The sequence below is a fragment of the Sardina pilchardus genome, chromosome 19, assembly GCF_963854185.1.
Source record: "Sardina pilchardus chromosome 19, fSarPil1.1, whole genome shotgun sequence".
NCBI lineage: Eukaryota > Metazoa > Chordata > Actinopteri > Clupeiformes > Clupeidae > Sardina > Sardina pilchardus.
Window position 1 is genome coordinate 6,236,920 of NC_085012.1, and position 71,729 is coordinate 6,308,648.

At 40.3% G+C, this 71,729-nt stretch overlaps 5 protein-coding genes and 2 long non-coding RNA genes across 7 annotated transcripts in view; 4 read left to right on the forward strand and 3 right to left on the reverse strand.

Moving 5' to 3' along the window:
• LOC134066181 (inositol monophosphatase 1-like) overlaps nt 1-2,505 on the reverse strand; it is a 10,522-nt gene extending 8,017 nt beyond the window's left edge. The window contains exons 1-2 of the mRNA XM_062521425.1: nt 2,236-2,505; nt 257-343 (exon numbers count right to left, since the gene is read on the reverse strand). Coding sequence (XP_062377409.1) covers nt 257-343; nt 2,236-2,295 — 147 coding nt within the window. The 5' untranslated portion in view covers nt 2,296-2,505. The remainder of the gene's footprint in view (nt 1-256; nt 344-2,235) is intronic.
• A 175-nt stretch (nt 2,506-2,680) lies between these two features.
• Nucleotides 2,681-10,499, forward strand: LOC134066287 (tripartite motif-containing protein 16-like). Its single transcript, XM_062521574.1, has 7 exons — nt 2,681-3,223; nt 3,539-3,634; nt 5,104-5,337; nt 5,782-5,941; nt 6,033-6,062; nt 6,203-6,232; nt 9,499-10,499. The coding sequence occupies exons 1-7, from the start codon at nt 3,164-3,166 to the stop codon at nt 10,083-10,085; spliced, it is 1,197 nt and encodes a 398-aa protein (XP_062377558.1). The 5' UTR covers nt 2,681-3,163; the 3' UTR covers nt 10,086-10,499.
• A 2,315-nt stretch (nt 10,500-12,814) lies between these two features.
• On the forward strand, nt 12,815-32,916 carry LOC134066182 (ADP-ribosyl cyclase/cyclic ADP-ribose hydrolase 1-like). The gene is made up of 9 exons (XM_062521427.1): nt 12,815-12,888; nt 13,061-13,184; nt 28,728-28,854; nt 31,024-31,162; nt 31,332-31,414; nt 31,509-31,582; nt 31,693-31,785; nt 32,011-32,097; nt 32,200-32,916. The coding sequence occupies exons 1-9, from the start codon at nt 12,879-12,881 to the stop codon at nt 32,294-32,296; spliced, it is 834 nt and encodes a 277-aa protein (XP_062377411.1). The 5' UTR covers nt 12,815-12,878; the 3' UTR covers nt 32,297-32,916.
• LOC134066190 (uncharacterized) lies at nt 21,816-23,598 on the reverse strand. The gene is made up of 3 exons (XR_009936384.1): nt 23,567-23,598; nt 23,165-23,232; nt 21,816-22,777 (listed from the first exon to the last, which is right to left on the reverse strand). It is a non-coding gene; the product is annotated as an uncharacterized LOC134066190 (long non-coding RNA).
• On the reverse strand, nt 23,990-25,497 carry LOC134066191 (uncharacterized). Its single transcript, XR_009936385.1, has 3 exons — nt 25,412-25,497; nt 24,425-24,466; nt 23,990-24,028 (listed from the first exon to the last, which is right to left on the reverse strand). It is a non-coding gene; the product is annotated as an uncharacterized LOC134066191 (long non-coding RNA).
• A 2,173-nt stretch (nt 32,917-35,089) lies between the features above and the next one.
• LOC134065914 (ADP-ribosyl cyclase/cyclic ADP-ribose hydrolase 1-like) lies at nt 35,090-41,135 on the forward strand. The gene is made up of 8 exons (XM_062521035.1): nt 35,090-35,609; nt 35,982-36,111; nt 36,255-36,390; nt 36,535-36,617; nt 37,161-37,234; nt 37,794-37,880; nt 39,794-39,880; nt 39,980-41,135. Exons 1-8 carry the CDS (start codon nt 35,410-35,412, stop codon nt 40,035-40,037), a joined length of 855 nt encoding a protein of 284 aa, XP_062377019.1. The 5' UTR covers nt 35,090-35,409; the 3' UTR covers nt 40,038-41,135.
• A 22,983-nt stretch (nt 41,136-64,118) lies between these two features.
• On the forward strand, nt 64,119-66,283 carry LOC134065976 (urokinase plasminogen activator surface receptor-like). The gene is made up of 5 exons (XM_062521124.1): nt 64,119-64,221; nt 64,594-64,713; nt 65,030-65,176; nt 65,455-65,562; nt 65,740-66,283. Exons 1-5 carry the CDS (start codon nt 64,125-64,127, stop codon nt 65,985-65,987), a joined length of 720 nt encoding a protein of 239 aa, XP_062377108.1. The 5' UTR covers nt 64,119-64,124; the 3' UTR covers nt 65,988-66,283.
• The last annotated feature ends 5,446 nt before the right edge of the window (nt 66,284-71,729 follow it).

The following is a 71,729-nucleotide window of genomic DNA, read 5'->3' on the forward strand; positions in this document are numbered from 1 at the left end:
CTTTTCAAGGTTCTAGTATTCACCATAGATCGTGCACACCACATAGTTTATCCTACTGACCAGGAACTCAAAGCCTGTAAGAAGACATGGGCAAATCATTTCTGGTGCACACCAGATAGTTTCTTATGCTCACCAGAAACCTTGCACATGTCCCTTTAGGGGCTCCGTACAATGATCTACTAGCTACTAATTTGGGTAAATTGTTAATGAATTAATGAATTTTATGGGCGATAGGCTACATGGTCTGTCAACTTACCTTCCCAGCCTCTTTTGTGACAGCAATGCAGTGGTCCATACACTCCATCCATGGATCATCCATGACGATTTTAGTCTTCTCTATACCCTACAAAAAAAAAAAAAACATATTTAACAGGCTTCATGTTTGGGACACATGAACTAGGCTCACTGTTATATTGCTCAGGAAGCAGTAAGGGAGCATAGAGCTATTTCAAAGTCATATAGCCTACCTACACTAGCAATTTAGGTCCCGCGTCACGCTATATGACAATATTTCAATTTGTCACCACAAGTCTTCCATTTACTGTATTCGTTGACTTCCAGTCAGTCCTGGATATGTGAACTCCTAATGATCTGCTCCATCTGAGGTTTGAGGCAGAGCTGCAAGAACCACCTGTCCACTGCTGACATCCTGCCAATCATCGGGACGTCTGCGTTGTGTCACTCAAATCTCAGATCTCATTGGGACAGGACAGCCAACCGCGGCAGACTGAGTGACACAACATGGACATCCCGATGAATGGCTGCATATCAGCAGTGCAGGTTACCTACCTAGTTATACCAATTACAGCACTTGCCTCAAACCTCAGACTCAGAAGGCCACTGTGATCATACACCGATCAGCCATACCATTATGACCACCTGCCAAATACTGTGTAGCAGTGACGTGCAGCCAGGGCCTGGGTGAGTCTGCAGTCCCTGTGCATCACTTTACCTTCTTTGGACCAGCTTTGATAAGTAGGCCTACTGAACACCGGAGACCGGGAACACCCCACAAGAGCAAGGGTTTTGGAGATGCACTGACTGCTGATGCTTGCCATTTTTCCTATTTCTAACACATCAACTTTGAGGACAAAATGCTCTTGCTGCCAAATCATCCCATCCACTTACAGGTAGGCCTACCTTAATAATAATAATAATAATAATAATAATAATAATAATAATAAAAAGATGGGCTTTGGTGTTTTTCACTTCACATATCAATGGCCATAATGTTATGTTATGCCTGATAGGTGTATATCTGCCCTATATTTGATTCATTCATTTGGACTCTTGCATCAAAGTGTAATTCTTGATATAATATGCCAATCAATCGCGTGATGTACAGGATAGGCTTAGTAGTTCACATGTCCAGGATAAGAGGTGGGAACAGCTACTTCAGATAGCCTACCTGTGCACTTACACAAGGGGTCTCTCTCATTCGTCTTTTTATCTATCCTCCCTTCCTCCCTCGGTCCTCGTTCCCACTGATCTAGATAAAAAATGATGGGGCAGCAACAATGGGATAGTCTATCCAGTGTTCTTTATCAGTGGGAACGGGCCTGGAGAACCGAACATCAAGGATCGAGGAGAGAGATTGAGAAGGGGACCAGGTGATTTCAGGAAGTAGGTCAGCTACCTGCCTGATAAGTTCAGCTGATTAGAATCAGCTGGCTTAATGTATAGAACATACATCTACTGTATATGGTTGCCAGCGAACACGCCCATTGGGACCATACAACTTGATGAAGGAGCAAACGTTCTGTGACTTAGACCATTCTGACAGTTTTCACACTGCCAGTGTTTCTGAGGTGTTAACTTTATTTTGCAACATCCGATGATACCCTAGGCTAAAGCGCCTACTAGCGAAGACTTCCTGGCTACTTGAACAAGTGGCTCCCCCTTTGTGGAAAACGTACGATGTAGCCTACAGGCTTCTAAACAAGCTGTTTCTGTACATTTGTACATGCTGCTATAACTACCTTAGCCGAATTCTTGTGAACACAGAAAATAATTATCCGTTAGCAAGTACTTAGCCTAACGTTATGCTTGACACTAAAGCAGGCACCAGGGTTAGCTATGGCGAGCTAGCAGCAATGATGACTGCTATGTGGTTATTTTAGCCTTCACGATTGACAAATATGACAATAGAATAGACGGTTAGCCGTATCTTCAGCAAGATATATGGGTCAGATAGATAAGCAACTGTTGCGGTTCCTATTAATATTCAAATCTTACCTGCAAAAATATTCTACGAGAGTGTGTTTTGCAGGCTGTTAACCCTGTCAACTCACACATGCGCACTGCCTCCGAAATGATTGTTGGTAATGTATCTATGTAATGTATCAAGCAGAGATTCTACAGCGGAGCCCTGTTCCTTTTGGTATCCAGTTGTTGGTTACAAAGATGCAGGTTGTGGTAGACACAATTTGCAGAGCAAGTCTAGATTGTAGGCCTACTGTAGGCTATGGTCTAGATTTAGTTTCTAATCCCCATTTTGCACCCATACATGAACTATGACGAAGTATTGCTCCGCCTTAATTGTCTTTGACAGGCTTCAAGGAAAACGAAACTTTTAAGCATAATTGCGATTACCTGCCTGTAACCGGGCAGACTTCTGCTAACACCTTTGATCGTATTAGCGATGATGGCAGCAGCATCTGTTTCGACCATACTGCATCAGTTAAATTGTTCGGTCTGCCTCAATCTGTTAAAAAACCCAGTTACTATAGCTTGTGGACATAGTTACTGTGAAATCTGTATCAGTGGACACTGGGAACTGGAGGACGAAAACCCGGGCAAAGTCTACAGCTGCCCACTGTGTAAACTAACCTTCTCAACACTGCCTGTTCTCAGCAGAAATGTCATTCTCTCTGAGGTAATAGAGGAGTTGAGGAAGACACATCTTCATTCTGCAGGCCAGGAATGTGATGTCGAGTGTGATGTCTGTACTGGAGGAAGACACAAAGCTGTGAAGTCCTGTCTGCAATGTCTGGCTTCTTTCTGTGAAATCCATCTACAGCCTCACTATGGATCCTCTGCATTTAAAAAGCACAAATTGATCAAGGCCTCCAACCAGCTCCAGAAGAAGATCTGTTCAACACACAATAAACTTCTGGAGATTTACTGCCGCACAGATGAGAGGTGCATCTGTTACCTATGCACAATGGATGAGCACAAAGACCATGAAATTCTCTCCATTGCAGCACAGAGAGCTGCAAAACAGGTATGATTAGACTGTCAGTGGGTATCAATATACTGTAACTAGGCTAGGCTGATTAAGCACTGTGAATGCAGTAACAGGCTTCTGCTGATATAAATGGAGGAAAGTATTGGGAGAGATAGACACATTTGTGTCCCCCTGTTTGTCAATCTACTTTTAATGACAAAAGAAGATATGCATTTGATCCCTGTAGTAGGTGTGTCAGCTGCTTCTTTCTTTAGTGGGCCTCCTTTATGAAAACAACATACATGGATTTAGACTCTGGGTGATGTGTTGACAATAATTGCTTTTGAAATAATAATTACATTTATTTCACAGAAAGAGCTACAGAACACCCAGCAATCATCTCAACAGAAAATCCAGGCAAAAGAGAAGAACCTAACAGCGCTTAAGCAAGCTATGGAGTCCTTGACAGTAAGTTTTGAAACTAGATGTACCGCAAAGCGATACACAATATGACCGCCGCTCAGTCCTGCACATTCTCTCCGCAAATATCAATCACGCTTGTGTTTCCATCGCCTACTCCATCCCTACTGCAACTTTTATGTATGTAAATGAGTGTGTGCATGTGTGCGCTTGCTTTTGTGTATGAGTGCTTCTCTGTCTAGTGTGAGTGTGTGTCTGCTTGTGTGTGTGTTTAATGTGTCTCTGAGTATATGTTCACTGTGTTCTCTGCCGTCACTGTCACTGTGAGAAAGAAAGAGAACACACACAGAACATGCACATACACACATACTGTATACACACATGCAAACACACAGATGGGCACACAGAAACGCACCCACACACTATAGTACATCACACACACACTCACTTCTCAGCTCCGGTGGTCTCACAAAATGTACTCAAAGATGTGTGTGTGCATGTGTGTGTGTGTGTGTGTGTGTAGGTGTGTGTGTGTGTGTAGGTGTGTGTGTGTGTGTGTGTAAGGGTGTATGTGTGCATGCGTGTGGGCGTGTTTGTGCATGTGTTTGTATAATGTTTTATGTACATGTGTGTATGTAGTGGTGCGTGTGTGTGTAGGTATGCGTGTGTGTGTGTGTATTTATGTGTGTGTGTGTGTGTGTGTGTTCCTGCATGTTTGTTGCACCCAGAGCAACCATTCTCTTTTAAAACATATTTGGAAACTAGTTGATTAAAGGTTTCTAATGGTGTCACTTATATGTTTCTAGGACAAAAACTAGCAGAGATTGAGATGTTTGGAACAGTTTTTGAAATCCCCAGGGGGGGATTTAGACTCCAGATAATACCACCATCTACTGGCCGATGGGTATACAGTCCTGAATGTACACATAAATCCATTTATTTTATAGCCCCCCATGGATGAAATTCCACAAAACTTGGCATACTCCCAGAGGGTGTCAGGTTAATCATACACATGAAATTTGGTGCAGTTCATAACATCTCATCTGAAGATAGGGGCAATTAAAGCAATATTACATTGCATTTTCAATTTTTACGATGGGGGGGCAAATCACAAATGACTGGTTATAAGCTAAGTTGATGCAAGCTCTAGAGAACAACATACCATAAACATTTTGTCATCCTCGGTGCCACGGTTCAGGTAGTTATGTAGGAAAAACTGTCATTTTTGGGCTTCGGGCGGGGGCAGCGCGGGGGTGGAGTGACCCCCGGGGACGAAACGAAAATTTTCCATAGAACTCTACTGGGGCTACATGCCCACCAAGTTTCATGCGCTCCGGTGTTACGGTGTCCCGGGAATCGTTGACGAAAAATGACGGGAAAAAAGAAAAAAAAAAAAAAACTTTGACAACAACTATATGACCGCTTCGCTAGCTACGCTAGCGGCGGTCATAATTATATTTCTGTGCGTCAGTGAAAATGCTGCAGCACTCCAAGATATGTGTGTGTGTTTTCAACAGAATTCAGAGCAGGTAGTGATGGAAGACACTGAAACGGTCTTTGCCGAGCTGGTCCGTATGGTTAAAGAGAGGTGCTCTGAAGTGAAAGAAGTGATCAGAACCCAGAAGGAAGCTGAACTAGGTCAGGCAAGAACACTTTCAGACCAGCTTCATCAGGAAATCGAAGAGCTAAGGAGAAAGGACTTAGAACTGGAACAGCTTTCACAGATTGAAGATCACCTAGATTTCTTGCAGGTAATTAGGATACATGGATCATGTAAATTCACACATACAATGTCATCATACAATTGCTGGCCCTGTGTTTACACGGCAAAAGTTAACCGGCGGTTTAAAAAAATCCCACTATAGCAGGAATTCACCAGTTGCAAAAAAAAATGTTTAATGGGGCCCTAATTATTTTGTGCATTTTTCTCATGTACATTCTTAATAAGCCAAAAATAGCCAATGTTCAAATTTCATGCAATTATTCATATCATGCCATACCATCATATTTTCTTAGCGTTATAGACGTGACAAAAACATAATTTCCGTGGAACTACCCAAGAGCATTATGTAATTGATTAATTAATTAATTGATTGATTGGTTGATTGGTTGATTGATTGAATGATTAATTAATTGAGCTATTTTCTCTTTCTCCCGTACTTGAATCTGTGTCTGTGTGTCTTGTCTGTGTGTAGACAAGCCTGTCATCCAGTGTTCCCTCTGGGCTTGAAGATGTACCTGAGACAGGCATTAATCCCCAAGCTTCATTTGAGAAGGTCCAGCCATGTCTTGCTGAACTGAGGAAAAACATGGAAGGTGTTTTGACAAAGGAGTTGAAGAACATATCTGATATCAGTAGGTGTTTTGAAGTTTATAAAACAGGTTGCTTCCTTACATCGCATTTATATGTCCCAGCAATTGTTAACAGAGGGATGTTATTTTTCAGTAAAGAGAGACCATATTGTACCAAAAGAAGGTAAATATCTGTTGAAAGTGCACACTTTTGCACTCATGTCATGGCAAATATTACATGCATTGTTGATAACAGAGACTTGTTGTTTTTTGCCAAGTACAGAGTTTATTCAACTGTCATCATTTCTTCTTTTACATAAGCAGTACCCACAACAAGAGAGGACCTGTTGAGATGTGAGTGTAATATTTCTCTCTCTCTCTCTCTCTATTACCCTATTTCTACTTTGTTGTCATGTTAGTTGCATGTACAATACATTAGTAAAAGGGTACTATATACAGTATATATATATATATATATATATATATATATATATATATATATATATATACACCTCTGTCCAAAAGTATTAGAACGCATACTTAAAGTTAAATATAAAATCATCTTTTGGAAATGTATCTTAATGCCTTAAATGAAATAATGAGGAACTATTCAACCTTTAAAGTCATTCATTTTCTTTGTGAATGAATAATGTATTGTAAATAAATAAATGTTTTCCTTAAATACAGGGGGTCATAAGTATTGGAACGCCCATGTTAAATTCCCATAGAGGATTTTTATTTTTATTTTTAAAGGCCAGTTATTTCATGGATCCAGGACACTATGCACCCTGATGAAGTCCCCTTGGCCTTTGGAATTCAAATAACCCCATGTCTATGAAGGGTCAAAGTAACAATAATTAAATATAAAGTAAATTACAAAGTAAAATGTCATGTAAGTCATATCACCAAGTATCAAATTTAAATATATCAACGATTATTAAATGTAATCTAATTTAAAGCTTAAATCAATGTCATTTGAATTTTGAATTACATTAAACTTTAAATCAATTGAATAAGAAGTTGAATTAATTTGAAGTCATATATCACATTTACATTTGCCTGTTGTTCTCATTTTGAATAAGACTTAAAATTTCAGCCTCATGCAATTCCGTGCGCCACCATTTAATTCGAACGCCTTTACTTCAGACTTTGGACTTTGGTACTTCAAGGTTGTACTGTCACCTGTCAATCATGCTATGTCCCCCGCCCCCCGCCCATCCACTGAATCTGAGTCGATTTATCAGTTCTTTAGTAATAGTTTCCCCCACTTCATAACCATCACTAGAGCCTTCGTCCTTCGTCTGACGCTGGGTTTCCACAGAGCATGTCACCATGCGAGATCTTCTACTGTCTTTGCGCGAAATACGCCTGCTAAAATTTCACCCAGGGGGTGTTGTCCAGTTGTCACACACCTAGCGTTTCGGCTCAGTGGTCAACAGGTTAGCTTAGTGGTTAGTGGTTAGCTTAGTGTTTAGTTAGCTAGACAGTCCAGTGCTTCAGATTACATTCAGGGGTTTATTTAGCCCAAGTATGTTCAAGTGGCATACACACAAAATTCCGTTTGAGTGTTGAGTTTTCATGTTGACAACAATTCATAATTTACAGAAACACCACAGTTCATATCAGCGTGCTAACTATCTAGTCGCCTAGCTTGCTATGTGTTTTCAATTGGTTATAATGGGTCAACAAGCTAACAAGCTAACAAGCTAACCTTCAATGATAGTGTGTCCTGAACATTTGTTTAGCATATAAACAATAAACCGTATCAAAATAAGCCATTAAAAGTGGTCAAGAAACCTTTATTCACATTTAATATTTCCAGTTACGACCTCCGGAGCCACCGCCATTGATTTGTTTTTTTTGTTACTCCCACCTCTGTGTACAGTGTAGCCTACAACGTGGTGATAATTTCGCCCGGAGTGAGTGAGTCTTCCTAAAGACCTGATAAATCAACTCAGATTCAGTGGATGGGCGGGGGGCGGGGGACATAGCATGATTGACAGGTAACAGTACAACCTTGAAGTACCAAAGTCCAAAGTTCGAAGTAAAGGCGTTCGAATTAAATGGTGGCGCACGGAATTGCATGAGGCTGAAATTTTAAGTCTCATTCAAAATGAGAACAACAGGGAAATGTAAATGTAATGTATGACTTCAAATTAATTCAACTTCTTATTCAATTGATTTAAAGTTTAATGTAATTCAAAATTCAAATGACATTGATTTAAACTTTACATTAGATTACATTTAATAATCGTTGATATATTTAAATTTGATACTTGGTGATATGACTTACATGACATTTTACTTTGTAATTTACTTTATATTTAATTATTGTTACTTTGACCCTTCATACATGTCAACACTATACACTTAACATACTAAGCGTTTGGTATGGCCTGCTTTATGTCAGTTATTAGCTGTTAGCTAATTAGCTGGTTTGAATTGCATTGAGCTCAATGAGAATGAAACCAGCTAATTAGCTAACAGCTAATAACTGACATAAAGCATGCCAAACTCTTAGTATGTTAAGTGTATAGTGTTGACATGGGGTTATTTGAATAGCGTCATTCAGCCGAAACAGGGCTTTCAAACGGTGTCACACACGACATGATTTGGATCACGGTCGCGGGAGTACATGACACTTTAGAGTGGGAACTTTTGGCGAAATTAGGAGAAATACATAGGCGCGAGCAGACAAAAGTTCGTGAAATAAACACCTAAAAGTGCAAATCGGACTTTGTTGTTGTAGTAGGGTGGTAGAATACATGCTAAGGTAGCAAACTAGCACAAAATCTCGAAATTGACCGGAGGTCACAAAAACAGTGTTTTCACCTGCCGTGTCTCGCCTTAAGGGAACACTTAACTACCTCTTCCATGCCCTTGAGACTGCAGTGGGAGACACAGCAATCTTTCTGGCAATGGAAAGTATTGGTGTGCAACCTCTGGTTGCCTCTCATTTGTCTGTTTATACATCCTCCCTTCCTTCCTCGGTCCCCGTTCCCACTGATCTAGATAAAGAATGATGGAGCGGCAACAATGGGATAGTCTATCCAGTGTTAGTTATAGATCAGTGGGAACGAGTCTGGAGGACCAAGCATCGAGGATTGAGGAGAGAGGTTGAGAGGCACCCAATGTAGGCTCCAGATACTGGCTTATGCTACCAGTAGTAACACTGACCCTATCCAAATGCAAAACTAGTGAAAAATCAGTCATGAAGGATAAAGATGGAAAATTACCAGTTGCCACCGCCTGTAAAACCATTCCTGTTATGGAGGTCATCTCACACTTGGCCCTCTAGTACACCTGTAGTAAATTGTGTTGACCTCAAAGCAGGCTGATTCACAACCACCTCTGTTACATAACTGACCAGATCAATATCCCACAAGTGTGACTGACTTGATGCTATACTCCTATGAACCAGTGTCCCTTTAATTCTTTTGAGCAGTGTGTGTGTGTGTGTGTGTGTGTGTGTGTGTGTGTGTGTGTGTGTATGTGTGTGTGTGTATTCATCCGTACAGTATATGTTGGCACGGCTATAAGAAGATTTTCTTCAGAATGAGTGTGTGCATACTTTTTTCCCAATCTTTCAATGGCTACTGCCTTTGGTTTGTTGTCCACAGATGCCTCTCACTTTCTACTGGACTCAAATACGATTCAAGGACAAATCTGCCTGACGAGTTTAGGAAGAGCCATATCATCTACATTTCCTCAGTCATTTGGCTTTACCTTTGGACAGCATCAAGGGACACTCTTAAACCAAGGCTATCAAAACTATGGCCATGTGTTAAGTGCACAGAGGTTGTCTGGTCGCAGTTATTGGGAGGCTGAGTGGTCTGAAAGTGATGCTGAGGTAATCGTGGCTGTCACATATACAGGTTCTGGCAGGCTTGGAGAAGACCTAATGTCCTGGGCCTTGCTGTGCTCTCATGCAGGTTATAGCTTCCAGCACAACAATGTAAAAACTCAACTCACTAACGTCCCAGTTGTGATGTCGCTTTTTGGAGAAAAAAGGATCACCAAAGTCGGTATATATCTGGATTTTGATGCAGGAATTCTGGCTTTTTATACACTCTCCGATAGAATTTCCCTTCTTCATAAAGTTCAGACCTCTTTCACCCAGGCTGTGTGCCCTGCTTTTGCTGTGAGGGGGACTGGCAGTGGCACATGTACTCTCAGTTCACCCTCAATTGGGTCATTCGGCATTTAAAGGAGACATAGAATGGAAACCATTTTTGTCTTGGTTTTGATGAATTAGGAGAGGCTGTGCATAACCAAAGAGCTATCATGAACATGAGTCATGGTTGTGCCCTCCTTCATATGAAAATCTTGAACTTAGAAATAGCCACTAAAAGATGGGCGAATTAGAGAAAAGCCTGCTTGTTATGACAAATATCGCAAAGCCATTGAAGTTCAAGGAGGGCGCCATTTAGTCAAATGGACCATTTCAATACCCAGCCTAAATATAAGGTTTTAATTGGGCTCATACAATTGCAATTGAGTTAAATTTTTATAAATCAAAGTTGAATACCGGTATATATTATTTTAGAAAACACAGTGCGGTACTCAATTCATCCAACTCATCATGTCCTCTTTAAGCAAAATCACTGTTTGTAAATTGAGTGACAACAGTCAAATAAATTACCTACAGTGTCTTCCCATTCTGGTTGTCCATTTATCTTTTATGGAAATACAAGATACATTTATGGAGATCCTTACTGTAAGTTCTCATATACTGTATCGTTTTCATAAAGTAAGTCTGCTGCAGTGGATCCATTGATTCCAAGAGTCTGTAAAACTGACAATGTGATGAAAAGGGAAATAGCTGACGTACACTATATTGCCAAAATTATTGGGTCACCTGCATTGACTTGCATATATTGAATTTAAGTGACATTCCATTCTTAATCCATAGGATTTAGTATGACGTTGGTCCACCCTTTGCAGCTAGTAACTTCAACTCTTCCGGGAAGGCTTTTTACAAGGTTTAGGAGTGTGTTTTTATCATTCTACTAGAAGCACATTTGTGAGGTCACACACTGATGTTGGATGAGGAGACCAGCTCTCACTCCCCACTCTAATTCATCCCATAGTTCAAGTTCAGCCACATCAAACTCTGTCATCCATGTTTTTATGGACCTTGCTTGGCATGTTGGAACAGGAAGGGGCCATCCCCAAGCTGGGCTTGGCCCCATAGTTCCAGCAAAATAAACTCTGAATGCATCAGCATTGACCAAGATATTTTAGACAATTCCATGCTCCCAACTTTGTGGGAACAGTTTGGGGATGTCCCCTTCCTGTTCCAACATGATTATAGTGTATGTCTGGAGTAGGGGAGTTTTGTTACACATTCTGTTCTTTCTCCACCAGGGGGCACAGTTGTTCTATACATGAACTCTTTGGGTTTCTCAAATAGTTTCAGAATGATTTTTTCCTCTTTGAAAGTGATCATATATGAATGTGAAATAAAGATTGTGTAGTACTGTGCACATTTTTTTTTTCTGATACACAATTATACCCACTGTCCCAGGTCTCTCTCCTTCAACCATACAGTACCTCATTCACATCAATGCAGGATCTATCTAACAGGCCTGGTGCCTGATAAACGGATAACTCCCAGCATTACATTCCTACAGAAAATACAATAGGTGCTGTCTCACATTTGAATGGGTGATGGACACCGTACTCTTCATTACCATTTTTCCTCTAGTCTATCTGTCTTTGTTCATATTGTAGGCTACGAAGTGTACGCCCTTGACTTAGGTGGAGAAGATTGACCATATACTGTATATATATTTAACCTGTTGTAGATGATGGCATACTACTGTGCATCAACATATTAACCTATTCATTCATATTATTTTTGTCTTGTCTCCAACAGTCACAGTTACATGTGGACAAAAACTATGCCAACAAGCATTGTAGCCAGAGCTCAATTTCATCGTTCATATCGATTGGGTTATTACCGTTTATTAGTACAATTGTGTGGGTCATCATCAGTTTTCTTAATACAAAAAAAGAGGCAGACCACCAGCAACAGACTTAAATGGTAAATGGACTAAAATCTAATTGCCAGCAAGACAAAAGTCTGGTGTTCGTCTCTTGGTAACATAAATGAGAATCATGTGAACCTGAAATTAGTGACAGGAGGCTCTGTGTTTGTGTGTGTGTGTGTGTGTGTGTGTGTGTGTTTATGAGAGTGGGTGTGTGCATGGAGGCGCATGCCTTGTCCTTCTCTCTTGCTCTCCTATTCCTGGTTTGCTTAAAGAATTTTGATGTCTACAACTCCATCAGATGAAACAACTGATGAGGCTATGGACAAGACTGCCTTTATTTGTGTCCAAATGCTGAGGCTTTTATCGTCATGAATGTGGTTGCCAACTGTCTCCATGGAGTAATGGGTGAAGTTTTGTTTCTTATTTCAACACATGCTATTGGGTAAGGGACAGGATTGTTCTATAACGACTGTTTTAATATTCTTTATGATGTTCATACAAGAGTGTGTGATTATCTATTTACTTACAACTTTTCTTTATGTAACAGTATGTTAAAATATTAGGGGTGACCTACCAGCAGAGCATATAAGAAATCAGTATTCTCCTCACAGACAACTGCTGTTATGTGCATTCCTGTTTCTGATGAATTCAGACCCACCTAGTACTTCCTGAAACCAGCCAGGGGAGTATTCCGAGTATGTAGTTTAGTGACAAACCTAATTTAACTCAGAGTAAGTGGTACACTTTCTACAAAAAGAATCCTATGACATTGTTCTGTTTGGAAAAAGAAGCCATTTATCTCTTCTTTTAAGAAGTTTACCACTTGCTCTGAGTTAACTTACCCAGGTTTGTCACTAAACCAAGTTCTTGGAACACCCTCCTGGTCAGTTACACATCACACCACTTTCTCTCTCTCACTCTGTTTATATAAATTATGTGTGTGTGCTATTCTAAAGTCAGGCCACTAGGTGGAGACAACACCATCTCAATCTAATCAACAACCCATCATGATATTAGGTGAGTTGAGTCTTGTCATTGAAGTTCAAGTTTATTGTCATGTACTTATAAAAAAATAATTAATGAAATTCCTTGTGCCCAAGTTCATATTTTCAAGTTGTTCATACTCTGGGCAATTTCTGATGTGTTTGATGTCTGCACAGTTCTCAGCTCTGCGTGTGTCTGTCTTTAGGACTGGTGGCTGTGCTTTTCCTCCTGGAGGAATTGAATGCAGAGTTGGGCACCACCCCAAACTTGAGGCACATTGTCATTGGCCGATGCTACAATTATATCACCTTAATCAATCCCAGTTCCAAGTAAGGCTAAAGTAAGACTATTTCTTAAAAAATGTTTTAATAATGTGTATGTAACATACACATATCCGAAATTATACACTCACTTCTGAATCTGAGTCTACTTCTGAGTTACCCAGAAAATGACAGTAAACAGCAAAGACAATAACATGTGATGAAGAGACAACGATCAAACGGAACATTGTAAAGCAAAACAATAAACATGAACAACAATAACTAGAAATGCAATTCCAAGGAATTACCAGTGCATGAAAATGCAAAAAATATGTTTTTATTTATTTAATTTATAGTTAAAACAGATCATTAGATACGGTAACTAAGGAGTTGCTATGGTAGACATGGTGGTTGCATAGTTTAATGAAAGTTGCTATCTACGCAGATAGCTTACTGGATGTTTAATGTGTAACTAAGGCTACCTAGCAGCTATGCTAACTATACTAACAATGTTAACTATGCTAACCATGTTACTTAATTATTATGCAGTTATGCTAGCAATGTTAACCATGCTAATACATTTGATTAGCTAATGTTTGCTTATAGTTATGTTAACAATCTTAACCATGCTAATCCAACAGAGTATTGTCCAACAGAGTATTCTTCTCAGTCGTTCAGTTTCAATTCAATTTCAATTTAATTTCACTCATAGAGCTCCAAAACATTACATATTGACAGAGTGTTAAACAAAGAACATGTTACAAAGAGGTAGGATGATTACATAACCAGTACAGTAATGCATGAATCCCATTTAAGAAAGTTCAAATAGTCCAGCGTAGGGAATGAATTGTCCATAGGGATTGGGAATTTGGGCAAGCAGGGTCGCTAGGGTGCGTGGGCCAGGAATCCGGGCAAAGGGACAGCAACAGCTGATGGTAGGGCAGATATAGGGATGGGACTTCAGGTGTGAAGGATGGCTGATGACTGGTAATGGTTTACCCCACAGGTATGGGGGAATAAAGAGAGAAAAGACAGAGAGGTTGAGAGAGAGAGAAGAGGAGCAGAGGGACTTGAACGGCAAGACAGAGAAAAGGTATGAGGGAGAGTTGAGAGAGAAGGAGGGGGACAAGGAGTTGTACGGCGTGACCCCATCATTCTGTGTCACACAAGCACTCAGGATGATGGGGTTAGCACCAATCTCCAACCAGGAGGACTCTGGTCCTCCTGGTTGGAGGAGGACTAGACCTTATATTTCAAGTTTAAACTCTTCTTTAGTTTTTTTTCTTTTCTTTTCTTTTCATTCCTTAGTTATGTCTTTCTATACTTCAAGTTTAAACTCTTGTCTTCTTTATTCAAGTTGAAGCTGTTGTTAAGCTCCGGTCATATCAGTTCAAGTGCAAGTTAAGTTACTTTCCTCCTAATTTATGCATGGGATTCTGTGATGTAGTTCCATTCTGATTGAGGTGAAAGGTGTCAGATTCAGGAGATCAAGTTAAAATACAAAATATAGGATCATGATAACTGTAATATGTTTGTAGAACACCTGAATGGGCACAGTGCTGAGAATCAGAGATGAAGATGTTATCCAACAATGTGTTCTTCTCAGTGGTGGAGGTGGTAATGAGATTTGTGAATCCTTTAGACTGGAACAACTCATAGATTGGCTTCCTTCCATTGGTCAACATGTCCTCATTAAAATCCCCACAGACTATAACTGGACTATCAGCAATAACATGTAAAGACTCCAGTAGATGGCAGAGATTTGGCAAAAACAGATTTGTGTTGTAATCCGGTGGTCTGTAAATCACTGCAATTAGTAGTGGAACTGGAGCAACAACTTTCAATACCAGGAATTCGAGATCAGTCACACCCTGTATGTATGGCACGTGATGGGCTTGAACATGGCTTTTTACAAACATAGCAACTCCCCCACCATTTTTCCGTGCAAAATGCGAAAGAGTAGTGTATGACACATGTCTATTGCGCTTATACATTTGATAGTTCTCCAAATTGATATTTTCAGGGACAAATGTGCCAAAAAGATGTGTTTCAGTAAAGCATAAAATATCTGCGAGGCACAGTTCATGATGTCTCTTCACGTCATCAATGTGGGCTGACAGTCCTTCAGTGTTGTGGTGGATCAGTGTTAAATATGGTGATCTCAGAGTGGGGAGGCAGTGAAGAAGGGGCATGGCGTTTCTAAAGTCAACTTTTTGCATACTGTTCACGGAAACTGTGACTTCTGGATCAGCATATATTTTATTTTCATCAAAATCCACTATGCGTAGACCATGTAGTGAAGTCGTTCTGCTGAGAGCCACGTATGCCATGCCAGGTTCAAATATGCGCTGCATCGAGACCACTGCAGAAACTGTCGTCATGCCTTGACATTTATGTATGGTACAACCAAAGGCTAGAGTCATTGGAAATTGGTGACGAACCACACCCTTTTTACTAAGAGGTTCCTCTACTCTTTCAATGTACACCAAATTGTCTGGTCCTCCTGGTCCTTTATTGCGATGTCTTTGCCCTGCATTAGGACTGTCCAATTCAACACCAAGCATTTTTACAAGTGATCTGCCATCTTGGTCGTGATAAACAATTTTACCAACCTTTCCAAATGAACCATTAACCAGTCCATCTTCCACGTCTATGTTTCTCATGAGCATCACACGAGCACCATCAGCAACTTGTAGTCTGTCTGGTAAATCTCCTTTATGTCCTTCAAAAGGTGCTCTCTGCCTTTCCATCCGACCAGTTCGTAGATCTTTCTTATAGTCATGGGCATCAATGTTGACCAGTTCGGAGTATAGAGCAGATATTGTATTTGCATTGTGTTGGTTTACTTCTTTATTTGTAGCAAACACATGCAGAATGTCTTTGGGACAGTCATCAGGTTGACATATAGTCTGGGCAAGTAGAGCTCTGTCTGCTTCAGATAATGCCTCTCCTTTGCGTTTCACCCTTATCCTGTTGAGCAGCTCAGCAAATGGCACATCATCTTTCTGGCGCATGATTTCTGTGAGAGTGACTACTTGGAACCAATCTTTCCAGATATCAAGAACATGATCTTCAAACACACAGAGAGGTTTGGCTTTACCAGGAGGACTTAACTGGTTGAAATCACCACAGGCCAGGATTGAGACTCCGCCAAAAGGTTTCTTGCTGCCTTTGATTTCTTGCAGTCTCCAATTGACATATGCAAAGAGTGATTTTGATATCATGGACACTTCATCAATGACAATTATTTCAACATTGGACAAGGTTGCTCTCACTTCATCTAGACGGTTTCCAAGGCACTGGTAAGGTGGTTTAAGGCTTCTTGGCAGTTTCAGGACAGAATGCAGTGTCTTGCCAGATATGTTGAAGGCTGCTGTGCCAGTAAATGCTGTGAGAAGGACAGTGGGCATGGACATGTCTCTTTCCTCTGTGATGCGAGGTAACTTGCGGAGTATCTTTGATGCCTCTGCGTAAATGCATTTGATGAGGTGAGATTTACCAGTTCCAGCTCCACCAGTGACAAAGTAAAAAAACTGATCGGCACTCTGTCCCCACACGCGTCTCATGCACCATTTACGCACTGTATAGAATATAGATGCCTGTGTTTGATTTAGATTTTGATACATGTTACGGACCACAGTAGGGTCTATTTGAGGAGCCTCAAACATTGGTGCTGCACTTCCTGTGTTTGTGGTACTTGAGCTGTATTCAGGAATGTCATCCCGCTCAGTCATTTCGTCTGGATTTATTTCCTCACGCTCAGAAATGCACTCAAGTCGAAGAAGCTCTGTTTCAGGTGCAAGTGTTGTCCATGCATCCTCCATAGGCCCATTTTCTTCTATGTTCTCAATAGCTTTCTCTATTGCATCACTGTTCTTTTCAAATTGTGACCTGTTCTCCCTGACAACAGAAACCACTCTCTCATTATAGTCTCTTCCAGGACGTCTTACAGAACCTGATGTGTAAAATGACTCATATGTTGGAAAACCTGTGGGTTTCAACTGTGAATCTGAACGATAAGGGACGTACAGTTTGAGCAATGTGCCATAGAATTTCTCTGGAGTTTTTTGTTCTGAAAATCGGGCATATCTGATAATGGCAGGCTTTCCTCTTGTTCGCTTTTGAATGAAGCCCATTTCATTTTGAAGTGGTAAAACCTTTTTTCCTTCTTTCTGCCTTCCATACACAACTCTGTAAGTGGAAGCAAACTCTGCCATACACATTGTCGCAAATTCTGGTGTATCTGGTCTGTTTTTGTATTTGTCTGCCATTCCAGACATCCAAACATTCTCTGAATCAGGAATTCTGTTATTCAGGTACCTTAATGGGACACTCATTTTTAAAGCATTGTCATCAGTGGGTATAAATATCACATTTCGAGAGCAAGACTTCAGTTTCAAGCTACAGACTCGTGCAACAGCCTCTTGAACACTAACCTCTCTGTTTTTTGAGTATGCTTGCATGATTTGTTTCATTTCCTCACGGTCAGAGGTATTGGATTGAGAAGTGTCAGACACAACTGTTTTCAAATACTCACTCATCTCATGTTCAGCTTTGGAAATATATGACAAAATGTACATCAGACAGGAATAAGGGTTCAAGATGAACTGAATATCAATGTTGGCATTCCAGGCCCTCAACAAATGCTCGTTATAGCCATTAATCCAGCAGTCCTTTGGTTGACGTTTCATCACTAGCACACTGGACGTTGTTAATGAGCTGACACAGTTTAGGTATTCCTCATAGCTTAAGTTGCATTGGGCAAGTAACTGTGGGATGCTTTCAAATGATGTTGTTGAATTATTCAGCAGTTCCCATAAAGGCCTCAGCTTAGTTTTGGCTTCTTCAGGAGACATGGAAGAGCGTTCATGATCAGATTCATCCTCAGATTCGTCCATGAGCTCTGCTGGCATTGGGCGTGTTATAAATGTGCTCTCGACAGGCTGCTTTGGAAATCCAAACCGACAGTGCTTATTTCCTTTCTTGCATGACTTGGAGTGCCTTTTGCTGTGGGTTTGCACCTCTGTCACTATTTTGAAAAGCTCAGGGTCTGTATTTGGGTCAGGCAGCTGACATGTTATGTACTTGTCCACAAATTCACACACTTTCTCATCTGGGTCATCCTCAAATACAGGTGCGTTGTTACACCAAACCAACATATGTATATGTGGCGAACCTCTAGCTTGATACTCGACTCGAAAAAAGTAGTCAATGACCTCACCGATGGGCTGTGCTGGTGACAATAGTAGGTGTCTGAGAAGTGCATCAACACGCTTGTCAAACATGCGCATGGTGGTGACAGGATTGCTACGTAAAATCTCACATTTTGATGCCCAGTCGAGCTCAGAAAAGTCAACCTGCTCTCCTTGCTGTGCCTTTATTGTTTCTATGACCTCTGGCCATCTCATTTCGGCAGCACTAAATGTACAGAAGAATGTTGGGGTGCCCAGCTGGCGAAGCATTGCAAAGAGGTCTCTTAGAGTTTTTTCCCAGTAAGCAGGTGATCCTCTCAAAGGCTGCATGAATCGAGTAGCATGTCTGTTTCGTATCAATTGTTCGACTTCATGTTTGTCTTGGAGCATTCTTGCCGTTATTTTTCGTCCATCTCTGGTCATAGGTTTTCCTTTACGCAGTTGAATAGACATAGAAGATTTTGCCAAATGCATTTCTGTGATAAATTGTGCGAAAAAAATATAATTGGAGTCGTGAGCAAATCGGTTGTCAACACAAAAGAGACGTGCATTGAAATATCTGCTTGGCGATAATTTATTTGCTCTTTGTGTTTCATCTAAAGTATTAATTCCAGTAGGGAACTGCACAGGGAAAGCCATTGCCTCCAGTTTAGGAACTTTGAAAAAACTAACTGGTTTGTTTCCTTCAGCTGGTGCAACAGAGAATATACCTTCACCAAATGTTATCATTTCCTGTGCAATATCAGCTGGCTGTAAGCATGAATCTATTGAGCATCCTCCATTCTGCTGACTTGTGTCCTCCTCAGTGTCAAGTGCATTCTGGTTATCATGTAATTCATGGCTTTCATTATTAGGCTGATTGCCTGCACTATTTACCTCTGAATGTCCTGGGTCAGTAATGTCACACTCATCCATTGCATCAGTCTCCATTAGATCAACCTCGTCTGTAGCACTGATGTCATTTTCTTCTGCCACACTATTCATTCTATCCCCAAAAGCTTGTGTGTCATTAGTTATGGTTATGTCTTTGTATTCAGAGTGCATCTCTTTCAGTTTTGATAATGCACGCAATACTTTGGTCATGTCTACAGTTTGAAACTGGTAATGCCCTGTATAGTTCATTCTTCTTTTCAACTTCACTTTCAAAAGCTGTGACTGGCTGCTGGGTCTAGGCAAAGCATTGACTGTTGATTCTACGTCTGAAGGGACACACACAACTCCACCATGTATTAATTTCTGCTGGCCTTTGGGAAGACTGATTATTTTTGCAAATGGTATAAACCGTGCTATGATATGCCTCTCAAGTATATTTAGATTACTGAGCTCTGGAGGAATTGGTGATAGCTCTAACATATTGTTGACAGCAATGGCCGGCAGTTTCCCGATCTTCAAGTTTTCATCACAGCTGTAACAAATCCACTCTGTCATTTCATTTGGTGCACAACATGATTCAAGTGCACTGCATTGATCACTGCATGTATGTACATATTTGCCAGTTAAGCATTGATCAACCATGCCTCGATTCTTTTGATAACGTTCACGATTGCACTCTTTTACCTGGTTATAAAACAAAGCTCTGTGACACACTGTGCACACAAAAGTAGGGCCGTTCTGTACATCCATTCGAAAAGATGTGATGGCATCATGCAAAAGGGTGCTTTCTGTTGGTGCTGACTGCTGTTCAACCTCTTGCTCTGATCGAAGTCTAGACTGTTGTTCAACCTCTTGCTCTGATCGAAGTCTAGACAGGTGTGTAAGATGACGATACTTTTGCTGTATATGTAAAGCACAGCGCATTTTGTGAAGCACTTTCTGGAAACTGTTATTTATGCCTAGACTTGCATTACTTTTTCGTAAAGAACTATAATGCCTGAAGAGAGGGTCATTTCTGTATCTGTCAGTATAGGTTACCTTTTTTTTCTGCCTGTACATTGGATCACATTCATAATGCTTTCTCATGGCCAACTTCTGCCTTGAACGAAAATCATCTTGCATGTAACGCCGCTGTATGTAAGCCTGTTGTCTCTTTCTGAAATTTGCATCATGAGAGTAACGCCGCTGTATGTAAGCCTGTTGTCTCTTTCTGAAATTTGCATCATGAGAGTAGCGGCGCTGTATGTAAGCCTGCTGCCTCAATCTGAAATTTGGATCTTGAGAGTAACGGCGCTGTATGTAAGCCTGTTGTTTCAATCTGAAATTTGAATCATGAGAGTAACGGCGCTGTATGTAAGCCTGTTGTTTCAATCTGAAATTTGAATCATGAGAGTAACGACTGGTGATGTATGCTTTTTGTTTCAACTTATAGCTGGGTTCATGCATGTAACGATCTTTGATGTGTGATCTCTTCTGCTTATTGTATTGAAAGCAGTTTGCATATCTGTGTTTTTCATGCACCAGCTTTTTTGCCCTGTTCTTTTTGTAAGATTTTTGCTGTTTCAACCTGTTCTTCTCTCTTCTTACTATTTCCTTGTGTTCCCTCTCTCTGTCCTCAATTTCCTTATGACATTTCAAAACTTGAGCAGCTTTTCTGCGTCTGCGTCTTTGATCTTTGCGAAGTTTGGTTACTGAATGCTTTGAAGTAGGCCTAGTAGAGGCTATGGAATCTATAGTTTGAGTAGGCTGCACACCATCACCCAGTGAGTTTGCCTGTGCATTATCAGATGTGAAAGATACTGGCATGAACTCGTAAATCCATTCATCACTTGACTCAACCAGGGCCCAGAACACAAGTAGTCGGTCAATCATTTCATTTAAATTGGTAAAGGTCAACATCACTGCAGTACCATTCTCAATCTGGAACCCATCTGACGTTCTACTGTGAGGATCAAACCAGCCGTATCTCTCAGAGTTAAACAGAGCAATTGTAAGACTGCCTACAGTTAGTAGTGCATAATTTACATCACTTGATAAACAACGCAGTCTTTCAGAGAGCTTTATGAAGTCTTGGCCATCAGGTCCATCTCGTCTAAGGTAACCATACCGTGACAGGTGCTTCACAACATGATGTGTCTGTCCATGTACTTCAACAGTATCAGGTAACTCATCTGTGGCTAAGTGGGCTGGTGCTGTGCCATATCTAGTACTCAACCTTTCCTGTACACTACTATACATCAAGTTACCCTTCTCCAAGATGTGGTCAAGGTCATCACTGTTCAGCACAGTTCGGTCTTGAAGAGCAGCTAGAAACGTCAGGGAATTACATGTGCACTGCTTACTGGCGTTAACCCCATACCTCACATCGCCTTGGTAATGCGTTGCTTGAACACATTGAATGCCATTCTGCGCCATCTCTATCCTAGAGGCATTTGATACATAGTTTACCTGCATTTGTTTATCATTCAACTCATTCTGCACTAAGACAGGCTGATCTGGTGTATCAACTTCAGAGAGGTCCAACTTCCGCCAGCGTTTTTTCTGAGCCTCAGAACGTCGTCCTTTTCTTCCCATGATTTAACACTTCACAATAACAATTTTCAGTATGTGCAATTAAGATTATTGAACAACTGGATTCAATATGAAGTTTATTATTTTCAGTAGAATACAGTATTACTTCAATTTACAGTATTTCTTTTCAAACAATTTCTTACTCAAATGTACTGTTATATAAAGTCTTGGTTCAAAATAAAAAGGCAAGGTTATATTACAAATATGTTTTTTAGCTCCGCTACTTCTATCAATGCTGTCTAGACTTTGTTTAGAAATCAAGCTGTACACAACACACAATTATTGATAATCAGAATATAGTATCACTACTATAGTAGTTGTTCACCAATTTGTTCTCTTGAAAAATTAAAGCAACCAACAGGTAGTGTAGTTTAGTCTCACGGATCGCCGCTCAGATCACCTCCTAGATAGAGTCTCAGAAAGATAGATAAATGGTTTCAGATAGATAGTCTCTCTGGTTGACAGCACAGAGTGTGAGGGAATATACAGACAGATAGTCTCAGATGGATAGAGATGGATAGAGATAGATCGATCAGATAGATAGATGTATAGTCTCAGATAGAGTCTCAGTTCAACAGCACAAAGTGCCAGGGAGGGTATATTTCGGGGATATTTCAGATATTTCTTTCAGCTTTGATATTTCTTTGTCTTTCGCTTTTTCTTGACAGCACAAAGTGCCAGGAGACAGCACAAAGTGCCGGGGGAGAGGGTAGACAGCACAAAGTGCCAGGGAGGGTAGACAGCACAAAGTGCCAGGGGAGTGGAAGACAGGGCAGCGTACCAGGGAGTGGGAAGACAGCACAGCTTGCCAGGGAGGGGAGACAGCACAAAGTGCCAGGGAGACAGCACAAAGTGCCAGGGATGGGTAGACAGCACAAAGTGCCAGGGAGGGGTAAACAGCACAAAGTGCCAGGGAGGGGTAAACAGCACAAAGTGCCAGGGAGGGGTAGACAGCACAAAGTGCCAACAGTTCGCCAAAGCTGACCAAAGTCAACCGTAAGCCTCACAGCCTCCAATCGGAAAGGCCTAGAGACAAGGAGAAAAAATCCATTACAATGAGCATGCATATTTATAAGCACATATTCAGAAGATTTACATTGGTTTTGAACATCAAATAGTCACTGATATATTAAAGTATTTTTTTTTAAGACAGCAACCCCACAACTGTGACTATCAAACATTTATTTAAGTTATTGGCTTAGGTTACAGCAATAGTGTTTAAACATGAGCCCACATTTTGAAAGGGGACTATAGAATATAGCATTACATCTATTTTTAAACACCACACTGAACACAGTCATTCTCAATTGTGTAAAAGCCTAAAAATAATATGAATGACAAAAACAGTTCCTAAATTAATGACAAAGCGGTCAGACAACATTAATGTTTCTAAAGTAGAAAGCGCACACTCACTGAGAGCCAGGGGAGGTTCACAACACAAATGGCCACACAGTCGGGTGTTCCCACACAATGGGAGAGGCCTATAAGACAGAGGAAATCCATTACAAGACCGCAACAAGCACATACTTAGAAGCATTACATAGGTTTCTATCAAATATGTTTAAGTCATCAGCTGCAACCCCTCAACTGTGTGACTTAAGCACTATTCCGAGTTACAGCTATGACATTTGAATGAGGTTACATTGAGAGAGGACTATAGTATAAAGCATTATACCATCTTTAGTTTTAAACCCAACACAATGAAAACATAGTCACTCAATTGTGTAACAGTCTAAAAATAAATGACAAACAATTCTTAAATGGATGACAAAGCAGTCAAACAACTTGAATGTTAAGTAAAGAATGCAAACTCACTGAGTGCCAACAGAGATGGGACAGCAAGAGTGTTGACTCCACAGCCTGAAACGAATGAAGACAGAAGATAATATCTATTACAACAGTGCAAAAATAAGCATATTTACAAGGACATATTTAGAAGCATTGCATAGGTTTCTGGTCACTGCTATATGTTTAACAGTCATCAGCAGCAACCCCTCAACTGTGTGACTTAATCAAGTACTATTCCGAGTTACAGCTATGACATTTGAATGAGGTTACATTTTGAGAGAGGACTATAGTATAAAGCATTATACTATCTTGTTTTTCATTGTGTTGGGTTTAAAACTAGTCATACTCAATTGTGTAACAGTCTAAAAATAAATTACAAACAATTCTTAAATGGATGACAAAGCAGTCAAACAAATTGAATGTTAAGTAAAGAGTGCAAACTCACTGAGTGCCAACAGAGATGGACAGCAAGTGTGTTGACTCTACAGCCTGAAATGGGAAACGAATGAAGACAGAAGATAATATCTATTACAACAGTGCAAAAATAAGCATATTTACAAGGACATATTTAGAAGCATTACATAGGTTTCTAGTCACTGCTATATTTTGAACAGTCATCAGCAGCAACCCCTCAACTGTGTGACTTTCAATAAACAAGCACTATTCAAATTATTTGCTGGAGTTACAGCTGACATTTGAAACTGAGGTTACATTTTGTGAGGGCTATAATAAAGCATTATAATATCTTTGTTTTTGTTGTGTTTAAAACTAGTCATACTTAATCGTATAAAATCCCCAAAACATTAGATGACAAACAATTCTCAAATGAATGTCAAAGCTGTCAAACAACCTTGTTGTTTGAAAAGTAGTAAAGTGCAAACTCACTTAACAGCAAAGAGTGATAACCAAGTCTCAAATGGGAAAAGCCTGAAAGACAGAACAATACCAACACTGCATTACAACACTGCATCAAGCATCCATACTTATCAAGCACATAATTAGAAACATTAGATTGGTTTTGAACTTGTATATTTCAAATAATCACAACTGTGTGGCTATAAATAATCAAATGCTGAGCTAACGATTTGTTGGTACTTACTTAAAAGTTAATTACTAACGTTAGGCTACTTCTAAAGTTAACAGACAAGTCTTCATTTTATGACATGCACTAATAGCGTTAGGTTACATTATTGTAATATCAAATGCCCTTGGATACAATGTTATACAAAGTAGCGGCCAGATGCCGTTAAGGTATGCCGGATATTTAACAAATCTTTAATTTGGTGACGTTAACGTCACCTAGCTCGCTAACTAACTTGCAGTCTGTCCGGTCTGCCATACTTGGCTAATCTTCAGAACATGCCGGAGTAATTTTAGGAGTTACTAACAATACGCTCGTCTCCAGATTTTAAATTGGCACTACTTACTTAATATAACCTTGGTTGCGATACGGCAAACAGCACAAGGGTACATTACAAGGCGAGTGACGAAAGTGACTAGCATGCCAGAATAAAGTTAACTATCAACACCTGCATCGGCATTTAGCTAGCGTTAACGTAACCTCGACTCAAAAGCTATTTCGCTATACTAAGATATGTGACTTGTTAAGACTTAAACATTAGAAACATTATGCTCAATCAAAAGTTCCACTATCTGTTACATTTTAACTTAATTTCCCCTTGGTTGATATACGAAAAATGGAAAGTTATGAGCCGGTTGTCAAAAGTTAACGTTGGCTAACGTTACCAACAGAGGCTTCATTAACTTAGACGCTAACTTACGTTAGCAGCTAGATACCGGACAATTCTTAAGACATAAAGAACATTAAGGCTACATTACACTTTAGAAATCAATGACCTTAAAATAACCTACCTTGGATGTGGAATTATATTCCTCAGGGTAACGTCAATGCAAGTAGCAGCTACGACAAATTGAACTGAAAAGCAGTACCGCACAGTCAAGACCTGGGCATTGAATGAGAAATCCTTGAAATGTGGCGTGGCGGGAATGACTGAAAGGTTTCACGTGAACAGGCTGGCCAGCTGAAATGAATCAAACCACATCAGCAGTAGGCCTATGTTTCAGTGTCTCTGGTTAAGGCTACCTTTACCTTACACCGACAAGATGTTTATTGTAGCCTACAAATATTGTAGTCTTTTGAGTAAAGCTTGAATGAGGGGCATTAGTTAAAAGACTGCAATCTTTCAAGAATATTTCCCAAATTTTGTCAGTGTAGGTTACGGTAGGCTAGGCTTTTCGTTTCAGAAGTATATAAACATTAATAAAATAACAAATGAATGTTGGTAGAATATTAGACATATTTCAATACTATACGGTGTAGGCCTACAATAGGCCACATGCTGGATTACAAACAGACAAAAAAATAGGCACATTAACATCAAAGGAGTCAGCACTCTGCACATTGTAGAGTAGCCTAGGCTAGTTTAAATGGTTAAATTATTTAATAGGGAATTATGGTACTGAAGACTTTTATTTCGAAACAGTTGTGGGAAGAGGAAACAGTTGGCGGGAGTCATAGTTGATGACAACTGACAGTTAGAATGACCAAACAGTCAAATAGTTGAGTTCAAAGGGACACTTCACCGATTAGCATTAAGCTTTGTATCTTTAGAAAACCAGTCATGTTTTTCAATGGTGTGCATCATTCCCTCAGTTTACCTTGGATGGGAGAAATACGGATTTCATTGTGGACTTCCTGCTTTCAATGATGTAAAAATCATCATTTTACATCATTGAAAGCAGTAAGTCCTATTCATGGGTTTCATTGAAATCCGTATAAATGGTTTAAATGGTTAGATTGTTCTAAATTCTAAAATGTTAACTATGCTAACAATGCTAACCAGGTTGATAAGTTAACTTAGCTGATGATTTCTAGCAGTAATGCTAAAAATGTTAACTATGCTAACATTGCTAACTATGTTAACAATGCTAACCATGTTGATTAGCTAACTTAGCTAATCATTTTAGCAGTTGTGTTAAAAATGCTAACTATGCTAACAATGCTAACCAGGTTGATTAGCTAACTTAGCTAATCATTTTAGCAGTTGTGTTAAAAATGCTAACTATGCTAACAATGTTAACCACGTTGATTAGCTAACTTAGCTAATCATTTTAGCAGTTGTGCTAAAAATGCTAACTATGCTAACAATGCTAACCAGGTTGATTAGCTAACTTAGCTAATCATTTTTAGCAATTATGCTAAAAATGCTAACTATGTTAACTATGCTAACAATGCTAACCATGCTAACAATGCTAACTTGCTAGTGAGGACTTTTATTTTGAAACAGTAGTTGCTAGGGTATCCATGGTGCCCACTATCAGGAATAAAGAAGTTATTGTAGTATAATCATGTTGGTTGCTATGGAAACTGTCAAAAACGCTTAGTTTTAATGGTTGCTATGTTGGTTGCTAGGTACATGGAGGTTTCATTTAGTTGACTGGAGGCATAGTTGATGATAACTGACAGTTGGAATGGTTGAACAGTTAAATAGTTGAGTAGTTTCAGGGGTTAAATGATTTAATAGTGTATTATTGCAGTGAGGACTTTTATTTTGAAACAGTTGTGGAAAGAGGAAACAGTTAACAGGATATGTAGTCTTCACAGAGAGATTGTATGCTTAAAGCCTGAGAGAGAGAGGGCTGCTGCAGGTGGGGCTGGCCACCTGGCATAAGATTCTAATTGCTCAACGACCCGATTGTGATGTCATAGAGGCCAATGTTAAGTCTATGGGGAAATTTTGAATAGTTTTTATTTAATAGTTCAAAAAGTATAAAAGTTACAAAGTTGAAAAGTCATAGCAACCCGATCCATTAGAATACCTACGTTACAAAGTTTGAATGAAGTTTCTAAGTTAAACGGTTGAAGAGAAATTGCGGTCAGAAAAAGTGGTAAGCGGAATAATAATAAATATAATAATAAGAAGTCTAGGAAGAACAGTACAGTGCATTTTCATGCACTGTAATAATCTTTAAACTTAAGATGACCTCATCTCTAGCTCAGGCCTGCACTGTACTGTACTGTAACTGTCAACAAGGGGAGGGAAAAAGACAGGAGGGAGAAAACATCTATACTTCCGTAGAGAGGAGAGGGAGAGAAACATGACTTCAGGAAACAAACTCTCAATGTTCAACCGCACAACCATTAAAGTACTACACACACATCACACTGATGTGCCTTGGGCAAAGCAAGGTGTGTTGTGGTATTTTGAGGAATCCAATGAGATTTTATACAGGATCTTAAAATTGTCTAGATGTCTATTTTTGAATTCACTAAAACGGTTTTAGGTAGTCATGAAGTGGTTGTTATAAAGTATCCTACATGGCTACAGATCAACAAACAAAGAACGACAGGAGAGAGAAAACATCTACATTTTTGTGGAGAGGAAAGGGAGAGGAATGTGACCAGAAAACAAACTCAATGTTCAACCGCACATCCATTAAAGTAGTACACACACATCACATACCTCTCGACTGATGTGCCGTGGGCAAAGCCAGGTGTGTTGTGGAATTTTGAGGAATCCAATGAGATTTTATACAGGATCATAAAACAGGATCTAGAATTCACTAAACCGGTTTTAGTCATGAAGTGGTTGTTATAAAGTAGCCTAAATGGCTACTGATCTATTACGCAGCATAATCAACATCATGTGGGCATAGGCCTATTTCAGTGGTCTCAACTAAACACTGTATAGAGGAAAATTATGGACATAAAAATGAACACCCCTCTTATAGCCTGCCCTATAATAACATGTGTGGCATAATCAATAACTGTAAGTCAGTGTGCCTTGTCATCTTTGTTTGACCTTTGGTGTGCCTGCTTAACCCCAAAAAGGTTGGGAACCTCCTGACCTTAAATTAGGCCTACTTTCCAGTGGGATGGTAGTATGTGTATGTGTTTGGGTGGCAGTATGTGTGGGGTTTTTTTGGGCTATATGTGTGTGTGGATGTGAAGTTAGCTTCTTATTTATACCTACATGTCTCTGTATCATTTGTGTTAACTAACATTTTTGTGTTACTGTATGTTTTTGTCTTTTTTGTCTAATCTGTGCATTTCACTCTCTCTCAATTGCCGAAGGCAAATTTTTCCACCTAGGACACAATAAAAGCTAATCCTTATATTATCTTATCTTATGATCTGCTGTCTGCTCAATGCCCTGTTGTTTCTTAGGTATGATTGTGAAGGGATCTGGAGAGAGTTTGAGGAGGCAGTGGTAAGAAGAACTCCATGTAGTGTGCGAGTAAAAGACTACCAACGCATGTTCCGAGCAACTCCACAAACGCTGCCCTGTGACAAGGTAAACTGCCATCGTAGCAACACAACTAACACTAACACAAGATTATTGAATCTCTCCTCACTGTCGATATTTGATTCATTTCGCCCATCTGAATGACATTAAGTGCTGAGAATAAGCATGTTTGGCTTAAAAGATGGCCGTGGTCCTGAGAGATCAGTTGTGTGTGAGTGCCTTTCACTAACATCCCCTATGGATATGGTAGGCTTAGGCTATAATATGAGCTTAGAACTACTCGTGGAATGGGGAGGTGGTGGAGGGAACACTGGCACATCTCTACTGGTACTAGGAGACTGGGACCCACACACACACCCCCCCCCCCCCTGTCTGTCCTGTTCTCCCTTTTGTCTTGTCTTTTGTCGTGCGTCTTATATGTCACTATGCCTGCATGGAGAAATTGCCCCTCGGGGATAAATACAGTTGTTTTAATTGAATTGAATTGAATATGGATGGGGTGAGTCCTAGGGTTAGGGTTTTTGGAGTACTCCCTAGCTTTGGACAGAAAACACTTAAAGTAGCACAAGAAATTGCTTTGATGTGTGCATAATTAGCCTGGTTTACACCAAACCAACTCTCAGTTGAGTCTGTTATGCCAGGCTCACATTAAAGGATAATAGGCCAATTTTGGGCCTGATTCGCCACTTAAGACAATCAGTGGGGCTTTCCCTCCTCCAGTCTGATCAGATCTGATTAACGGGCAACATTATCCTGTGGTGTGTCTCTTGTTGCACGTGTGTGTGTGTGTGTGTGTGTGTGTGTGTGTGTGTGTGTGTGTGTGTGTGTGTGTTTGTGTTTCCGATCACAGAGAAGTTGAGATTATCTTTATGTGTGTGATACCATACCACCTGATTTTAGAATAGTAAAACAATTTCAAAATCCTGTAAAATGAGCCCAGCTTTAGTTCATTTTCAATATTGATATGTCAAGGGGCAATCAGCAGTGAAACGTAACCTAAGTATGTACAATAAACTCTTATGGAACATTACAGATGTCAAGTAAACTGCATGTGAGATTACACCAAAAGATTTAAGTATAAACTGTTACCAATACGTTCATTAAGTGATTAGATAATCTAAACAGAAGAAAGTAGAAAAACCTGAGTGCAAGTGATATGAAAACAAAAACAAACCTGAGATGAGTGAGAAAAATGGGATGGAAAGACAGAGACAAAAAGGATGAAAGAGTAGAGGATCAGGGGACCCAAGCCCACGCTCAGGAGAGAGGTAGCAGGACAAGAAGAGAAGGGTGTGGTAAAGCAGTGATAACGTTACCGACAGACAATTGGTCGACCACAGTTCAATTCCCGCCATTGTGAGTCTGTGCTGCTTTGGATAAAAGAGTCTGTGCTGCTTTCGATAAGAGTGCTAAATATCAGTCAACTTTAAATGTACATTCTTTCATTTAGCAGACATGTACCATCCATTGTAACTTAGGTAATTACAGTCAATTCTACAGTATTTCAAGGGACTACATTGTCCCCGGAGCAACTTGGGGTTGAGTTCCTTGTTCAAGGGCACAATGGGGGAAGCTGGGATTTGAACTCACACCTTTTGTAGGCTACACTGTATCCCAGCTCCTTCACCATTATGCTATCACTGCCAAGGCTAACAAGCAGAAATGTGAAAGTGTTTGGGCTTTTCACTTCTCTTCCCCACAATTTTACTTGGCGACAATTTCGTCCAATTTAAACACAAATAAGCCTAATGTTCCTTTTATGTCAATTTTACCTCCCTTACGTATGTCTCCCCATTCATTAATAGGAAAATAGCTTCCCAATAACCCTTGACTTGCAGTACCAAGATGTCCTACCTATTTCATACACTAAAACCCCTATACATTTGCCTATGCATTTGCTAGCCAATCCCCCCATTATTCAAGGCTAAGCAGAGAATTACAAGAGACTAGTTGGGTTATAAAATGAGGGCACATGTGTCAGGTTGTAATGATCAGACTGCTATACCAACATAACAAGAATGAGTTAAAGACTGGGTTGGGTCAGATGATCAAAGGACGTACTGTAGGAGATGCAATTAGCAGCACTGTGGCTAGGTCTTGGATGCTTGATATAGGCTAATCAGTCCATGGATGCAAACAGTTCAAGTTGGGCAGCTGTAGTGTAACTTGCCTCCAGAATGAGTTTTACTTTACAAAAGTCTTTGTTTCTGTCTCAAGCTGCTGTTCTGGAGTAAGACACACAATCTGGTACACAGCTACTCTGCAGCAACACGTCGTTTCTGGACTTTGGAGGACACATTGGTGGGCTACATGTTCAATGACCTCATCTGGTGTGGGAAGGAGGAGAGAGATAGAGGTACTGTACATTCTACATTTCTACACAGTGGGCCTATAAATATATACTGTCATTTATCTGGGTTGCCCAATTTAGTTAGGCAAATTTACAGTCTACATGCCTTGTACAACTGGTTAAAAAGATCTGGAGCGGGGTTCATTTTTTCACATTTGTTGTTTTTGTTTATCAGGATTCAATTTCAGTGCCTGCCCTGAATGGTCTGATTGTGTGAACCATCCCGTTTATTCTCTCTGGAAACAGGCATCACAGAATGTGAGAGTCCATTTTTTATTATTATTATTATTATTATTTTGTGTTGCATTTAGAAATTGAGTATTCAACTAAGTGAGACTGTTTTGTGTTAAAGTTTGCAGAAGCCGCTTGTGGTAACATCACTGTCATACTTAATGGATCCATTACAGATGCATTTAACAGGAAGAGGTAGGCCTAATATTGGATTCATGGGTTTGCAAACAAACTGTATATTTAATTCTTGTGGAAACTTTACAAATGTAGGTACTTGAGTCTTATCTTTCCTCTTGCCCTCTCAGTATGTTTGGGGGTGTGGAACTGGACAGTCTGAACCCACGGATGGTGCATCATGTTAACATCAAGGTGGTAACCAACCTGGAGGGACCATACATGTGAGATTCTGGATGCAGAGTGTGAGAGATACAGTATGTCATTGCGTAGCGCGGTGCTTCTGACAACACAAAGCAAACGACTAAATTATAACTCTCTAGCCTTTGGACCTTCAACCAGCAGCATAATGTTTTGTGTCTGGGACATTTTTCTCTTCTCTTCAAGTATGATGGTTTTGAACAGCACAAATTCATTTAGTAGACTAATGGTTTTGCTCTCTTCACCAGTGAGTCTTGCACAGAGGGATCCATTGTGGACCTGATCAAAATCCTCCAAGCCAGAGGCTTCCGGTGGACCTGCACTGATAACGACCTGTTAGTTGATATATTTCTCATCGACGAATGTTTTATCTATTAGTGTTGTTGTGAGGAAACACTGTCAAGTCGTTTATCAGCATTTGTGTCTTCACTTTTCAGGACTCTGATGATTCTCCAATGTATGAAGAATCCGAAGCAGTACTCCTGCCTCACCTGTGCAGACAGCCTCTTGAACAGGAAGAAGCCGGTTCTGTAATGTCCCTGGATGCATAGTCATTGTTACACATTGATTGTGTTGGTCCATTAATCTATTCATTAATTGAGGGTACTTTCATTATAGTTACCTTATTAACTCAGAAACCCTACATTCAATTCATTTTGATGATTATGTTGTATGGTCTTTGTACATTTGGTCATTGGTTTTTAATTTTCAAAACAAACCTTAGAAAACAGAAAATACCTGTTGTAATGTTGTAATGGAACATTTGGATATTGAAAACATATCAAATTGAACATATTTTAAATTGCACCTATAATCAAATCATTAAATGGCTAGACTGAATTTAAATGCATTTCTATGTTATTAGACTTCTACTGTGGAATGTGTTGTCTGACCAGTCATTACCACTGCAGAATCTCCTTTTCCAGCAGGAAAGCTACAAGCTACAATATTTTTAATGATATCATGTACTATAGATGATGAACTCCCCAAATACGTCATGTTAGGAAGCATTCAAATGACATTGCTTCATCGTTTATCCTCTCTGGGATGTTCTTTTTCATACCCAATCATGTTCTCAGTTACCCTAATTAGCAGTGAAATATTCCTCCTTTCGTTTTCTTATGAATCATGACACAATTTTTCCAGCATGTTGTTGCCCCATGTCTCAGCTTTTTTTTTTTTTTTTAATGTGTTGCTGGTATTAAATTCAAAATTAACATATAAAAAAGTCAAATTTTCTTTTTTTTGTAATGTCATTATTGTAATATGTCATTAGAATATTATTTGGTGTATGATTTTAATATGTAAATTACTTGTAATATTAATATTAGTGCAATGGACTGTTACTGCTTCATACATCACACATCATCATGTTACGGGTAGACTATGCTTACTTTAGTACGGAACTCGGACTCAATTCGACCAATAAGGACTCGACTCGAACTTCACTTGGATTTTTTTTTCTTTTTAATGACTTGGACTTGACTCAGACTTGAACACTGGAGACTCGAACCTGGACTCGGACTTGAAGCATAGTAACTTGACTTCCACACTGGGCTATGCAAAACAGAAAGTAGCCTAATGTCTTAGATTTGCTGTGCAGCATACTGAACAATACTGTAGAATAGATGCACATCGCGATTAGGCCTATGTTCCGTTTAAATAGTCTACGTTTGAACAAAGATTGAAGGGGGAGCCAGTCCAGTAATCTGTCTTTGGCAAGAGAAGCCTAGAATAGAAACAACAGTCAGCCTCAGCCAGTAGGCTACTCGCACAAACCTGTACAGCAAACATCAAAAGCAAGCTGCCCAGACCCTAGAACTGCATTTATGAAAGTGATTCACACAGTTATTTGTCTTTCTCCTATGCCTTTATCGGCCAAAACACTATATTTGGTAACTTATTACATTTTGGCCTATACAGACTTCAGGCAGGAGGGCCCCTTAGCAGGATTTTGCTAAGGGCCCCATGGAGGGCTGAACCGGCACTGATAAAATCAAATATATAAATATGTCTTTAACAAAGGCCAATAGCAAAACAAATATATTTTCTGATAACTACCGTCGGACAATACATTATCCCTTACATAACCCTTCTGGAGTCACAGCTAAATTAGAGTTATCATACACAAATGTTAACTACTACAGACATGTATCTTTTCAAAAAGTATACGCAACCTTTGCCACCTTATTGGAATTTTAGTTGGTTTGACCATCGGATACCTTCGGCAGTCACTTTATTTTTGGTAGACAATAGAAATACTTCATTGGAGTGATTAACGTCAAAAAGACTAGAGTAACTATAGAGTAGGCTAACTCAGCGTTATTTTGACATCTCCATTATGTGTAGTGTTCTAAAGACATCAAACAACCCGTAACGCGATGCAGTGTTTGCACCTCCAACAGCATGGCGTACCTGGATATCACCCAAAAACGTCCACAAATGCCCCTATGTATTTGTGTGAGAGAATTGAGAAAGTCTGGCCAGCTTTTGTATTGCTCTACAGAATTTAGAAAGACTTTGAAGTTACACAAAGTTCTTATCTTTGCAAGGAAGAGATATGTGTTTGATGGTGAAACGCCTGTTGCAGTGAACTTGGAAAGTTTAACCTGAACTTGCAGGAGAAAGCCAAGCAACAGACTGTTTACCCTACTGTATTACATTGACTGAATACAAGTGAATGCAATTGTTACATTGGTATAACTAGGGTGCTTCACTTGTGTGTAGCCTAACATTTGAAGTGCAAGTGAAGAGTTAATATGACAAGCCCAAGCATACATTATTTATACTTACATAGTGCTCACCGAACAGTCCCAGTTCATATTCTTACTCAATTTGCATGTGTTATTAAGAATGTGACTAGCCCTGATGAAACAAGGGTTTCAAAGAAACAATGTAGGCTATGTCATTGAAAATTGCTTCATAGCATGCCATCATAGCCAGTTCTCCTCTGAAATATCACCCATATAGAAGTATGAGACCTTAAAAAACTGACCTTGCACCAGCAGATAGTATTACACTCAGCCAAATGGCCTGTATGCATTCCAGGGTCACAGTCCTCATGTAAATATAAATGAACTGGCTTGCCAAACTGAAAAGCAACTCGGGCAAAAGCACGTGATGCACATTAAACATCACATGCTTACCTCCATAATGTTAATGTTTTGTCAATAAAAGGTTGACCAAAAAAATACATATCCTCACTCAGGTTAGTTATGATGTTCGGAAAATAACATAATAACAGGAGCGGAGGGGAAGGGATTCTATGAAGATATACTGTACTGGATTTGACAGCTCTAGAGAGCTAGGGGGCAAGGACCACAGGCTGAATGACAAGCAGACTTTCTTGTGGAAGAGTTGGTACTGCGAGAGATATGCCTACAGCAATTCGCCAAATTCCGAATCAAATGCAGAGCAGCGTATGCGTCCTAACCGGATATAAATAGATTGCGCCCAAATGTGCTTCACATGTCTCGTGTCAAACATCGACGAAGGAGCCAACCTTTGTCCCTTCTTCAGTTATCTATAGCATGTGTGTTGTGGAACGCTGTCATTGACCGTTATCACTCCAGGCAAATCACTGTGGAGCTGCAGGGACAACAGTTGTTTGGAAAACAGTCTGCTCGCTGCGTTCTGCCATAAACGAAATGGTTTACACGGAAGTCAATGAAACACGTCGAAGTCGGAGAAATCCCCTGCTTATTAGTCTGTGCGTGGTGTTCATGGCCATAGTTATCCTATCTGTGACTCTCGGACTTACTCTTGGAAGAAGTTCATCCGGCAGTCTAAAGGCAACCTTTACGAATAGATGCCAAACGTATTTAAAAGACAACGGCGGAACGACGAGGTAATGACAATTTCATTAGACAATCACACATTAAATTAAGATTGTTTGCGCAAATAATATGGGTGACTGGGACAAGCTAGCAAAACATTTATTAAAGGCTCCCCTTTGTGTCCGGAAGTGGAACATGGTCAATTTGGATAGGTTTATAATTTGTAGAGCGCCACTACAGATCGGATGGTAGCCTATGGATGTGCCAGCAATGAGACTGATTTTACACATTCATTGTTATTGGACTAGATGTTATTGCATGCTTTCAAAGTGATCATCTTTTTGAAACATTTTACTTGAATAGCTTTGGTAAAGTAGTGCCGTAAGAAACTGTTGCCTGTTTGATGAAATATCAAAACGTGATTAGATGCTATATCATTTCAGTCAAAATGATTGTGAGAAGATTTGGGAATCATTCAAGAAAGCATTTGTGGGAAGAAATCCATGTGATGTCCCCCCAGAAGCATATGACTCCCTATTAGACACAGTGTCCCAAGATCCAGCATGTAACAGGGTAACCATCATATATTTGTTATTATTATTGTTGTTATTATTATTATTATTATTATTATTATTATTATTATTCCAGTATTATTCCAGTACTTCAGTATGGTAAATTAATATTTTGCATGCCATGCACTGTGTTCCTCTTATTAGATGCTATTCTGGAGCAAAACTAAAGACATAGTTCATGCTTTCACTGAGAAATCTAGCTGTTACTTGACCCTAGAGGACACTCTACTTGGCTTCACCCTGGATGGACTCACTTGGTGTGGCAAAAATCAGAGCCAAGGTATATTAGCATTTGTTTTCTGGAGACACTGAATGATAAAAACAAAAACAGGATATAAAAAGGTTTTAACGTCTGTGTGTGTGTGTGTGTGTGTGTGGTGTGTGTGTGTGTGTGTGTTTGTGTGTTTGCGTGTGTGTCTTGCAGAAACCTTCACCACAGGATGTCCAGAGTGGTCAGACTGTGTGAACAACCCTGTTCGTTCATTCTGGAACGGAGCCTCAGCAGCGGTGAGTGCTTTTGGCCCGTAGTGTGACACAGTCTTTGTTCCTATTCTACCGTGTGGGTGAGAATGTCCCCGCCCACCAGCTGAGCAAACAAACATCAACACACAACAGGAAAGCTATAATGACAAGACATATCAACTGAACGCAATCATTGTGGTAATATTAAGGCCACTCTGGTGATCATCTCTTCTGGGAAAGGCTTTTCTATAGTTCCATCAACATCAATAGAGCTTTATTTGGAAATGCATGTTTACTTTCTGTCCTGAAGAAACAATGAACGAATTCGGTAAAGAATGAATCAAAGTCAAGTTTTGTTTTCTTTTCGAAAAGGTTACGTGGTCTTTAAAGCAGAAAAGTTAAGACAGGCACTCTCTGCCAGTGATCATTGTGAATCATTGTGGTTCAAATATCATTCAATAACATTTCTAGGGTGCAGTGTCCAAGTGCTATGCCTTTGATCAGTATTGAATGCTGTTATTTCATAATAATGGATGCTACTCCATAGGCCTACTGAAAAAAAAAAAAACCTCATGCCTGTCTCCACAGTTTGCAGCAACTGCGTGTGGTGATGCCTCTGTCATGCTGAATGGGTCCATAGATGTGCCCTTTAATCCAACAAGGTATGCGGTATGAATGAGTCATTACCCTCTATTATGGTTATGATTATGGTTATGATTATGCTATTTGCCAGACGCCTTTATAATGCTGTGCACAAAAAATATTTATTGCTATATGCTATGTTATTCAAGCAAAGTGATGTGGAATTAAAAGCATGTTATTATATTTTATCGAACTTTGAAAAGGCATTGAGTAGTTTCTTTATCTACAGTTAGCAAGCAAGTTAGCTAAAAGCCTACCGACCGGCCTTGGACCACAGAGCACTGCTAGCCCTGATAAAGTAGACTGACGAAGTAGCAAGTGTGTGTGATTGCAAATTGCAAAGAGACAGAAAAAAAATTACTTTTTTATAATTTGTTTGGATTTGTCGTTGTTCATTCCCCACCCCAAAAGTAGTTCCAAACTTAGTTTTTATGTCCGGGGATATCAGCACTCATGCCTGTTGTCCAACCAACTTTGAACAGTGTATTATAATAACACATTTCGGTAAAAAATCTACAAAACTGTCCCCTCCTCGGGTTAGTATTTTTGTTTCTAAACATGTATTTTACTCTTTTGTAGCATTTTTGCATCTGTAGAAGTGAAAAATTTCAACTCCTCAATCATGAATGGCTTGACTGTCTTACTGGTTACAAAGGAAACAGACACGTAAGTTCATTGTGTATTTAGTTCATTTGGTGGCTGCATCTCATGCAGGCAGTGTTTGAATAGTATAGCCTGTTTGGCATATACTGCTATGTGGATAACATGTCTCTGCATGTTTAATGTAAACTTTCAGCGCAATATTTTTAAGCAATAAGACCCGAGAGGCCATAGATTCTGTGATTTTAGAACAGCTAAGGGCCATTGTTAGGCAACACACACAGTGGAACCCTCACCTACTGTATATCTGGGAAGATTTCACAATAAGAAACGGCAACGAGAAATGTAACAATTTATTCACAGATAATCATTTTTCCGCCATGAAATATATTCCCTCTGCCATAATGGTTGCCAAGCCGAAACGCATCAACTTTGATTTGTGTATCAAGTTGTGGTTGTAATATAGAACGAAATGCGGTCAACTTCTGGGGTTGTGTTGGATTTTACAATGGCATTCATGATTCAGCCAATGACAACTGGATTCAGCTAATTATAATTAAAGAACGGAACTATTAATTTACAAAAAGTGTATTTCCTTTACCTATACAATTTGACATTACAGGCCCTGGGTCTGAAGTGCATGGTGCAACAGTCTGTCCAAATCCACTTTTGCTAGTTTGACAGCAGAATAAATGCTTGTATTTACGTTTGTTAATTAATCATGGGTGTGTTTCAGGTGTAATAGACTTTTCCCTTTTTTCAGGTGTAATAGACCATTCCCTTTTAAAGCCAAGAGTATTTGCGCCATTGGATGTTTCTATTATAATAACAGATTTGCAGAGTAAATTCATTTCTGCATAAGAAACGGACCTGCTCACATGCGTGACGAGATGCAACAACAGGATTCCTCTCACGCTGCCTTGCTGAACGTGTCCAAACGTGTATTCTGCACCTGCGTAGACATATTGAGTTCAACAATACAAGAACACAAATTATATTTAGTCAGTTACTTCACAGTACCAACTCACAATGGGTTACGGAAAGTAGAATAAACACTAACACAGCAACAATAAAACAAAAAAAAATTAACATTTAAACCAGTGAATGCAAATGCGAAGGACTTTCAGCCTACAGTAGTACATATTTGCATTGCGTTGCTAGGGACTTGTTGTTAGACATCATAAACTAGCTTGATCGTCCGCCCTCAAAACAATAGTGAAATAGTGTAGCCTTTTACTTCAGACCAGAATGTAGTGCAATGCAGACCTGGATATTGTAAGAACGCATAAAGAAGTGCCAATGCAGGTGCTCCCCTTGTAGATAAAATGTGATCAGTGAAGTAAAGGGTGTCCCTACTTGCATACATTTAGGGAAGTTAGTAGATGTCCATGTAGTGGAAAAAGGTAGTAGTGATGGATGCCCTTATAATGCAACACACTTGTGATTCCCTAAAGGTGCCTCTCTGATGGAAAGACAAAGAACCAGGTAGTGCTTTTTTAGCACTGCAATATGAAATGCCCTTGCATGGGAGATTTAGTGCCCTACAGCCTTCCTTACCATGTTCCCTCAAGGGAAGGTTTTCGTCAGTGCCATGACGTGAGTCTCGGTTATGCCAAGTACTCTTTCTGTATTTCTGCAAAGAGCAGAACTAGTAAAAATCACAAGATAGTGGCTCTTAAAGATGGCAGCTTTTTTGTAGCTGAACTTCAGAGGTATGGTGACTCTCTACCTTGTCTCAATGTCTGAAGCAAATTGGACCAGTGGTGTATGTTATGGAAGTGGACACACACACAGACAAAATAAAACACCCTCCAAGAGTACCAAGGTATCCTGTTTCTGGCCATTTGGCAGGAGCTAGGTAGAAGGAATTAAAAATGATGAGAACCATTAAGCCTTTCAGACTGGTGCTGACTGTAGGACGGATTCTGAATAGTCCTGTGATTGTGAATGTAACTACTTTGTTGTCCTTTCATTATCAGGAAAACTTGTGGAACTGATGCCTCACTGAAAGATCTACAAAAGCAGCTGGATCCTAAGCTGAAATATACTTGCAAAGTAGTTACCCAGTGAGTCCACGTCCTCTGTTTTATTTGCATGTATGTTTATTGTGTGGTTTTGTTTGTTTGTTGACTCTCTCTCTCTCTCTGTCTCTCTGAATATGCCAGGTCAACAATTCAGAACTGCATCTCACAACCACAGATAACCTGTGGTGACTGCTGGTGACTTCTGTTCAGTCTACAGGTGTCTTACACATGAACATATCCATGTCTATCCAGAGGTCTGCCTCAATAACTTTCAAATGGTCTTAAAAAGTCTGCTAGGGAGTCATTTTGTTTTAACTTGACATGTTGGAAATACATTGAGAGTTATTGTGTGGTCAGAGAAAGATTGTAAGTCCTAGATTTGGACATGTGAATTTTGTTTTCTGTTCCATAGCAGTCAGAATGATCAAAAGATTATGTGCATTACAGTTCACCATTATGCATTTACTTTTAACATTTGTAGCCCATAGATAGTGTTTCAGCTAAACTGTGAATGTGCAATGTACTTCATTTGTTACATTTTGATTGTAATACGTACAGTGATGGTCAAACATGTTGGCATCCATGCTAATGTTGACAAACTTTGCATTTGTCGGTCAGATACCGAATGACAGAATTGTGCTCGTGGATGCAGGAAACGCCTAACATTGAATCACCTGATGATCTCTGACTCATCATATGGAGATACAGTAGAAGACCATGCTAGCATTATCTTGAACTACTTATCTTGTACAGTAATGTTGAATAACGTTAGCACTTATAAGTTGCTTGCTGAATATCAAATATTCTAAATATCAAATCCACAATCACATTACTCATCTTGTATGTAGTATATAAGCTATAGTTTCACAGACTGAATTACTTAATGCAATACTTGATAAGGTTGTGTATGATATCTTGTCGTGTCAGCGGACATTGATGATGCAGCATCTGTAGCAAATTATTTTGCAATATACCATTTCACCACTAGATGGAAGAAATTCCCCCAAGAAGTAACCCAAGAAATCCACAGTGAAGCTTTAAAGGTTGGATATTTCCAACATTTAATTTTTAATTTCTTTATTTTTTTTAATTTCCAAAAGATATTCTCCTCTTTTCCTCTATATTCCTATTTTCAGTCAACTTTAGCATGGCTGCCAACACTTGTGACCCTCACTGTATGTTGTATACTTTTGAAAAGATTATATATTATGTTGTTTGAGGAAGGGAAACTACAGCTTTTGTATATATGGTTTGTCTATCAATCTGTTTTAACAGCAATAAATCCTTAAGAGTCTGAGGTTTGTCTGAAACTGTGTCATTGGCAACTGCAGGTTAACCTCTTATACCACTACAGTATAGTGTGTGTGTGTGTGTGTGTGTGTGTGTGTGTGTGTGTGTGTGTGTGTGTGTGTGTGTGTAGGTTAACCTCTTATACCACTACAGTATAGTGTGTGTGTGTGTGTGTCTGTGTGTCTGTGTGTGTGTGTGTGTGTGTGTGTGTGTGTGTGTGTGTGTGTGTGTGTGTGTGTGTGTGTGTCTGAGTGTGTGTGTGTGTGTGTGTGTGTGTGTGTGTGTGTGTGTGTGCGTGTGCGTGTGCGTGCGTGTATCCACTCTTCCTACTCACCACAATCCTCCAGTCCTGTCCAACTTGCCACACTTGAGCTTCACAATCAGTCATCTGATCTTTTTCTTCAACAATGTTTGCCTCATGCCTAAACATTTCCATTTGTCCTGCCTTAAAAAGTACAGAATCTACATAAGTTGTTATGGCAAAACACAGAAGCCAGTGAGTAGCCTATTGAAGCCTATGGGATCAGTACAGAAGTTTGCCAGTGTCTACTATTGCCACATGCTACTACTGTTAGATGCTACTACTGTAATATGCCAGCTCACACAGCAAGGGCAGTCTCACACACTTCTTTTCATTGTCATAATTATTAAGTGCAAACTGCAGATGGAGGACAGTATAGAGTAAGATGTCTGCTAATGTATGTGCTACTGAATGAACCTGCTCAAAACTCCCCGGATAGCAAACAATCGTTGAAAAACATCTTGGATTAAAGCTCTACTGCTGACATTAACATCTAAATGAACATGGCTTGTGTGTCACTGATTGGTCCGCCCTTTGTGTTGTTGGAAACACTAATACATTGAGAGCGGCCAGGCTAGTATCTCAGTGAAATAAAAATGAGTGGAGATACAAGGCAGACAGGGTCAAGCTAGCATTTCTGGGCCATGCCGCCATGCCGCCATGTGCCACTGTCATAAAAACATCTAAAAACATTCAAAAACAGGAAGGAGGAAATGAATGTTTACAGCTCAGCTCCCATAAAGAAGAGAATTACAGCAATGTTTATGATCCACGTGACCAGAACAAGGTCATGTCTAATCACAACATTATGCTAATAACAGACTGATAAGACATCTAACACACCAGTCATGCTTTACTTTAGTTCTACATCTGTGCATCTGACGTGCAACATGCAATATTCTTCTTTTATTTTATTTAGCTACATGTATCTAAATAATTATATCGCAATGACCAGACTTAGGCACTCAAACTTGACTGTTATGTTCAACATTGTGCAGCTGGTCTGGTGTCAACTAAACTCAACCTGACCTGACCTCAACAAAACTGATAAAGGAGAGTGACCTATTATTTCCATTGCCAGTGTCCTTGCACCGTTTATTAGTGAGATTAGTGATTAGAGCTTTAGCAGCATATTTTTGCACGATAAACAATAAGGAAAGATTCAAAGGTCTGGTGTATCAAAGTGAAGCTCAGGCACGTGTTTAGATGCAGCAGAGTGGACTGGTCTGCCCAGCTGCAGCTTATTGAAATAATGCTATTTTTTTACTTTTTTATCTTTACACTGGTTTCCAGTAAATCATTTAATAGGCTAGATGTTCAATTGTTGATGGAACTATTGTTGACATAATATAACTCTGATATAAGTAGGGCTCTTATATCCTGTGACACAGGTGAGTTGGTGGAGCCGGGTCCAAAAACGTTTTGCATGCACACCAAGATGTCCCCTTAAGTGCTCCATATACCTGTGCCCTAAAAATGTAGCCTGTTTGAAATGAATGCTGAAAATACACTGCCTTGCTATCTCCAGGTATTGATATTTGAGATCTGATATCTATTACATGTAACCCCCACAGAATTCCCGAGCATATTTAAATGTTTTATGCATTTTCACTGGAGAACAGCCCGTGTCTGGGCAATCTGTGAACTAGGATGGGAGGAATGCACCCGGGAAGCATATGGACCTGAAGACCATATATGGTCATGACTTTATCCCACAAAGAGCTCATGGTCCAGTCTGTAATGCCAGCATCCACAGAAGTGAGTAACCTACTGCATAAACTACTTCAGTAGTTGAAAATACTATTTGTTATTTTGTAAATTTGTTTGTTTATGTCTTGGTGTCATGGGTACGCTGGCGACTATGTCGTTCCATCCAGCATCATTTGTCTTGTGTGTCAATGTCTTGTATGTGGAGTGCTTTGTGTACTCTGTGCAACAAGCTATAGAAATATATACGGTAAATACTGTAAATAAATAATTACTTACTTACTTACTTACTTACTTCACGTGTGGACTGAGCAATCCATATTTACAATCAAGGAAAACAACCAAGGAATATTCAGACAAGGTCTTTATGTTGCCAATGAGTTACTGTAAAAATACAATAAAAAGCCTTGATTGTGGCAATCATTAACTGACACACCATACTTAAGGATGCCGACTTCTGTGAACGGTTACTTGTCATCACAGACACAGCTTCAGAATGAAGTTTACTGCTGTTTTGTTTATGCTGTGCTGTGGTTCATCAGGATTCAATGGAGACAGTAATATAAGGGAGAATGGCATCAGTCAGGATGGTCCCAGGAACCAGATCCAGGAAGATGGAGCCGAGGCAACTCTGTCATCCTCTAGCAAGTGCATCCAACCGGACGTCCATGCCGTGCTGAGGGAGATGAGCGCTTTGCTGGCTGATCAGAGGGCTGAGCTCAGACATGTGGTGAAGGACCTGGAGGAGCTGAGGACCACTTATGAGGGTGAGGAAACACAAATCATCAGACATTTGCACATGGCTTGCTTTTCAGTGCTAATACTGCAAATAATATTTTTTTAATATTTAAACTTGTTTTCCCCTTCAGCTCAGTCCATCCATCAGTCCATACTGAATGCAGCTGTGGAAGAACTGAAAAGGGAAAATAAAGGTAAACATCTGTGCGGAATTGTAGCTTTACAAATATTGCTGAAATTATCCAACTCAAACGTGTTTTTCCTTTCAGCTCAGGCCATTCATCTAAACGCAGTCGTGGAAGAACTGAAAAGGGAAAATAAAGGTAAAACACCTGTGTAAAATGATAGCTTCACAAATATTGCTGAAATCATTTTCAAACTTAAACTTGTCATTCTTTTAGGTCAGTTCATAGCTCATTTCATAATTACAGCTGTTGATGAACTGAAAGGGGTTACTCTAATTTATTTTTAGAGCAAGCCGCTCAGCTCATTGCCATGCAAGCCTGGTCCAACACTACAGAGATTCAAGTTACAGCCCTGGAAAGAGAGAATCAAGGTAATAAAAACAATACCATGTGATTTTGTATCTGACTTCCTTCCTGGTCACTGAGGTCATTAAGCCATAGATACAGTATAACCAAAAGCAACCACTGGTCGTTCAAAAAAAAAAAATCTGTCATTGTACTGTATGATTGGACCAGCAGATTTCATCTGTTTGAATGAGAGAGGGGTCATAAGTCTGCCAGATGTCATCAAGTTCCTTTTGAGAAATTAAGCATAAATCTGTCATCCTGTATTGCATGATTTTCATTAATATGTTAAAGTTGTTGTAATGTTTAAATGTGTTATTCATAATTGACAGGGAGGAAGGTAGCTTTTTCAGCTGCAATTGTGGAGTCTGATACTGGACCCTTCAACCGTGACGTCACATTGGTTTATAAGCATGTATTTGCAAATATTGGCAATGCTTACAACCCAAGCACAGGTACTGTGAAGTTGTTCACAAAGCTCCACATTTTTACCACATTAACATATCAGCAGATCAACCTTTAAGTCAGTCAACATCCAATCATGTCTGGTGTTTTCTCCTGATATACAGGCATCTTTACAGCACCAGTAAGAGGAGTCTATCAGTTCGATTTCAAGGTCCACGGTGCAGGTAGCAGCTCCATCCCAGTAGGAGTCCGTTTATGGAGAAATGGGCGGAATGTGCTTATTGCTTATGGTCACCAAACCCAAGGGGATGTACATGTCTCTAATGGAGTGTGTCTGCTGCTAGAGGTGGGAGATGTGGTCTATGTGCAACTTTACCCTGGTGCTCGGATACATGATAATGGTAATCGTTACAACACCTTTAGTGGTCATCTACTTTTCTCAATGTGACAAGTGAGTTGAAATCACAAAACACAAACAAGACAAAAGGTCTCAATTGAAAAATGTACTTCTCTTATTTTGTTAATTTGCCTCTATACTGGTAATGTGGTGCAGTAGATCCTGGATCAAGTTGAGGAGAAAAGTGATTACAATTATATTGAAAGCTCTAATTGGACTAAAAATCATGTCAAGCAAAGGCATACATACAGTCAGCTGACACTTTAGGTACACCTTGCCAGTTCAAGGTTGGACCCCTTTTGCATTCAGAAAGGCTGCTCTCTAGATATTTTCTCTTTGTTGGACATTACAAACAATGTAAAGGCCGGCGCCCACCATACACGACGTGCAGCGATGTGGGCTTGACACACAGGATTTTAGAACAGTTTTCTAACCCTGTGTGGCTGCCACGCAGCAGACGTTTCTAGTGGGCTTTGCTTCGTAAAAAATAATGGAGTTCTCAGTTTTTTCTTGTTGTGTCGCGCCGTGTACAGTACATGTCCGGTGGGTGCCGGCCTTAAATGTCAAATGTGACAAATGTATATCATGGTTTGTACATCAGTCTGTTTTTACACTAATAAATCCTGAAGAGACTGAGGCTTGTCTGAAACTACATTGGGAACTGCAGGTTACAGTAACCTCTAATAGGCTATCCTTTACTACAATTAAAGAAGTGTGCGTGTGTGTGTGTGTGTGTGTGTGTGTGTGTGTGTGTGTGTGTGTGTCCAAACTTGCCACACTTGCGCTTCACAATCAGTGTTAAAGCATCCGATGTTTTTGTTCAGCAATGTTTGCATCATGCCTAAACAAAACATTTCCATCATGTGCTGCCTTAACTCGTGCAAAACATATAAGTTGTTATGGCAAAATACACAAGCAAGTGCAACATTGGCAGTATAACATGGCAGTATAACATGTCATGTGCTGCTACTGAATGAACCTGCTCAAAACACCCCAGATAGCAAACAATCATTGAAAAACATTTTGAATTAATGCCTTGCTGACATGAACATCTAAATGAATGTCAAACTCCAATGTTTATCTTATACTGTGATCAATGCTGTTATCTCTTGTCATAATAAAACTCAAAGAGAAAACAAAAAGAGATGCCTGGCAGCATTTGTCAAAACATTGAAACATTCTGTGTGACTTTGAATGTCTTCCCTGTGCCTTTATAACTTTGATGACCTGCCGGTATCAATAACAAGCCCATCACACCCACATCAGAGTGAGGGCTACTCCTTCTGTGGAGAGGCCAGGCATGTTGCAAGGCCTAGCGTCCCATATGCATGCGCCCCAGCTAACACTATAGGACATCATCTTCAGCTACTGCTTCCTCCTTCCTGCTAGAATGCCTACAGCTTGCTCAGTTGGACCAGGCTTGCCTGCTCTAGATAATCCATGTTGAATCCTGGACGACAGACGGTCCATCATCATTTAATGTAGGTGCCTTGAAATGTTATGTTTTTATTGTTGTTGTTGGTGATGGTGTATGCATGGTATTGGCTACAGTGATTGGGTAAACGAATGGCATAGATGAACATCAAGAAGAGCCTGCAAGTGGTCATCATGAAAGAGGTCCATCAGCCACTCAGGCTGGCCCACACTCAAGATGAACGCTTCATGGGCCCTGACATGCTGGCCAGGAGTAGGGCTGCAGTGAAATAAAGAGCTATTGACCACAGGGGTTACCCTGGTAACCTGTTGACCACAGGGATTACCCTGGTAACCTGGGCTGTTGACCACAGGGGTTACCCTGGTAACCTGTTGACCACAGGGGTTACCCTGGTAACCTGGGCTGTTGACCACAGGGTAAGCGTGCCAATCCAGAGCCATTGCCATGATGACGTAGCCTGACTCTCGCCAGACCCTTGTAGTTCCGCCATGCTCCACCAGAGGCGTTTCGCTGAGCTCCACACAAGGGTCTGGACGCGAGGGAAATCCAAACCCCTGCCAGTGATCAAAAAATGAGCAACCAATCAGGAGCGCCGAAGCGAGTGTTTGATTCAAATAACAATGGCGGCACGCAGCGAGGAGTCTTTTGCTGACATTGATTCTGCTATTTCAACCGTTTTGTTGAATCTATCGAGTATTCATTCTTTAAAAGATTAACAGAAAATAGTTTTGAAGACATTTATTGGTGGCAAGGATGCTTTTACTCTTCTTCCGACCGGGTTTGGCAAGAGCTTGAAGAAGCCTAGCACGTCATTCAAGATAACAGGCAAGTGGTTTATCAAATCACATGCGAGGATGTTTTACAAGGACCCGCCTTCAGAAATACATCTCCTATCGCGAAGTCCCAGATCCTTGTGTGAAGCAGACAGCGAACTACAGGATCTGGCGAAAGTCAGGTTAATGATGACGCTCCACAAAGAAAAGAAAGCTAGGATCAGGATCCGGCAGGGTCAAGCTAGCGTTTCTGGGCCATGTCGCCATGTGCTACTGTCATAAAAACATCTACAAATAATCAAAACAGGAAGGAGGAAATGGATGTTTACAGCTCAGCTCCCAGAAAGAAGAGAATTACAGCAATGTTTATGATCCACGTGACCAGAACAAGGTCATGTCTAATCACAACATTACCTGTATGCTAATAACAGACTGAGATATCTAACACACCAGTCATGCTTTACTTAAGTTTTACATTTATACATCTGACATGTGGGATATGCACTACTCTTACTTTCTTTTATTTAGTTTACATATATCTAAATAATTGTATGCCAATGACCAGGCACTGTTAAATAAATGATTATTATTATATGGCTCTCTAGAATGTTGAGAGAGCTCCCATTCACTTTGAATGGGCCTCCCCAACGTTCTACCGGTGATTAATATGTATAATCACCGGTGAAAGTATATAATGACCGCTGTCAATGGCAACGGGTTTTGTGCTTCTAATTCACGTCTTTCATATCAATCCGCAACAAAGCCGTTCGCTGGTTGCAATGGAATTTCATTGAAAGTTACCAAGTACGTTACCAGGCAACACCTAACAACTGTCAACTGTGGCGAACTATTTATTTTCTAGAAGTTAGCGGAAGCCACCAAACGGTAGCCAAGTCATTGCTAAAGACACATTGAGTTAAGTTTCATTTCTCTTTTTGGCAAGTAGCCATATAATAAGCGGGATAATGTATAGAACGCCGGTCATTATCGGAAAATAATTCCCTTCAGGACGAAGCAAAACCCCTCCGCTGCGCGTCGGGGTTCTGTTCATCCTGTCGGGAATTATTTTCCGATAATGACCGGCGTTCTATTCATTATCCCTTACATACAACAGCATGGCTACTGTACAATGTTAGTTCCTGTAAGTCTCTGGCAACTGTGTTACTGAGTTACTGTAAAAGCACAGTATTGTGGCATTAACTGACACACTATACAGTACAGTACTTAAGGATGCCGACTTCTGTGAACGGTTACTTGTCATTACAGGCTCAGCTTCAGAATGAAGTTTACTGCTGTTCTGTTTCTGCTGTGCTGTGGTTCATCAGGATTCAATGGAGACAGTAATATAAGTGAGAATGACATCAGTCAGGATGGTCCTAGGAACCAGACACAGGAAGATGGAGCCGAGGCAGCTCTGTCATCCTCTAGCAAGTGCATCCAACCGGACGTCCATGCCGTGCTGAGGGAGATGAGCGCTTTGCTGGCTGATCAGAGGGCTGAGCTCAGACATGTGGTGAAGGACCTGGAGGAGCTGAGGACCACTTATGAGGGTGAGGAGACACAAATCATCACACATTTGCACATGGCTTGCTTTTCAGTGCTAATACTGCAAATAATATTTTCAAACTTGTTTTTCCTCTCAGCTCAGTCCATCCATCTAAATGCAGCTGTGGAGAAAAATAAAGGTAAAGATTTGTGAAAAAGTTATAGCTTTGCAAATATTGCTGAAATAAAGACTTGAGACTTGAGACTTGAAACATATTTTTTCCCTTTCAGCTCGGACCATCAATCTAAATGCAGCCATGGAAGAACTGAAAAGGGAAAATAAAGGTAAACATCATTGTAAAAATGATAGCTTGCTGAAATAATTTTCAAACTTAAATATGTATTTCTTTCAGTTCAGTTCTGGAAAGAGAGAATCGAGGTAATAAAACAATACCATGTGATTGTGTATCTGCCTTCTTTCCTGGTCACTGAGGTCATTTAAGCCATATAACCAAAGGCAAAGGCAAAGGCATTATTATTATTATTTTTAATGACGTCTTCAAGTTACTCTTGATAAATCTAACATAAATCTGCCATCTGTATTGCATGATTAGCATATAATTATGTTATACTTATTAGACTTATTAGAGTTATTTAAATATTTGCATGTGTTATTCATGATTGACAGGGAGGAAGGTAGCTTTTTCAGCTGCAATTTTGGAGAATAATCAAGTTACTACCGGACCCTTCAGTCGTCCCTTCACTTTGGTTTATAAGCACGTCTTCGCAAATATTGGCAATGCTTACAACCCAAGCACAGGTATTGTCAAGTTATTCACAAAGCTCTACATTTTACCACATTAACATGCCACATCAACCTTTAAGTCAATCAACATCCAATCATGTCTGGTGTTTTCTCCTGATATACAGGCATCTTTACAGCACCAGTAAGAGGAGTCTATCAGTTCGACTTCAGGGTCTACGGTCATGGTAGCAGCTCTACCCCAGTAGGAGCCGTTTTGCGGAGAAATGGGCAGCATGTGCTTATTGCGTATGGTATCCAAACCCAAGGGATTGTACATGTCTCTAATGGAGTGCGCTTGCTGCTAGAGGTGGGAGATGTGGTCTATGTGCAACTTTACCAAGGTGGTTGGATATTTGATAATATAAATCATTACAACACCTTTAGTGGTCATCTACTTTTCTTAATGTGACAAGTGAGTTGAAATCACAAAACACAAACAAGAACAGACTTCTCAATTGAACAAATGTATTCTTCATTTATTTTGTTAATTTGCCTCTATACTGGTAATGTGGTGCAGTAGATCCTGGATCAAGTTGAGGAGGAAAGTGATTACAATTATATTGCAAGATCTGATTGGACTTAAAATCGTGTCAAGCAAAGGCATGATGGAATTACTTAGGGATCATATATTATAGACTACACACAATCACAACCGTGGCCTGCTGGTTAGGGCTTCGGGCTTGGAACCCTTGGCCTACAGTATTAACCTGATTTACCTTTACATTCATGCATAGCCTACTATACGTGTAAACACACACACACACACACACACACACACACACACACACATACTGTACATTCATACATTCACCGGACACTTTAGGTACACCTTGCTAGTACCAGGTTGGACCCCACTTTTGCATTCAGAAGAGCTGCTCACTGGATATTTTCTCTTTTTTGGACATTCTCTGTAAACCCTAGAGATGGATATACTGTACGTGAGTCAAAGTCACTCCTTTATGCCCCATTCTGATGGTCAGTTTAAACTCCAGCAGATTGTCTTGTCCATGACTACAGTACGTGTTAGATATTTGCATTAAAGTTGAACATTTATAAAGTTGCTGCCGAGTGTGTGTGTAGTCTAAACAATGCATATGTACAACTCAACTACATGTTTTCAGAATTGCAATACATGTGAAGAACGTGAAGAGCTCTCCCTGCTGGTTGTTTTATGTCCTACTCTTAGCCAGAGTTAGAATTCATGCTTTTAATGTGAGCTTACTTTTGTTGAACGTTATAGTTTTTCTCAGTCGCTTTGGTACATTTCCCAGATCAGAATCGAAATTCTCAAAACTACCTGTTCGATCAATCTTCAGATCATTGTGTCACTTGTGCACATCAAAAAAGCAGTTTCTCATTCCTTTGATCAAGTTGCAAATGTTTTGGTTCATCCATGCAAATTATCATGTACAATTCTCAGTTAAATAGTCTCATCCCCCACAACATTTAGGCATTAGTTCATACAATAAGTCTTTACATGCAAAATGGTTGAACGTATGAGAATTTGTGGCCCAAAAGACAGGAACATCAGGAGTTATAGGAAGTCTGCACTGTAATTCCTACAACACTGCATTTACAGTTTTCCCTAACAAGATTGTCCTATGGTCAAATTTCTACTTTATTTCATTTCCCCCCCTTTATATGCAATGCCGTCTTTTCCTTTCTGTTGCACAATGACAGGGTCTGTCAACAAATTAGAGTAAAAAAACTATAGCGTAAATGTGAATATTGTCGATCCAACTCACATACACAAAGGTGTAACCTACAATTTACAAAAATTTTCATCAACATTTTAGCCATAGTTTACATCAGAACATCCCTCCAGAGTACACGATTATACTGACAACATGACTAAGCCATTTGACTGTCTTACATGTATCCAGACTTGTCATTGTGATGCACTGACATGACACAAATATTTAGTTTTGATAGATGGACTAAGGATTTTGAGCAAGAAACTGGATTTTGCAGGTACTGTAATCCATGTGTTTTGCCATTTGTACAAATTGTTTTGAGAAATGCACTTAGTGTTTTGCTGATCTCAAGGATGATTCAAGAAATGTATACCAAAGCGATTGAGAAAAACTGTAATCCTCCCCAAAACTGTTTATTGGTGGCTAGTGACACTAGATGGTCTACTGAAGTGTCAAACAACTTGTTCCTATGAGCTGATAAAAGCACATAGTGTGTAAAAATTGCAGACATACATATTTTTAATACCTTTTCAATTTCCGCCTACATTCCATGTATGTTGAAGGGTATGTATTTGCTACTGGTAAATGTATCTTTCACTTCATTTTATGAACTAACCACTTGTGGACATACAGTCAAAATTTTCGAATTTGCTGATTATTATGTCCAATGATACATGTGTCAACGCAAAGCGTTTTGCAGAATCTGGAATTTTCACAATTTCCGTATTGAAATACCATGCATCCTTAACTAACGGGTTGTGCAGTAAATTATTTTCATTCAATGATCCATTTAATACACTAGTCATGTCAAAGATATTTTTCATAAAAAACATGGTTGTGTTTTGTTACCTCGGGTGGAGGTTTCTCAACTTTTGATGTTTCTGATACACTTGCCATCACACCTCAGTGCAGCAGATGGCAGAAATACACTCCGTTTGCAAACTGCCAAAACAAAAGCCTCAGGGTTCGCTGCATGGCCAGAGTAACCTTCCTCTGAGAATTTTTTTAGAAGTTGGGTTCTTGTGAGTTTTGCTGTAACAGAAGAAACATGAGATTCAGTCCTCCCCCCTCCATCCTCTGGCTCATGTGCCGCAAATCATTAAAAACTTGACATCATATATATATATATATCATATATAATAATAGAAGAAACATGAGATTCAGTCCTCCCTCCTCCATCCTCTGGCTCATGCGCCGCAAATCATTCAAAACTTGACATCATCAAGGATGTGTCGGGCAAAGTGTGCCCGTCAAAGTTGCTTAGACAATACTTACACAATTGTTGAGCTGTAGACATGGATGGATGTCAAAATGGATATGACCAGGCCTTCTGTCATCATTTTAAATATCTGCATTTGGTCTAACTTGAACTTCAGGTGTTTTCACCTTTTAATGATAAAAAATACGAGATTATTGCATGTGTATTTTTGTATTTTCAAATGACTAATTACTTGTATTTTAACTAAATACATTTTTGGATTTGGGATGTTATTTTATTTTTATTTTACATTGAGTAAAGCAAATGTATTATGTAATAGAATTCCTGAACTTCACAAATGTGGTGAATCATTGAGTCACATGGTAAATGGCAAGGCTGAAGTGGTCAATTTATTATGGTGTGTTTGATCTTCCCAGTGTGAGCGTTAGGGAACTGCCACACCTGGCAGCGGTGTGTTTAGGTGAACGGAATGTGCACAGGTAAAGTTGATGACAGGTGTGATATTTAAAGGGCAGTAGCATTAACACTAATCAGAGCAAATGTGAGAAGTGTGAGTCACAATATACTCACGTTGACACATAGAAGTGCCCTGAAATGTTCTGATAGTCTTCTCTCATTCTGGCTGTGACGACATTTTCAGAAAAAGAGATGAGTTGAGAGGGTTGACTGCTGAAGGTTGTCCTCAGATGATGGAAAGTTTGCCTAAGCCCCATGGTCAGAACATGTGTCTTCAAATGTATACAACCATCCAGAATGATTCTGTATCAGACCAGCAGTCCATTAACCGTCCAATAAGGGACAGAAGTGAGTAACTATCATTTGAAAGCAGGTCTTCCTTTTCTGACACATGATCACAAAAAATGTCAAGATTAATCTTCTTAGAAATCCCCCCCCCCCCCCCCCCCCCAGTTTCCTGACAATCAAAATAGATAGTGATGGATGGTACAGAAGAGCTGGAATTGGAAGCTTTTCTTTGGCAACTGAGCTCAGTCTCACTGATACTTGTGTGCCATTGACTGAGTAAAGGACACTCAACTGGTCTTTAAGTCCCAAATTACAGTCAGTGCTATAACCAGAGGTGGGATTTCCTAACAGCATGAGGTCCCAGAATCCGGCAACACACATGCTGAAGGCCAACGCCCACTGGGGGTGTCTGACACATGTCAAAGCCAAAGTTTAGAAAGTGTTATCTCTTGAGCATCAAATCCATAGATGACTAGTGTTGGCCTTAACTTAATAACGTGGGAAATTTTATATAAGATGAGCAAGATTCTACAAACATGGGCAGGTCGTTGTGTCATTAGTGTTGTGTGCCTGTTCATCCGGGGTGTATACTGACATTTAAAAAATACCTTTCAGCTTGTTGGTACATGAACTGGCACTGTGTCCTTAATGGCTATCTGCAGAGCAGAAAAGGTGTGTTTTGCCATTGTGAAAAAAAAGAAAAGAAAAAAATGGTAACACTTTATTTGAAGGGGTCTACATAAGGGTGACATGTAACCATCATAAGAATGACATGACACAATGTCATGCACATTAATGACACATTATTGATGTACTGTATATGACTGTTGTCATAATGTGTCAATCGGTTTTTGAAATGATTTTGACGGGTGTTTTTGACATTGGCAGCACAACCATATACTGTAGACCTCCACGATGGAGTAAAACATTTTAAATGGCAATAAAATGACATGGCCTGGAAGCAGTATACAGTACTGTATGTTCCTTAACAATATGATCAAAAACACACGCAGCTGTTTGTGACTGACCTTTCAGTTGCTTAGTGAAGGGACTGTTGGAACATGCCCCTGCTATTATGTTTCTGAATCAATGGAATGAGCTACACCAAAGTATAAACATCCCTGAAAATGCTTGCAAGGAGTGTTAAGATCAAGTGCTTAAACTTTTTCATCATGGGAGTAAAACTCATAACGTTATTCTATTTTTTCAAAATGTAAATATAGGCCTCTAATTTAGATTCCGATTGATTTAGTATATGTTTGTGTTTATGCTGGACAACAAATAAAACATAGCAGATGTAACCTAATGCCTTACAGTAAGTAACATCGCATAAGAACACACCTGTCTAAGGATGAGTTCTCGTTGTAAATGATAAACACATTTTGAAGATACTTGGCAAATTTGACTGGAGATAACCTCAGTGGTGTTGAGTTCAGATGAGTTGAGCCACACCCTGTTTCGTGTTCAGTGTTGTGGAGAGGATTTGTGGGTACCTGGCAAAAGTGTAGTTGTATAGACATGGGGGGTGGATCTCTGACATTTGAAGCTCTACACATGTTATAGCATGCATAATCCCTAAATTAAAATGTTCTCCCTGGGTGTGTTGAGATGGTGCTCACTTGCTCTCCTCTCAGGCCGACTCAGAGAATTAAAAAGGGGAAAGAATAACATTCCAATCGCCTCTGTGCCGCTGAGGTGCCATTTTAAATGTTAGCACTGCGTGTTTCAGATGTACTGCTGGCCATCTTGACTCTATGCTATTTAGACAGCACAAGATTCAGGTTATCAATGCTATGCTTTTAAATTCTGTCTTCTGATTTCTGAGGGATAAATGCCGCAGCTACTGTACAGTATTCTGTCTGCCACATCATTTTCCCCTCTGCAAACAATACAGTATTGTGATGTCTTATCATGAGACGCAGTGGCGATTCTAGAGATGTTAAGGGGTGGCCCTCGTGGGGCACTGATTAATTCAAGAGTGCCATCTAGATGATCAGAAACAGGCTCAAGTTGTTACATTTGCTCACATGAGTATTATTTATTTTTATTATTATTATTATTATTATGAGTAAAACCATGGACCAAAAACACCACACTCTTAAATTGAAGGACAAAGACCAAACTCTCACATCAAATTTCTTTGAGTTAAATTAAATTAAATATGTCCTTGGATATGGGACACCAGCATATAGGTGACAACAAACAGATCGTACCACACTGAAAGCTAACATATTGTCATGAGCAATAACCTACAACTGTCCTTTGTCAAATACAGTTGCAATTTTCAGCTCTGAACAAACCTGTTTAGGAACTAACTAGGCTATTTGAGCAAAAGAGGAACATGTGAAATGTTTCATTTTCCAGTGGCTCTTAACTGGTCTGGTTTTTCGAACTCACAGTTTTATATGTTCATAAAGTTGTGACCATTATATATATTTTTAGTGTTCAAGCCAACGAATTTGGTGAGCTAGCCTACATGGTAAGACACGCAAAGTGCCTAACCTATGCAGATGTTTGGCATTACATTTGTTCATGTTACCTTTCAAAGTACTACTCGACAGGTTTGTCTTTGACAGGGGTCCCTTGTTTCCATGAGGCATTTTAGTGTGGATGGTTTCATGTTCTCATGTGCACCCCACACACTGTGTTTCTGACCTGTTTTATCCTCAAGTTAAGTTAATCCATATTCCAGCTTACAGTACTTCAAATACTCAGGGTCAGGCTCGCCTGCAGGAGTTGATGCTAAGGTACACACACCCATCAGCATCTCCGTCGATATAGCTATTCATTACAGTGCATGAAAATGCACTGTACTGTTCTTCCTAGGCTTCTTCTTATAGTTCTTCTTCTAACGCAGTCAATTCAGCTTCAACCGTTTAACGTAGAAACTCCATTCAAACTTTGTCGCGTAGGTCTTACTTACGCGATGTGGGCTTTGTATTTTTCAACTTTGTAACTTTTATACTTTTTAAACTATTAGTTAAAAACTATTACAATTTCCCCCATAGACTTAACATTGCTCATTATGACATCACGGCAGCAATTAGAATCTTACGCCAGCTGGTCAGTCCAGGTGCAGCAGCTCTCTCTCTCTCTCTTAGGGGTGCGTTCGTAAATTGCACTCCGAGCGCTCCGAGCACACTCTGAAACTTTTTTAACCGTTCGTAAATTCAGAGTGTGGATGGAATTATCGTTCGTTTATTCAGAGCGTCACACTCTCGGAGCGCTCAGAGCGTACTCTGGGCACTCCAGCTGAAAGGACAGAGTAGCAGAGTGTGACGTCACATCAGTCAGCTAGTAACGAATCTAGTTACCTACGTAACGTTAACAGGTTAGCATTTTAGTGCTAGTGCTAGAAGAACGTTAAGTTGACATTACAAGCGTTGCTCATCAAGATTATGTAGACGGTTTAAATAACTGCTCTCACATTGTTCTTCATCATCACTGTCAAGAAAGCTCTTGCATCAGTGGAATTGAGTTTTGAATAATACATAAACCCTGTTTCAAAAGTGCCGTAGTGGCGTCCATATTGTAAACATAAACACAAATAATCGTTCGTAAATTCACTGGGAGTTAGAATGCTCGTCTTTTTCGAACTTCAGAGCGTTATTCTATTTTTCAGAGTGTCAGATTGAATTTACGAAAGCACCCTCTCTCAGGCTTTAAACACACCCTGGCTCTCTTGAGACTACATTTTCTGTTTCCCTGTATCAACTGTATCAACATAAGTCTTCCTAATTCCATCCAACTTTCTATCCATTCATCTTCTTCAAAGCATTCACTCATCCACCCATTCTAAACAGTCTGCCTATCAACATCAATTAGACGATCTACATTCAACTTTTAAACAATCTACTCTGTCTCAGGCTTTAAGCATACACTCTGAAATCTAAAAAGCTAAGTTAGCTAATCAACATTTTAACATGAATAGAAATCATTAGTTAAGTTAGAACTGGAATGTTTCAGCTTTAAACTGTCTACCTTCACACTATCAACTCTCTGTAAACTATGCAACCACCATGTTTACCCTAGCTACACCTTAGTAACCATATCTACATTATCTATCTTTTTTTGCATTTTAATTTTTTTGCATTCTTCATGTACCTAGCAACCAACATAGCAACCATTAAAATTAAGCGTTTATGACCGTTTCCATAGCAACCAACATAATTTTACTACAGTATCTTCTTTATTCCTGATAGTGGCAGCCATGAATACCCTATTAACAAATGTTTCAAAATAAAAGTCCTCAGTAGCAAGTTAGCATGGTTAGCATAGTTAGCATTTTTAGCATAACTGCTAAAAATGATTAGCTAAGTTAGCTAATCAACCTGGTTAGCATAGTTAGCATTTTAAACATTTCTGTTAGAAATCATTAGTTAAGTTAGCTGATCAACCTGGTTAGCATTGTTAGCATTGTTAGCATTTTTACCATAACTGTTAGAAATCATTAGCTAAGTAAACCAATCAACCTGGTTATCATTGTTAACATAGTTAACATTTTAACATACCTTTTAGAAATCATTAGTTAAGTTACAACTGGAATGTTTAAGCTTTAAACTGTCTACCTTCACACATCTGTTTTGTGTTTTATGTCAATATTAAGTGTTTATTTTGTTAACTTTTTCTGTCTGTCTGTCTGTCAATGACATACTGACCTTTTTGTCCATCCTTTTTAAAAATCGGATTGAACATATATAGTGCTTAAATCGCGTATTTTTCGCATATCGTTTTTATATTTTTATCTATTATGCTGGCTCGCCATGACAACGCAGCTGGCCGCATTGTTTACCTTCGCGACCAGCTGATAGCGCTCTCCAAGCCACCACTAAACCTAGGCCTGCTGTCAGTAATGAGACAACAAATCCCTGTGGAGTTGAGGAGAAGACGTCGGGGGTGCCGGGCTGGTGTGTTGAAGAAAGCAAAGAGAAGGAGATTCAAACCTTATATTCCATCGATTGTCATGGGGAACGTGAGGTCGTTGGCAAACAAGATGGATGAGCTTGAAGCACTTATAAGATCACAACGGCAATATCGTGAATGCAGTATAATGTGTTTCACTGAGACATGGATGCAGGAGCATATTCCGGACTCTAACATCACCGTGCATGGATTTCTGACCGTGCGGGCCGACAGAGATCGCAGGCTAAGCGGTAAGAAGAAAGGAGGGGGACTTGCTGTGTTTGTGAATAGCAGATGGTGCAATCCAGGGCATGTTACTGTTAAGGAACGCATCTGCAACCCTAATATCGAACTGTTGGCCGTGAGCTTGCGCCCGTATTATATGCCAAGGGAATTTACCTGTACCATTGCTGTTGCTGTTTACATCCAGCCATCAGCTGATGCCGATGCTGCGTGTGACGTCATCAATACAGTCACCGCAAAGTTACTCACACAACATCCAGATGCCTTCATGCTGATTTCAGGGGACTTTAACCATGCTTCTCTCTCTGGAATACTTCCAACTTCCCAGCAATTTGTTAACTGTTCCACCAGAGACAAAAAAACCTTGGACTAACTATATGCAAATGTGCATGGCTCTTATAGTTCTACAGCTCTGCCCCCACTTGGTAGATCAGACCATAACCTGGTTCTTCTCACACCCACCTACACACCTATTGTTCAGCAGCAGCCAGTGACTACAAGGACAGTTAGGAGGTGGTCACAGGAGGCTAACGAGCTTCTTCAGGAGTGCTTTGAGGTTACTTACTGGGATGTGCTCTGTGAACCTCATGAGAATGACATTGAATCAATGACGGACTGTATAACAGAATACATCACCTTCTGCGTCGACAATGTCATACCTACCAGGAAAGTAAGATGCTTTGCCAACAATAAGCCCTGGATCACCAGAGACCTAAAGGAGTTCAGAGGGAGCTAAAAGTGAAGCTGAGAGAGAACAAGAAGGAATACAGGAGGAAGCTGGAGAACAAACTTCAGAATAACAACATGAGAGATGTGTGGATGGGTATGAAAACCATCACAGGTTTTAAGGTGAAGGGGAATCAGGCAGAGGGGAGCCTAAATAAGGCCAACGAGCTGAATGCATTTTTCAACAGGTTCAGTACAGGCAACTCCCCTACCTCACCCAGCCATTCAGACCTCTCATCCTCCTCCCTAGAACATTCAGTGCAAGCCTCCTCAGTGAGAATGGCTATGGATCACTGTCCCCAGCCTTCAACTCCCACGATGGACACCACCTGGTCAGGAAGTGCTGAACCTGCATCATACCCCTCCCCCTCCATCCCTCCCACTTGTTTGTCTGTATCCAGTAGTCAGGTGAAAATGCAGCTGAGGAGACTAAACCAGAACAAGGCCCCAGGTCCAGATGGTATCAGCCCAAGAGTCCTGAAAGTCTGTGCGGAACAGCTCTGCGGTATTCTGCAGCACCTTTTCAACCTCAGCCTGAGCCTGGGGAGAGTGCCTATGTATTGGAAAACATCCTGCCTTGTTCCGGTCCCAAAGAAACCTTCTCCATCTACCCTCAACGACTACAGACCAGTTGCCTTAACATCGCACATTATGAAAGTACTGGAGAGGATGGTCTTGGCCCATCTGAGACCACAGGTGACCACCTACATGGACCCATTACAATTTGCATACCGTCCAAAGGTGGGTGTTGAGGATGCCTTAATCTACCTGCTCCATAGAACACACTCTCACCTGGACAGTACTGGCAGCACTGTGAGGATCATGTTTTTTGATTTCTCAAGTGCTTTTAACACCATACAGCCTGTGCTGCTACGTGAGAAGCTGCAAAGGATGCAGGTAGACACCTCCACTACTTCATGGATAATTGATTACCTGACTGAAAGACCACAGGTTGTGAGACTGAAAGGGTGTGTGTCTGAGCAGGTAGTTAGCAACATAGGAGCACCACAAGGGACTGTGCTGTCTCCTTTTCTGTTTACACTATACACCTCTGACTTCCAGTACAACTCTGAGTCATGTCACCTGCAGAAGTTCTCTGATGATTCTGCAGTTGTGGGGTGTGTCAGTGATGGTGAGGAGACAGAGTACAGGCGACTGGTGGACCGCTTTGTGACATGGTGCAAAAACAACCACCTTGTCTTGAATGTGGCTAAGACCAGGGAAATGGTGATAGACTTTAGGAGGACCAGGCCTGAGCTAAATGCATTTCAATACTGGGTGAGGAAGTGGACATTGTAGAGAACTACAAATATTTGGGAGTTCTTATTGACAACAAACTGGACTGGAGACACAACACGGAGGCTGTATATAAGAAAGGGCAAAGCAGACTCTATTTCCTGAGAAAGCTTAAGTCTTTCAATGTGTGCAGCAAAATGCTGCAAATGTTTTACCAGAGTGTGGTTGCAAGTGCAATTTTCTTTTCTGCCATATGTTGGGGAGGTGGCATTACAGCCAGGGACACAAACAAACTGAATAGGATCATAAGGAAGGCTGGCTTTGTGTTGGGGTCAGCCCTAGAGCCCCTGGAGTTGGTGGTGGAGAGAAGGATGCTGCACAAACTGTTCAATATATTGGACAATACCACTCATCCACTACACAATGTACTGGTAAAACAAAAAAGTGTTTTCAGTTGGAGGCTACGTCAACTAAGCTGTAAGAAAGACAGATACAGAAAGACTTTTTTACCTACTGCAATAGCACTTTATAATGACTCCCATCTGGGCAGAGAGATAGGAATAACATTTTAAATAATTTTCTGTATGTATGCATGTTTGTATGTTTTTGTTGAATGTTGTGTTTGTATGCTGCTGAAACACTGCAATTTCCCCTTGGGGATGAATGAAGTATTTCTATCTATCTATCTATCTATCTATCAACTCTCTTTAAACTATGCAATCACCATCTTTACCCTAGCTACACCTTAGTAGCTATATCTACATCATCTATCTATACATTTTTTCATTTTCATGCACTGGTAATTCCTTGGAATTGCATTTCTAGTTTATTATTGCACTTCTCCACTGTATGGGGATCCTGATAGCTTATATAGCATGGATCAAAATAGAGTTTATAAACTCCTATTACGCTGTCTGAATGACTTATATTGTCAGAATAGGAACATACAGTATAATAAGAAAGCTATACAGTTTTAATTTTGAACCATACTACAGATGAGTGACTTTACTCTTGACCGCTGTGGCTCTCCAATAGGCTATGTGTCTGTCTGTTGCGTCAGCATCCCATTACTAGGACAAAGATATCACAATCAAGACTCATTTCATTCCTCGTTTGTGGAATGCTTTTCCTAGTGTTGTCTTTTGTAGTAATCATTATGACCGCCGCTAGCGTAGCTAGCGAAGCGGTCATATAGTTGTTGTCAAAGTTTTTTTTTTTTTTTTTTTTTTTTTTTTTTTCTTTTTTCCCGTCATTTTTCGTCAACGATTCCCGGGACACCGTAACACCGGAGCGCATGAAACTTGGTGGGCATGTAGCCCCAGTAGAGTTCTATGGAAAATTTTCGTTTCGTCCCCGGGGGTCACTCCACCCCCGCGCTGCCCCCGCCCGAAGCCCAAAAATGACAGTTTTTCCTACATAACTACCTGAACCGTGGCACCGAGGATGACAAAATGTTTATGGTATGTTGTTCTCTAGAGCTTGCATCAACTTAGCTTATAACCAGTCATTTGTGATTTGCCCCCCCATCGTAAAAATTGAAAATGCAATGTAATATTGCTTTAATTGCCCATATCTTCAGATGAGATGTTATGAACTACACCAAATTTCATGTGTATGATTAACCTGACACCCTCTGGGAGTAAGCCAAGTTTTGTGGAATTTCATCCATGGGGGGCTATAAAATAAATGGATTTATGTGTACATTCAGGACTGTATACCCATCGGCCAGTAGATGGTGGTATTATCTGGAGTCTAAATCCCCCCCTGGGGATTTCAAAAACTGTTCCAAACATCTCAATCTCTGCTAGTTTTTGTCCTAGAAACATATAAGTGACACCATTAGAAACCTTTAATCAACTAGTTTCCAAATATGTTTTAAAGAGAATGGTTGCTCTGGGTGCAACAAACATGCAGGAACACACACACACACACACACACACACACACACACACACACACACACACACACACACACACACACACACACACACACACATAAATACACACACACACACACATACCTACACACACACGCACCACTACATACACACATGTACATAAAACATTATACAAACACATGCACAAACACGCCCACACGCATGCACACATACACCCTTACACACACACACACACACCTACACACACACACACACACACCTAAACACACACACACACACACATGCACACACACATCTTTGAGTACATTTTGTGAGACCACCGGAGCTGAGAAGTGAGTGTGTGTGTGATGTACTATAGTGTGTGGGTGCGTTTCTGTGTGCCCATCTGTGTGTTTGCATGTGTGTATATGTGTGTATGTGCATGTTCTGTGTGTGTTCTCTTTCTTTCTCTCTCTCTCTCTCTCTCTGTGTCTGTGTTATCTGTGTGTATTCTGTGTGTGTTCTCTCTTTCTCTCTCTCTCTCTCTCTGGGTGTGCCTGTGTGTGTGTGTTTGTGTGTGTGTGTGTGTGTGTGTGTGTGTGTGAGTGTGTGTGTGTGAGTGTGTGCCTGTGTATGTGTGTTTGTGTGTGTGTGTGTGTGTGTGTGTGTGTGCACACGCGCGCATGTGAGTGTGTGTGTGTGTGTGTTATCTGATATTGGAGTGACAGTGACGGCAGAGAACACAGTGAACATATACTCAGAGACACATTAAACACACACACAAGCAGACACACACTCCAGTAGACAGAGAAGCACTCATACACAAAAGCAAGCGCACACATGCACACACTCATTTACATACATAAAAGTTGCAGTAGGGATGGAGTAGGCGATGGAAACACAAGCGTGATTGATATTTGCGGAGAGAATGTGCAGGACTGAGCGGCGGTCATATTGTGTATCGCTTTGCGGTACATCTAGTTTTAGTCTGGTTTTCACCATATTAAGCTCAGTCTTTCAAGACTGAACATTAGTCTGGGGAGGCTGCGCTTTGTTTCTACTGCACTTGGCGTCGCTTAAGTTTTGTTGTCCAATAGCGTGTCAGGACTAGAGTATGGCCGTTTCTGATTGGAGCCAAAGGTTCTGGCAGTAAACAGAGGAGATAGATCTGCTGGTTTCCAGCCTGAGCTGCCCGGCGAAATTCAAATTCCCCGGAAGTTCAGGCAGGGTTCACCCAGCCTAAATCATTTTAGCATTTGGCCAATGTTTAAAAAAGTGGTTAAAAGTGGTTCTTTTTACGGTTGTGGTTTGTGATTGTTTATGGTTATTGTTTTTGATGAAGGTTTGCTCATATTGTTATTTTATTATTGTTATGTTGCAAGTAGCTTTGGATAAAAGTGTAAATATTGATGCAAAAAGAAATAGAAAAAATATATAATGATTGAAAAGGGTATTGGAAATGTCCATGTTGTGCCACATTTGGATATTAAAACCAGTGTATTACAGTAAAGTCAGCCTTGTCAGCCTTGTCTTCCATAAACATGTTAGACATATTGGACTGTTGTATTTGACTGTTGTATTCCTGGCATAGCCGGCGTGACTGTTAAATATTAGGACTGTTTGTAGGACTGTTTGTACCATTAAACACATGAATACATGATTCATGACACGGGATGTGTTTGTGTGGTGTCAGTGGACTTCACTGGATTCTAAGTGGTCTATGGTCTAAGCCACTCCTCTCCGTGTAGGGTACATTATATAAACTCACCAGCACTCATGCATGTTGTTACATTTTACAGGGAAAATAAAGGTCCTCTATCAAACCAAGATGGGAATACATCTGCTATTCATTACTTTCAGCTGCCTGTTCTCTGGAGGTACTGTACAACACAACTTTTTAAGTGTACTGGAGTATCTGCAGATTTTTCGGATATTTGAATGGCGTATGTGTATCTGTTAAATAATTAGACTAATTATGTGAATCTATTATACTGAAGAAATGTTTTTTATAATCTATAATTTGTATTTAATGGTACAAACAGTCCCAATATTTAACAGTCACGCCTGGTATGCCATGATACAACAGCCAAATACAACAGTCCAATATGTCTAACATGTTTATGGAAGACAAGGCCGACAAGGCTGACGCTGGCTTTAATACTCAAATGTGACACAACTTGGATATTTTTAAAACCCTTTTCAATCACCATAATTTTTTTCTATCTTTCTGCTGATTTTTTATCTTTCAGCTCGCTCCTTGTCTTGCAATCAGTGTATGCCTGAAGGACCAGGGCCATGCAAAGACACAAAAATGGACTGTCCTCCTCCTATGACTCAGTGTGGTAGTCTGAGGGTGCTCTCCTCTGCTGGTAAAGTTCAATCATTGCATGTCAAACTATTATATACTGTAGCATATGGTATGGTTATGGTAGTGGTTATGGGATTTTGGTTAATGCTTTTGTCCAAAGCGAGTTACAAATAAAACAATAGTTAAATTAATACTGAACGGTTTTAAAAAGTTGGTATAAATAAATAATATCAATGCAATCAATAGCCTAATGAAAATGAACTATGAAAATATAATACAGTATATAATACAAACCATAACTCATAAGAAATGCTTAATCAACTACTGTAAGTGTATACTATTTCTTATATTCACTTTTCCTTTTCTTGTTATCCTAGGTGGACAGGTAGTGTCAGATATGAATCTGAAGAGTTGCGTTATGCCTCAACAGTGTATGACTGGCTCTTTGAACGTGGGGATGATGAAAACAGTAATCAACAGCAAATGCTGCTCAAGCAACTATTGCAATGCCGCGCCAGCTGAAGGTATTACTATGTTTTCATGGAGAAGACAGGACCTGATACTGTATGTCAATATAACAGCAGGATAAAAGCATGCTTTTGACTTACTGTGTAACTGCATTGAGTGATAATAATGGCTTAACTCCTACCATAATGTGATGCATTTCTCAAAACAATTCTTCAATGTCTCATTGCTACCATTCAACTTGTTAAAGTCATTCTCCTGTGCACAGCTTTTTTAGCTTTGGGCATAGACATGTGTTGGAAATAGACATAACTTTGTTTGTAACTTCTCTCAAAAGCTTCCACTGGCGGACCCAATGGAAAAGAGTGTTACACATGCAGTGGGAGTGACTGTTCAGGCAAAATGAAATGTGAGGGAGTGGAAGACCGCTGTATAACAGGAAAAAGTGAGTAAACAAAAAATAACAATAATTCATGTTTTTTGCAATGAGAATTAGCTTAACTGAATGAATGAATGAATTAAGAAAGAATTAACACAACATGAAAAACTTTAAAATGTTTTCAATAATACTAATGTAGATCTGAGTATCGAAATGACTGTCTTTCGTTTTATCCATTGCCAGTGGATGCAGGTGGTCAGAAGATGACCCTGAAGGGCTGTGCCTCCAAGAGCATCTGCAGTGGGGAGATGAAAGAGCAGCTGGGCGAAGCCATTGGGGATATGACATGTTGTGAGGGAAACCTGTGCAACGGCGACAACAAGGGCAAGTCTAGGAGTGGTGGTGGCACTGGCAGAAGTTCAGCAGAAGTTAACAGGAATAGCATAGCAATCACGGTGTTGTCTGTAGCCTGCTTCCTCTTCTTACATTAAGGTTCTTTATGTGTGTCTTCTCCTAACAGTTCTCAGGGGTTCCTGCATGTACACAAATGTAATTCATCTTAACATTGTGAGAGTAGGCTACGGGGAAAATAACACAGAACAATCATAGACATGGCAACCATAAATCAGGCTACTGAATTTCAACTTCTGCTATGGAATGGATGATAGTAACGCATAGACTCTAATCTTGGAAATTCAGTGATCCTCTTGTCAATTTTCACCATTCTGTTTCTGAATCTGTAACTGCTACATATATAATAATAAATAATAAACATGTTTTATCTATATATCGGTTTGAATTGTTTTTTATTATCATTTTTTTTTTAGGAAATATGTCAATACATTTGGAAATGTATCCTAGTCTTTATAGTCTTAAACCCTATTCAGACGGGATTTTAACACAGGATGTTTGTAATATAAATGGCCAATTTGCATGGGATTAGGAAATCTTTGTATTGTAAGTGGAACACACTGTCATCACCTCCCTATTATAATAATTCATGATTGCCTATTGACAGTATGCTAGTCAGCAAAATGCTGTTAATAATATATTTAATTAAAAAACAGAAGTGTTGTGCCTCTGATAAGTGCTTTAGTTAGTTTAGACCTCTTGACCTTCTTTTTGATAGGTCTTTGTCATGTACCCAGGACACTTGAGGTTTGCCTATTTTAAAGGTAGGTAAGCTCCTGGAAAACGATTCCAGCAAAGCTGCATTTTGAACATACTCAGGTCAAAAGTCCCAACCCCTTTCTTCAGACTTCTACGTACATTTTTACAGAGGGTCTTATTTACACAGGATTGATATTACCCAAGGTATTTTATTTCAGACCGTTTTACGAAACACAAATGTCACTGTAATTTCTGTTCACATTGTTCATTACTGGGATGGGACTAAAACCACTGCTGGTAATAAGTAGCCTACTTTATCCCACAACTAATCCCGCCTCAATAGTGTTGTAATTGTCCTGCTCCCTGCAGAGAATTCACAGTCTACGCAAGTAAAACACCCATTGACTAAGACACGAATAACATATCGCATCCTACACATGTGTTGTGTATTGGCTGCCCTGGTGAAGATGAGTCAAATGAGGAAGGAAAATGAAAGCAAAATCACCTTTTGGCTTTTTATTCACATATGAAAACAGTGAGTAAAAATCCAGTGCTGAAGGGAAGCTGAGTAGAAATAATCCTCCTATAAAACAAATAAATTAGTGGCAGCCCTGGAAAACCAGAAGCAATTGGCCTATCTTTCTTGCAGTATATCATGCCAAGTGCCATGCCAACACACACCACAATCAGTGGCAGCCCTGGAAAACCAGAAGCAAGGCCTATCTTTCTTGCAGTAGCATGCCAAGTGTTAGTCAACTTCACAGTGTAGAAAGATGCCCCCTGGTGTCCGTGTCCACCCAGACAGCTTTGCATCTAGACCAGAGCGATCGGCACCGGCCCTTGAGGACCATCACCTCTCATGGAGCTGCATGGTAAACCCGAAACAGTGATGGCTGCCAGGACTCGCGGCAACTAAGGGCATTCAAAAGTGTAGTTCATCTGTCTACCTGGCGATGTGTGAGCATGGTCAGCATTTAGACTTTATACTTCATGTACAGGGTTTCTCCATATATGGAATATGTAACACAGAGTGGGAAAATTGGTCATGATACAATAGAACACATTCGGTTACATTGTAATCTCTGTGCTCTGAGAGAAGACTATGGCCCATTCTCAACCTCTCTCCTCGTTCCTCGTTCCTCAATCCTCGATCCTCGATGCTCGGGCTCCAGGCTCGTTCCCACTGATTTATAACTATAGCATTGGTCGTTAGACTATCCCATTGTTGCCACCCCATCATTCTTTATCTAGATCAGTGGGAACGAGGACCGAGGAAGGAAGGGAGGATAGATAAAAAGACTAATGAGAAACACCCACTATCTGTGCACCTGTGGGAGACGTGTGTGGATCAATATGAAGCAGCAGTCCCACTCCAGAGCAGGAGCTTTGTGCTGCATTACTGCGATGATGAGGGTGCATGTGGTCGGTGTCTACACAAAGTATCCCCACGACTCAGTGGGTGAAGTCCTCATAGTACTTATCGAGTGCAGAGATGATTTCATTACTCGGAGAGCCAAGGCTACAATATCAGATATTTTCACTAGATGGCAGTAATGCATAAGACAGAAGGAGGAGGTCTGCACATTGTGTGGGCAGACTGGGCACCAAAACATACTTTATTTTATCTCAAAAAAAAAAAAAGGTAAAGTTTCGATCTCACAAGGATCTTCATCAGGCAAATGAGACAGGGAAGAGACGGCCTATATCACATGACCATATGCACGCACACACACACACACACACACACACACACACACACACACACACACACACACACACACACACACACACACATACACACACACAAACGTACACACACACACACACACACACACACACACACACACACACACACACAGATACAGTGAGCGAGAGAGATATGCACATCTGCACACTATCTTCCTTAAATCAATCATGACTCATGGGTATGAATGCAACATATGCATACATGGACGGACACACACACACACACACACACACACACACACACACACACACACACACTCAGCTCTCAGGTATCAATCAGCTCAAAGTGCACTAATTACTTTCCTTTAATTTGACTTAAACTGGCACATGCTGATTTTGTCTCATTGCTCATCACTGCTTAGAAGTGGAGCGAGAGAAGGTCTATGGAGTGCAGTCTTCACAGTGAAATATGGTTTGTGTTCTTGAGGCCTCGTTGACCATGGAACGATTTCCGATGCTTTGAATGTGGGGTGAAAAGGATGCCAGAAATGATACAGAGTCAGTCCACTCACTCGCCCATAACCTAACCCCAACAAAGTCACAAAGTCAAGATCGATTGATTGTTTTATAAAATCTGAGAAAGTCTCGCCACCGCTCACTAATTACGCTTCCACTGCCAATTACACAGCTGATTAAGGTATGGAGATGGAGAAAGCTACTATAAGCAATATAAAGGCAGCACTTTTTGTAGTAAGTTCACTCAGTTCACTCAGTTTTGGATGGCAGAATGGTATTCAATTAAATTCAAAAAACTTTATTTATCCCCAAGGGGCAATTAAGAAGCACGCTGAGCAGTCCAGATCACAATATAACAGCAAACACTCACACAAGCACACACACACACACACACACACACACACACACACACACACACACACACACACACACACACACACACACACACACACACACACACAGCATGAAATAAATAAATAATAAATAAGGCAACTTTAAAGTGCAGTGCATTCATGTCCTTCAGGCCAATCAAGTCCAGTCCAACCCTCCACACAGTTCATTCTTAGGAGGTGAGTGGTAGGTGGAGGGTGATGGGTGGTTGGGTGGGGCTGGGTTGAAGTGACTGGGTGGGGATGGGCTGGGGGCATTGGGTGAGGCTGGGATTGGGTGCGGCTCCACACACTTCTTGGGCCAGCGATGGCTGCGAGTTGAGCAGGAGGACAGCCCTGGGCACAAAGGTTGCCCTCCTTCTCTGAGTCCTGCAGCCCGGGCATCGGAGACGACGCCCAGAGGGGAGCCACTCAAAAGTGGAGAAGAGGGGCTGAGATGGGTCCTGAAGGATCCTGCTGGCTTTCCTCAAGGTGTGTTGCTCGCAGAGGGTGGAGAGAGGTCTCAGAGGAAGACCAATGATTCTGGAGCAGAGCTTGACAACACCAGACAGCCGGTTCCTATTTTGAAGTGAGATGGAATGAAGCCATATGCATACTGTATATAATCTCTCTCCCTCTTTCTTCCTCCCTCTCTGATATCCACAGAACTTTGATTCATATTACTGTAAGCTAGGTATCCCCTGGCTCTTAGAATAACATTGACACCATATAGTGTGCACTAACAACTGCTGAAGGGGAGTACTGTTCTGGTCATACAGCTTAAAGCAGCACACAGTATGGGTGGAAGGGAAAATGCCTCAAAGCAGCTGTGATTGACAGCTGTGTGTAACTGTCAAGCCCTCAAAGAGAGGTTCAGCATACATTAATGTGTAACATCATGCTAGAAGGGGAGACACCCAGCAGCCTAGACATGTCTCTGTCATAAAAAAGGGTGAAGAAGCAAGGGAGAGAGAGAGAGAGAGAGAGAGAGAGAGAGAGAGAGAGAGAGAGAGAGAGAGAGAGAGAGAGAGAAAGAGAAGAGAAGAAAATCCAGTCCAGCTGTCCAAGGATATGTAAAAACCGAATTTCTTGAAATGTAGACAGTGTTACTCTTTACACTTCTATATGGTACAAACCAGCAGTGACAACTTTGTATCATTCTATTTTTACTTTGAAATAGTGATTACATTTGAAAATAATGTTTAATTATTTTTACACAATGACAGTAAAGGTTTTTTTTATTTTATTGTAGGGGGGTGGGGGTTATAAGATCCCTTAATACTAAGAGCTTTCCTCTCAGCTGTGAAAACTGTATTTCCTCCCCTCAAGCCTCTTCTCAAACGGAGCCTTTTAAAAGATAAAGGAGCCATTTAAATGTGCAATCATATTCTTAATTGTTCTGAGCAGCGTTATTGCAGATGACTCTGTTTCCTGCGCGTGAGCCTTCCTGTGAGGCTCTTCGTTTGCTTGACTTATTTTGTTTTTAGGCAATTGGTTTTTAATGTTGATTAAAATCTCATTCGCCATTTCGCCAACTAAACCCCCACCAGAAAGTACAGTGCTGCATCTGATTACGCCCCTTCCAATCACTCAGGCTAATGAGATCCAAATGTAAAAAGCTTAGCCATAGGGGGCTGGTTGGGTATTTGTTATACAGCAAGTGGCTGAAACACAGAGGGGTCCTCAGACACATTTGGTGCACATTTAGTATCATTTTCCAGACAGTATTTGGCAGATCATTCACATATCTGGCATATTGCATGGCAAAAAAGTTCACAAAAAAACCCTTTATGGGTGTATGAGAGGAATCAAGTAGATCATCATGGCTGAGAGACTGCGATTGTGGTCTCGTAAAGTGTGCCCCTTAGGGAGAGGTGTACAGAGGAGGTGCGGTATCACTGGTACCAGTGGATCAACCCAACACAGCATGTACTGCATCCAGCTGTTAGCCTACTGTAACATTTCATGGGCATCAGTTAATGGATGTAGAACATACTTAATTTGATCAACACTTCAATATATCACATTTGTTTGCATGCAACTGCTTGAGATGCATCCAAAATAGTCCATCAATCAAAGATCCTTCATTGCTCCGCTTCTGGTCCAATGTAGCTGTGCTGGTGTACTGGCGATGCCGAGTTCAAAAGCATCTGATTCCAAGCCACTGCACTCTGCACATAAACTGCTCAGGGCATGAAACTACATGGTAAACACCTGGATGTGTTTTTGAAATTCAAGTGGCAATCAAAAGTAAAGATCACATTCCCATTTCTGCTCGCGCCAGAGAAGGAGGCAAGCCCATCCCCTGTAGAGTTTAGACCTGCCTGCCACAAGCAGTGTAGTGCAGTTTATCGTCTTTGCTGAATGTAAAGGGCCAAAAAAAGGAATAGCGCAGAGAAAGGCAGCCCACAGTTAATCAGGTGTAGATGAAATGGCTCCGCAATCAGAGGGGCAGCTCTGAACATTGCCGCACCTGCTGGGACAGCAATCAAGAGTAAAATTGGTCTGGCCCTTTCCCCCCCTCTATGCAAATATAGGCTACAGTAGTACAAG

Bases quoted from the DNA above. Each gene is read 5' to 3' on its own strand.
- LOC134065976 (XM_062521124.1), top strand. From the start codon at position 64,125: ATGTTGTTACATTTTACAGGGAAAATAAAGGTCCTCTATCAAACCAAG. The intron at 64,222-64,593 runs GTACTGTACAAC...TTTATCTTTCAG, and splicing joins CAGCTGCCTGTTCTCTGGAG to CTCGCTCCTTGTCTTGCAAT. The intron at 65,563-65,739 runs GTGAGTAAACAA...ATCCATTGCCAG, and splicing joins CCGCTGTATAACAGGAAAAA to TGGATGCAGGTGGTCAGAAG.
- LOC134066182 (XM_062521427.1), top strand. The intron at 28,855-31,023 runs GTAAACTGCCAT...TTCTGTCTCAAG, and splicing joins AAACGCTGCCCTGTGACAAG to CTGCTGTTCTGGAGTAAGAC. The intron at 31,163-31,331 runs GTACTGTACATT...TTTGTTTATCAG, and splicing joins GAAGGAGGAGAGAGATAGAG to GATTCAATTTCAGTGCCTGC.
- LOC134066287 (XM_062521574.1), top strand. From the start codon at position 3,164: ATGGATGAGCACAAAGACCATGAAATTCTCTCCATTGCAGCACAGAGA. The intron at 5,942-6,032 runs GTAGGTGTTTTG...GTTATTTTTCAG, and splicing joins GAAGAACATATCTGATATCA to TAAAGAGAGACCATATTGTA. The intron at 6,063-6,202 runs GTAAATATCTGT...TTACATAAGCAG, and splicing joins CCATATTGTACCAAAAGAAG to TACCCACAACAAGAGAGGAC.
- LOC134065914 (XM_062521035.1), top strand. From the start codon at position 35,410: ATGGTTTACACGGAAGTCAATGAAACACGTCGAAGTCGGAGAAATCCC. The intron at 35,610-35,981 runs GTAATGACAATT...ATATCATTTCAG, and splicing joins GACAACGGCGGAACGACGAG to TCAAAATGATTGTGAGAAGA. The intron at 37,881-39,793 runs GTAAGTTCATTG...TTTCATTATCAG, and splicing joins GTTACAAAGGAAACAGACAC to GAAAACTTGTGGAACTGATG.